The 72089-nt window shown below is 36.9% G+C and overlaps 2 protein-coding genes across 3 annotated transcripts; one reads left to right on the plus strand and one right to left on the minus strand.

Moving 5' to 3' along the window:
• The first annotated feature begins 6059 nt into the window (after positions 1–6059).
• On the plus strand, positions 6060–38135 carry LOC139853143 (uncharacterized). Of its 2 annotated transcripts, none has more exons than XM_071842517.1 (66): positions 6060–6086; positions 6210–6265; positions 6428–6503; positions 7227–7308; positions 7806–7909; positions 9473–9568; positions 9666–9713; positions 9883–9933; positions 10130–10233; positions 10351–10468; positions 10824–10925; positions 11054–11251; positions 11931–12088; positions 12527–12685; positions 12925–13017; positions 13110–13461; positions 13791–13904; positions 14544–14639; positions 14720–14787; positions 15074–15194; positions 15379–15603; positions 15691–15915; positions 15994–16103; positions 16244–16340; positions 17054–17152; positions 17565–17705; positions 17874–17939; positions 19069–19467; positions 19563–19886; positions 20626–20757; positions 20854–20967; positions 21196–21380; positions 22005–22110; positions 22194–22337; positions 22455–22730; positions 22811–23449; positions 24292–24510; positions 25040–25143; positions 25267–25562; positions 25689–25773; positions 26344–27039; positions 27120–27438; positions 27675–27833; positions 27933–28096; positions 28185–28365; positions 28460–28729; positions 28826–29026; positions 29296–29350; positions 29924–30054; positions 30972–31472; positions 31553–32389; positions 32489–32565; positions 32673–33111; positions 33225–33311; positions 33697–33852; positions 33948–34129; positions 34286–34840; positions 34950–35127; positions 35210–35352; positions 35451–35577; positions 35684–35905; positions 36003–36359; positions 36470–36628; positions 36733–37020; positions 37149–37364; positions 37570–38135. In XM_071842517.1, exons 3-65 carry the CDS (start codon positions 6489–6491, stop codon positions 37317–37319), a joined length of 12720 nt encoding a protein of 4239 aa, XP_071698618.1. In that variant the 5' UTR covers positions 6060–6086; positions 6210–6265; positions 6428–6488; the 3' UTR covers positions 37320–37364; positions 37570–38135. The 2 variants fall into 2 exon arrangements, with proteins under 2 accessions (XP_071698618.1, XP_071698619.1); XM_071842518.1 differs by having other exon boundaries at positions 6069–6111.
• Positions 38136–38420: 285 nt separating this feature from the next.
• Positions 38421–40517, minus strand: LOC139853144 (chloroplast protein FOR GROWTH AND FERTILITY 2-like). The gene is made up of 2 exons (XM_071842520.1): positions 40083–40517; positions 38421–39419 (listed from the first exon to the last, which is right to left on the minus strand). Exons 1-2 carry the CDS (start codon positions 40356–40358, stop codon positions 38586–38588), a joined length of 1110 nt encoding a protein of 369 aa, XP_071698621.1. The 5' UTR covers positions 40359–40517; the 3' UTR covers positions 38421–38585.
• Between the last annotated feature and the right edge of the window lie 31572 nt (positions 40518–72089).

Below are 72089 nucleotides of genomic sequence, written 5' to 3' on the forward strand. Positions count from 1 at the left end.
GGGTATACCCTGCCCCATTGTATTCTTTATGTTTATTAATAAAATTCTCATTTCTTAAAAAATAAAAATAAAAAAATATATATACTATTATTATTATTATTATTATTATTATTATTATTATTATTATTATTATTATTATTATTATTATTATTATTATTATTATTATTATTATAATAAACTTAAAAGTATTAAAACTTACAAAAAATTAGTGGGAAGCCTAGAGACAATCTGGGCCCCCACACCTCTAGCAATAGCAAAAACTATCCTAGTAAAAATATGAGCAGCAGCACCGGCACCAATATCTTGCGCCATCGAACTCTTCTGAACCCGCTTTAGCAAAGAAACAGCCTCCTTCTCTAATTCCTCAAGGGAAGAAAATGAGAAAGGAATGAAACCATAACCAATCGCCTGACAGCTAGATTCGTACTTGACTTGCTTCCGACGAGCCGCATCAACCACAGCACGTCCAGGGACAAAGTCAGAAAGCCCAGACTGTGTCAAAGGAGAAGACCCTGTCAAGTCAACACAAACATCGCGACCACAATCCCAGGAATAAAGTAACACATCTGCAGGTCTGAGGGCCCTGTCGTTCCCTCCAGACAACCCAATGTCAACCTCCTTTCTCGCTGAAATCCCAGATCGATAACAAACATCAACAAGGGAATCCCGAACAACATTATGTCGATGCTTAATACCCACCATACCAGCACAAGACACCGCGTGATCCCCGAAAATATCCCCAGTAAAAACCCTTGAACAGGCAGAGCATGCCGTCGAGATAGAGAACAATGGAACACCCAACCGGTAGCACAACACACATTATTATTATTATTATTATTATTATTATTATTATTATTATTATTATTATTATTATTATTATTATTATGGAAATGGAAATTATATTAACTTAAAAGTTTTAAAACTTACAAAAAATTAGTGGGAAGCCTAGAGACAATCTGGGCCCCCACACCTCTAGCAATAGCAAAACCTATCCTAGTAAAAATATGAGCAGCAGCACCGGCACCAATATCTTGCGCCATCGAAATCTTCTGAACCCGCTTTAGCAAAGAAACAGCCTCCTTCTCTAATTCCCCAAGCGAAGAAAATGAGAAAGGAATGAAACCATAACCAATCGCCTGACAGCTAGATTCGTACTTGTCCCGCTTCCGACGAGCCGCATCAACCACAGCACGTCCAGGGACGAAGTTAGAAAGCCCAGACTGTGTCAAAGGAGAAGACCCTGTCAGGTCAACACAAACATCACGACCACGATCCCAGGAATAAAGTAACACATCTGCAGGTCTGAGGGCCCTGTCGTTCCCTCCAGACAACCCAATGTCAACCTCCTTTCTCGCTGAAATCCCAGATCGATAACAAACATCAACAAGGGAATCCCGAACAACATTATGCCGATGCTTAATACCCACCATACCAGCACAAGACATCGCGTGATCCCCGAAAATATCCCCATGAAAAACCCGTGAACAGGCAGAGCATGCCGTCGAGACAGAGAACAAAGGAACACCCAACCGGTAACACAACACACATCGGTAAGTCTTTGCGTTCATCGTCTGACCCAACCCCAAAATAGGGACTGCCCTTAGCCAAGCAGAGGTGTGATCCCCCTGTTGTGATTTCCACAATGCCGATTGTCGTGGAGATAAGGAAAAAGTGGATTCTGCAGAAGCGGTAACCTTTGTGAAATAAACATCTGCCAATTTCTTCATGAGTATTGGGGCAGCGACCTCACTCTGATTACCCAAAAAATCAAACCCAACCGTTTGATTAAACAGACCCAAAGCATCTTCGAAAGCACGACCAAGACCAACAATACCAGCATGTCGTAGGAGCTTGGTCTGCAACCCAGCAGACTGTAATCGAGATGCAAGGAAAGCATAATGACGAACATCTCCCGCAGAATAAACACCAAGCCCTCCAAATGCAAATGGCAAGGTGGCAAGCCGCCACTGCCAATCACCAAACCCAGGCCCTGAAGCAGTAACAATACGCTCCAAGGAAGATCGAAGGGCTCCATCGAAAGCGCGTTGAGCCGCCTCAAATATACTAGGAGGACAAGTACGCAAGGAAAAGTAGAGTTTAGAAACTCCAGTACATGCCCTAAGCAACAACAACTCACACTGAGGATCATCAAGCTTAGCAACCTTATCCATAAGCGCAATGGACTTGGTCACCCTTTGCATCACAAGATCACCAATAAACCCAGGATCGGAACTAGCGGGTGCCCCAAGCAACTTAACACCATTTAAAGGTCGAGCAATATTAGGAGGAAAGACACCTACGAGCCTGCTGCGAGGGTCCTCCGTAGGCCAGAAAATTTCAGTTTTTTCAACGTTGAGATGTAGCCCAAAACGAGGCCCGTCCTCCATAATCAAATCCAAAACCTTCCCCACCACCAAAGTGTCCCCAATAATAGTGCCATCATCCAAATACCACGCCTGAAGACATACCTCAAAATTATCTCTGATTTTAGAAACCAAGGGTTGTAAGACCAAAGCAAAAAGTAGCGGACCAAGGGGATCACCCTGTTGCACCCCCTGAGAAGACCATAAGGTGTGGTCCCCATAATACAATCTGGCTGGATTAGAGTAGCAAAATTCAACCCACTGAGAAATGCTCGGACAAAGGCGACGAACTTCACATAACATGACCGTACGATCAACTAGATTGAATGCATTCTGAAAATCAACTAATAACATCGAAAGGCCAACATCAGAACCACGATCCTCAATCAACCGATTCACAGCATGAAGAATGGCCTCACCACCTGAAGAAACACCAACACCAAATTGAAGACCATCGAAGTAACTTCCCAATGACTGGCCAACCATAGCAGCACCAACCTTCGAAACAAGACGTCGCCAAACAGTACCCACAGCTATAGGACGAATACCACCACCGGGCTTGACAAGTGGTGTGAGGGGAGCACTAGCTATATACTCTCCTAATTCCATAGGGCACCTTCCAGCTAGAAAGAGATTAACCACCCCGGTAATTGAGTCAACCAACTCATCTGAGACTGCCACAGCAGCACCACTCAAGCAATCCATAAGGTGTTGAGCACGCAAACCATCCCTACCACATGATGTGCCACGAGGAAAACTTTTAATCTGACCCAAAACAACAGTAGAAGTCGTAACGAGATGAATGTGATCAACCGGCATATCAGGCAATGATGGAGCTATAGAGGAAGGGTGCTTAGACTGTAAATCCGCAAGTGTGGCATCATTATAAGGAGCAACGCCTGATGAAGAAAGAACACGAGCTGCAGCGGTGTAATGGCCATCACAAATCTTCCTACGACACTGTTTGATATTACGCTGTTCCAAATCAAGGCCCTCATCATCAACCACTGACAAAATAGGAGAATCCTCTGCCAAAGACTCTCTCACAAGCTGTAAACTACCACCCGCTGTCCCCCAAGAGCGAATAGCACTGGAAATATTCTCTTCCTGATGCCGACGCTTTATCGAAGACCGAGACTCACGACTACTCCGTGGCCGAAAGGTTTTAAGGGTACAAAGGGGTAACACCAACAAAGAGACCCAAGTAGAAATGTCATCAGGCTTAGAGATCACCTTATCAAGAGCACCTTTCAAAACCCGAGAAAACCCCAAACGACACTTGGGAGGGATAGACTTAACCGTGTGAAACCCCTTAGAGAACAAACGATCAAGGAGAGCCACGTCAAAACCAACGTTATGATCTCGCACCGAACCATCCACAAGACTAAGTCGAGCAGGAGAAGAGGGAGCTTGTGGCTTGGTGAAATTATGAAGCACAAAACGAACAACACCATTTCCCTCATCGGGGGGCGGCACATCCGGGCCCCTACCATGACGGCACTTAGCACGTACCGTGTGTGTTTTGTAGCAAACACCACATAACCAAATCCCCATACGTCTAAAAGTAACATCAGCCTCAGTATAAACAGCCAAATTAGAAGTAAGAGAATGTCGAGTGATATCTCGCGCATCGATACAACAATGACGATCAAGAATTATTATTATTATTATTATTATAAACAACTTAAAAGTTTTAAAACTTACAAAAAATTAGTGGGAAGCCTAGAGACAATCTGGGCCCCCACACCTCTAGCAATAGCAAAACCTATCCTAGTAAAAATATGAGCAGCAGCACCGGCACTAATATCTTGCGCCATCGAACTCTTCTGAACCCGCTTTAGCAAAGAAACAGCCTCCTTCTCTAATTCCCCCAGGGAAGAAAATGAGAAAGGAATGAAACCATAACCAATCGCCTGACAGCTAGATTCGTACTTGACCCGCTTCCGACGAGCCGCATCAACCACAGCACGTCCAGGGACAAAGTCAGAAAGCCCAGACTGCGTCAAAGGAGAAGACCCTGTCAAGTCAACACAAACATCGCGACCACAATCCCAGGAATAAAGTAACACATCTGCAGGTCTGAAGACCCTATCGTTCCCTCCAGACAACCCAATGTCAACCTCCTTTTTCGCTGAAATCCCAGATCGATAACAAACATCAACAAGGGAATCCCGAACAATATTATGTCGATGCTTAATACCCACCATACCAGCACAAGACACGGCGTGATCCCTGAAAATATCCCCAGTAAAAACCCTTGAACAGGCAGAGCATGCCGTCGAGATAGAGAACAATGGAACACCTAACCGGTAGCACAACACACATCGGTAAGTCTTTGCGTTCATCGTCTGACCCAACCCCAAAATAGGGACTGCCCTTAGCCAAGCAGATGTGTGATCACCCTGCTGTGATTTCCATAAGGCCGATTGTTGGGGAGATAACGAAAAAGTGGATTCTGCAGAAGCGGTAACCTTTGTGAAATAAACATCTGCCAATTTCTTCATGAGTATTGGGGCAGCGACCTCACTCGGATTACCTAAAATATCAAACCCAACCGTATTATTAAACAGACCCAATGCATCTTCAAAAGCACGACCAAGACCAACAATACCCGTATGACGTAAGAGCTTGGTCTGCAACCCAGCAGACTGTAATCGAGAAGCCAGAAAAGCATAATGACGAACATCTCCCGCAGAATAAACACCAAGCCCTCCAAATGCAAATGGCAAGGTGGCAAGCCGCCACTGCCAATCACCAAACCCAGGCCCTGAAGCAGTAACAATACGCTCCAAGGAAGATCGAAGGGCTCCATCGAAAGCGCGTTCAGCCGCCTCAAATATACTAGGAGGACAAGTACGCAAGGTAAAGTAGAGTTTAGAAACTCCCGTACATGCCCTAAGCAACAACAACTCACACTGAGGATCATCAAGCTTAGCAACCTTATCCATAAGCGCAATGGACTTGGTCACCCTTTGCATCACCAGTTCACTACTAAAACCAAGATCGGAAGTTGCGGGGGCCCCTAGCAACTTAACACCATTTAAAGGCCGAGCAATATTAGGAGGAAAGACACCTACTTGCCTGCTGCGAGGGTCCTCCGTAGGCCAGAAAATTTCTGTTTTTTCAACGTTAAGATGTAGCCCAAAACGAGGCCCATCCTCCATAATCAAATGCAAAACCTTCCCCACCACCAAAGTGTCCCCAATAATAGTGCCATCATCCAAATACCACGCCTGAAGACAAACCTCAAAATTATCTCTGATTTTAGAAACCAAGGGTTGTAAGACCAAAGCAAAAAGCAGCGGACCAAGGGGATCACCCTGTTGCACCCCCTGAGAAGACCATAAGGTGTGGTTCCCATAATACAATCTGGCTGGATTAGAGTAGCAAAATTCAACGCACAGAGAAATGCTCGGACAAAGGCGGCGAACTTCACGTAATTATTATTATTATTATTATTATTATTATTATTATTATTATTATTATTATTATTATTATTATTATTATTATTATTATATTATTATTATTATTATTATTATTATTATTATTATTATTATTATTATATTATATTATATTTATTTATATTATATATTTATATTTATATTTATATTATATTATTCTCGTAATACTCAACTTATAGGTTCATCCATTTCATTTCATTCAATATTTATTAATTATTAATTTCATTCAACAACAGAAGGCCTTTTTTCCATCTCTGTAATTGTGCGGATTCTGTATTAAACGAATGGTTCATCGTCAATCGTTTTGATTTTCCCCAATTTTATGTCACTTCCTTTTCTAGGGTTTATTTTGTTTTCATTTCAAACTTTCATCCCCTGCTTTCAGGTTTTACACCTTGATCGATCGAGAACAATCCGACAAATTCTAGGGCATTCCTTAAGGTAACAATTTTATCATTCTGGTTTGATTTCTCAGGCATTCAATACGATTCATGGAGTTTGCGTATAAATTAGGCTTCTTTGATCACTATGTTTGCGAATTTCAGTATTTATTTGTGTGTACGTGTAAAGTTACATAAGGAAACTTAATACCCCTGTTTTCAGGTGCCATTGCTCACTCGAGCAATTAATTTTCGGATTGAATCCGTGCCCTAATACATGAGCGATGTTCGAAGCACACGTAAGATTTTATTTTATTTTATTTTATTTTTATCAATCATAATTAGATTAGATTAGATTAGATTAGATTAGATTAGATGGTTTTATCTATTTATTTATATATCCATTTACTCTGATTCTTGTTGATTTGGAATGATGTTTAGTTACATCCATTTACTCTTGACTTTCTTCCCAACTATAAATTTAAATTAACTTTATACTGGGAATTTTCAATTGGATTGAGCCTTTCTCCAATAACTACACACAAGCAAACTAAGGCCAGTCCAGCTGATGCACACAAATTGGATATGTGATATAGTATGTAGTATAACAATTACTGGCTATACAAGCTATAGTGGTTCCAAGATTCATTATGTAGTTACATGCAAAAGCCCATCAATTGTTTCATGATTGGTTGACATTTGAGCTGGTGTTTATCCTCTTGGTAAATATGTTTAGGTTGAAGGAGAACAGGTTGCATCGTTAGCGGCCACCCACACGTAGTGTTAAGTGGTGATGTGATTTCTATATTACAACACAAATGTTATATGAACTTATATTTGGTGCCAGCACACTTTTTTTGGCATTTTTATTCACATGTCTTACCAACTGTGTTTTATCCCGTTTGCCATGATCATCTTTATAAGCTCTTGTTATGTTCGTATTAGTATATCATGATATCTAGTACTCTGAAATTTCGTCTATAAGTGGATTATGGAAATTGTTTTATATCTTTTGCTTTTAGGTATTGCATTTGCTTCGAAGATATTTGGGTGAGTATGTCCATGGACTTTCTTCAGAGGCCTTAAGAATCAGTGTTTGGAAAGGTTAGTTTTTGATTTATGTGGTAGTATAAATCAGTTCTGAATTATCTGATATTCAGACTACTTTTAGGACCCTGTTGTATATGTTCAGTTTTTGTATCAACAATAATCTCTATATTGCTTATAAATACTAAAAACAACCGGTAAAGAATGGGAATTTCAATTGGCCTAACATAGTCTTCAACACACTGGTACCTTTATTAGCCTTCCTTTGGAATGTGGTGTTTATAGAATCTTAACATTATCTTAAATACAAAGCAATCAAAGGTGCATCTTTTTTTAAGTGTGTCTATATGGTCATGCTCTAACATGTTGTTTGTAATTTGATGGTCCTTGATACTCGTAATATTTAATGGCTAAAAAAAGTTGGATTAGTTATTTGTGTAACATGTTAACGTTTGTGGATTCTGTGTCAAAGTTGCTTCATTAGTGTGCTGCGTATGTATTTGTAGTTAATTGTTAAAATTTTGTGCTAATGCCGAGTTATATTATATCTTCAGGTGATGTGGTACTCAAAGACTTGAAATTGAAGGCAGAGGCACTCAATTCATTAAAGCTTCCAGTTACTGTTAAAGCTGGTTTTGTTGGTACCATAACATTGAAGGTACTTCCCAATGCTTTAGTTGTTGTTCTAGTTTTTTACTCTTTTTGTCTGTCAATTTGTTTTAACTACTTGTGTTGCTTGACGATCTTTGTGTTCTGTATTGCACAATTTATTCGTTACACTTTAGTGGCCGTTTAGTCTGGTATTGCTAACTTTTTCATTTTGTGTATTGGCCAAATCTTCTTAGAAAATATCGCCACAGTTTTATAGCTAAATCACTCAATTCAATCACTTAATATAGTGAACAAAATCAATTCCCTCGAAACTTGGGATTGAGAGCCTTGAGATTGAGAGCCTTGTACTTAACTCATCGTCATCAAGACAGCCCTTATTCTCATTATTGTGGAGATTGTGTTTGGATGCACAACATGCCATCTTATGCTCCCATTGATCAACTTGCATGTTGTTTTTGGTTTGACTTCCTTTGAGTCAAGGTTGTAAAAGTCGCTAGTCGGTCAGGACATTGTAATGACTAACCGGCCAAGTCAGGGACTAGTCAGACATCAACCAACTTTGACGTTGATTGTATTTTATGTACTTTGACCGAATACATCCATTGTTGACCGACTAACTTAGACTTACGGCACTGGGACCGAAGATTATTCTGGGACAAGTCGGGGACTAGTCTGTCTAGTTAAGGACTTTTACCACCAGGCCTTCAATGGATAAGGTAATCCTTGAGGTGTATAGAGTTGCTTTAAAGTTTATATTAGAAAGAAAAAAGAGAAGAGAGGATAAAACGATAGAAATGAAAAAAAAGATGCAAATCTTTAGTTTTTATGTTCTTGAGTTTGAACAAAGAGAAAAGAAATTAACTTCCTCACGTTCTTGAGTTGGATAATAATGGAAATAAAATTGACCATGCTCCAATTTTGCCTTAATCCATTGCATTTTATATGTTGAATGAATTTAATAAGCCAATGTGATTTTATTTATTTGAACTTTTTACCAATCATCGTTCATGGTTGCAAGTCCTAATCCTCCCATGGTCATTGTGTTAAGAGATGGATAATGTATTCTATATTCCTTTTGCTGGTGGTGCATAAGTTTTTCGTTGTTGCTAATGTATTTACTTTAAGTGTCAGATAGGATACTTTAAATACAGATAGCGTAGATGTGTACGTAATAGATTAGATAGCCAACCAGGTGGAAAGTCATATTTATTTACCAACACTTCTGCTATAGTCAACAATGTTTAGATCTGTGTGCTTGCCCTCTTATATCTGTGTCCTTGATTTGTTGAATACAAGGTAGTAGGGACCGGTTGTTAAGAAATCACGAAGTTGTAAACCTGTAGGTATACAACTTTAGGCACATATGGTACCCACACGAAGGCAAAAAGTAAAATACTTGAAAAAGTTTACCATCTAGGGGTGCTGACCTGGGGCCCTAACCCATTAGCAACAGTTTGATCATCAAGGAAACAAATTAGACTCTACACAATACGTGTAACATATAGTCTTTTTGCAATTGATGAAAGGGGTTCTTTGTTTCTTACTGATTGCATGTCATCATTATTAGAGTTGAACTTTTCAATTGCTATCGCTTTGACATGAATTATAGGTTCCTTGGAAAGGTCTTGGAAAGGAGCCTGTGATAGTTCTTATAGATCGCGTGTTTGTCCTTGCCCATCCTGCTTCGGATGGAAGGTCTCTTACGGTAAGAAGATATATATATGGTTGTAAGGTTTACCTTTTCCGCCTAAAGCTGGTCTTGGTTGATTAAATAAGTGTTTTTTGTTTTGTTTACTATGCAGCCAGAGGAACGTGAAAAGATTTTTGAGGCGAAGCTTCAACAAATTGAGGTTGATATTTTTCTTTTCACTCTTTATGTTGTGTATATTTTGGTTGTCGTTAGTTTTGTTATACGCAACTGAACTGCTGGTTAACTTTATTTAAGGTCTTATACTTTCTTGTCTTGAAACTTACCACTTCCTAAAATATTTTCTTGCTGAATATTTTACTGTATTGCAGGAAGCTGAGTCAGCGACTCTAGACGCGATATCAAAATCAAAGCTAGGAAATGTACGGGGTTAAGTCATTGTAGCATAAGTATCTGTGTTTTTGATCAACATAGTTTGACTACTTTAATGCATATACCCTTCACTCTTTCTGCTTTATAACAGAAAATACCTACAACTCATGTGTACCATTGCATTCTGAATGCTGGCATGCTTCCATTGTTCTCTTCTGAATGCGCTAATTTTTGTGTGGCTTGCAGTCACCTGCAGGAAATTCATGGTTAGGCTCTTTGATTGGTACAATAATAGGAAATCTCAAGATCTCGATCGGAAATGTTCATATCAGATACGAGGACCCTGTTAGGTTGGTGTACACCCGTTTATTGGGAGTCAGTTTCCATTCACCATCTTATGAAAGTTTCTTTGTTCATGTTACTTCATCTGTTTTCTGTGTGTTGAGGAAAAACTTTTGTTTGTTCAGCAATCCAGGACATCCTTTTGCTGTTGGTTTTACACTAGCAAAGCTTGCTGCTTTTACTGTAGACGAGCAGGGGAATGAAACATTTGACACCAGTGGTGCTCTTGATAAGTTGCGAAAGGTCAGCTATGTCTTGCTATTTTTTAAACTTCTTATCGCATTTTTGACTCTTAACTATATTGAAGTTTTTGAGGTACCCCTTTTGAAGGGTAATGATCATTGTATTGTTGGATCTTTGCAATTATGCTGTTATTCGTTTTAATGCTAACAATGATCATTAGTGTGTTCTTGTTTTCACACTTTTCCCATGGAAGGGTGAAAGTATGTAGTTGTGGACACCTTTATGAACTTAATTATATTATATATGTCGTGGTCACGTCAAACATCCGCTGCTTTCTCTTGCACAATGACCAAATATATCGTGTTTGAATTTCTGATACATATTAATTATTTTATATTAATTATTTTATATGCAGTCGTTACAACTCGAAAGGCTTGCTATGTATCATGATTCCAACCGTCCTCCTTGGAAGATGGATAAAAAATGGGAAGATCTCAGTCTTAAGGACTGGGTTGAGGTATACTTGCTACTCTGTTGTTGTGGCAGTTGGCATTATTATTATCCATTATATAAAATATTTTTGTTATCCTTGTCTACTACTACAAGACTGATTCACAATACTCACCATTTATTTATGAGTGATAGATATTTGAAGATGGAATAAATGAACCTGCTAAGGGTCATGGAGTTTCGGCATGGGCCCAGGATCGCAATTACTTAGTATCCCCAATAAATGGTGTTCTTAAGTATCATCGTTTGGGGAATCTGGAGAGAACTGATCCAGAAATGCCTTTCGAGGAGGCTCATCTCATCCTTGGTGACGTTTCTTTGACAGTCACAGAGGTGATAACTTCTTTAATATATTCTTTAATATAAGTCATGACATTGTGATGAAATTGTTCATGTTCTTTAATACAGACTATTTTTTTTTTTTTGGGTGTTATCCCCTTGGAAAGTTATCTTGCAGCTATTACTTTCTCTTACACGAGATCTTAAGAGAATAACTTTAATTGAAACCATAACGGTTGCCTCACTGTTTTTGGAGTTTCTTCTTTTAAAAAGTGTGTATTAAGAAATAGTCTTCTTAAGTTCAATTTTGTAATTCCATTATGTGCTCTAGTGTTGCAGAAGTCAGTCTAGTCTGTTGACTAGTCGGTTTTGTGAGTCCGAATTTGCCCCAAGTCGCTCATTGTGTCAAAAGTTGGTCAAATTCAAAGTTGATCAGTTAAAAAATGGTTTTAAAATTGGTACCAGTTTTTAATAAAATTTAAAATTAGGTTTTGGATCACATTGTTGGGCCGTTATTCTATTCCGTTCAACATTGTAGGACAGCACTTATGCTAGTGTACAAAACTTCAGATAGTCAATGGCTGGATAAGTTTCTAGGGGCACTATTTGCTGTTTAAATCTTTGCTTGATTCCCATTCAGCATTGTTGGTGTTTTGCTATGTAAACATGATTTCCCTGGTGTTTTTTAAATGTTAATTTACTAATCGATTTAGTCCATTACATTGCATTACAGGCTCAGTATCATGACTGGATTCGACTTCTTGAGGTCATATCAAGATATAAGTCATATGTTGAGGTGTCACATTTAAGGCCCGCGGTGTCGGTTACAGAGGGTCCTAAACTGTGGTGGAATTATGCTGCTCAAGCTGCGTTGCAGCAGAAGAAAATGTGGTACTGTATATGTTTTGAGATTGTTATGATTGTTGGCCTTTTACTTAATACCGCTGATATTCCTATTTTTGGGATAAATTCTGACATCTGTAGTAAATTATATGTTCTTAAAGCTTTTTTTGACATCAATTTCTAATAACGAATGCATTATATGTTTTTGTAAAAAAGTTGACATGTTACCCTTGTTTTCTGCTAATCCATCCCTGATTCAAAAGAAGATATGTTTAACTATGTAATTTAAAAGCTATCTTCACTTTTGGAACATCGGATCAAGTGACGAAAGCAGTGGCTGAGTTTTGTTGCTTATTCCTCATGTTTTAGTTCTTTTTTTTTTGTTACTTGGTCTTTTGTACACGCAGTATATAGTTATTATATAATTATATGATATGTTTTTTTCTTTTGGCTTTCCAATGATTCTTTTATTTTCTGTAAATCCAGCTATAGGTTGTCGTGGGCTCAAATTCAACATTTCAGTCGTCTCCGTAGGCGATACATTCAGCTCTATGCTGCTTCACTGCAAGAGTTGTCAGATGCTGATGATTCAGAAGTTAGAAGTATTGAGAGAGATCTTGATCCAAAAGTAATTCTCTTATGGAGGTATGTGTCCTAGCTTACTTGTAACATGTAGGAACTCGATTCATGGTTCAATAAGTTACAAAGATTGCAGGACATGTAGGATACGATGGTAAAAAGTACTTAGTTATGCACTACACGTGTACTGAGATATGATGGCATCATGTGCCATCCTACTCAAGATACACATAGTCACACATTTCACTTATCTGATTGCATACTTGTATGGGCTCTTTGATTGTGACCTTGTGTTGATATTTCAGATTTCTTGCACATGCAAAAGTTGAATCTGTAAAATCAAAGGAAGAAGCGGAGCAAAGGATGCTTAAAAAGAATAGTTGGTTCTCAATTGGATGGTATGTTTATCTGTTTTTTACTTATTATCATTTCTTTTTGATGTTTGTAGTTTGTGTATTCATTTCTTGATTATTTATTACCTCTAATTCAGGCGTACCACTTCAACCGATGCTCTAGAGCAAGATGCTCCTGAGGGATCTCAAACTGATGGTAAGGGATTAAGCAAAGAAGAATGGCAGGCAATCAATAATTTATTGAGTTTCCAACCTGATGAAGACTTGGCATCACAATCTGGAAAAGATAGTCAAAATATGACTCAACGTATGGTAATTGTATCTGTGGGTCAAGCTGCTGCGAGGATTATCAATATAAATGAAACCGAAATTGTATGTGGTAGATTTGAAAAACTTAAAGTCTCTGCCAAGTTTAAACACAGAAGTATATATTGTGATCTGGCATTAAAGTTCTATGGATTGTCTGCTCCTGAAGGTTCACTATGTCAGGTTTGTTTTGGAATATTAACATACTAAGTCTAAATGAGCTTTTGCCCGGATTCTAAGTCGTCCATAGAATCTGAAGTTGATTTCTTTCTTTTTTCCGCGTTTGGGAAACTTTAGTTATTACTTTTGTTGAATTTGGAAATTTTTACTTGTTTTCAATTTGAATTTATGAGTAGAGATACCGTTGGTTGCCTTCTGGTCGTTGCAATCACAGTAAATTTTACGTTTACATATATCTATATATCTTCGTATAAATAATATACAGATAAATACACTTGTTACCTTTTGGATTCTCTTTAGTTTTTTTTATGTGAAATGATCTTTTATTACAGAGCGTCAGCAGTCAGAAAAAGTTGAATGCACTCGCTGCTTGTTTTGTTTATTCACCGGTCGGGGAGAATCTAGATTGGAGGCTTTCTGCAACAATATCTCCTTGCCATGTCACGGTGATTTTTTTATTTCTCCGTGTCAAGATTTCAAGTAAATATAGTTTTGTTTATGGCAAAATATGTTCACCTCTGTGAATTTTTTAGTCTCCTTACTTTAATCATAAATGGCGATGGTCTATTGTTATCTTGAATATTTTAGCTTCAATCTATGTGTGACAGACGGAATTATCTATCCCGTATATTGTTTTTTTTTTCTTCATGATCAATCAACTTGATAATTTAATATATTGTTGGATATGTGGGATTTATTATCTATCTAAAATTCTTATATTCTCTCAATGTTATTGATGATTAGCATGTTCTGGATTTGGTTTACTGTTTGTCACTGCACGTGTAGTTGAACAGGTTTTAGTTGGTTTTGTTTTTATTGAGTTTGAATATGATCTCTCAATTTGTGGGTTTTGTTAAGTAGGATGATTGTGAATGCCGAGTGCTAGTTACATATGCTTAGCAGAGAGTATTGTTGGAAGTTGAAACTAGCACTATGTAGGGCTTTTTGCCAAGATATTTAATTGGATATGCTTTCTGAGCCTTTTTGAGACTATTATGCTGTCTTTACTTCTCATAATTATTTTCTTTTCATGGTTACTGTTCTTTTTCTGACTTCGCATTCTTTTGGTACTGATGTATATATAGGTCTTGATGGATAGCTACAACCGTTTTCTGGAATTTATGAAGAGGAGCAGTTCCGTTAGCCCTACAGTTGCTTTTGAAACAGCAACTGCTTTACAGGTACAATTAAATGATCTCCAAAAGTTTTTAGTTATATCTTTGAGAAGCTGATATCTCAACGTTTATTAAATCAATTACAGAGTAAAATAGAAAGGGCGACTCGGCGAGCTCAGGAGCAATTTCAAACAGTATTAGAGGAACAGAGCAGGTTTTCTTATTTCAGATTATTTTTATGAAAATAGATTGCTTCCCATGCTGGTTTATGTCACAAGTTTCTTGTTACCGGTCTTTCATGTCCCAAGTCTTTTTGTAGTAAAGGCCCCTGTCATGAATTTAGTACTTCGCGTTCTGAATCTTTATTATTAATTTCTTTATGTATGTATTTCTGGCTTAGTTAACTACTGAGTTGGCTTGCTGATAATATGTTTTCCTATACATAATCTTAAAGTGTGAAACTTTTTTTTATAACTTGTATTATACACTCAACCTTGCAGATTTGCTCTTGATATTGATCTTGATGCTCCAAAAGTTAGAGTTCCGATAAGAACAAGTGACTCATCAGAGTATGAGTGTCAGTTTCTTTTGGACTTCGGAAATTTTACATTGAAAACCGAGGTATCCTTCTTTGTGCTTTATTAAAGCGTGCTAGATGCGAGAGGCAAAATGAGGCGACCACATGATCGCAACAGAGTGCCTCACGCATTGTAAAATCAAAATGCTACCTACTTGAGTAGTAAGTACATTTTTTTCTTCATAAATGTCACTTGAAGCTAGATGCACCTTTTTGTTGTTGTTGCAGGAGGGTCCTCCTGATGATCAAGGACAAATCTTGTATTCTCGTTTTTGTATTTCTGGAAGGGATATAGCTGCCTTCTTTACAGATGGAAGTAGCTCTGACATTCAGACAATTGATGTTGAGTCACCGAGTAGTAACAGTCAGCTTTCAACGTATCCTGTCACGAGTGGCGTTAGTTATTCATACTCTCTCGTTGATAGGTGTGGAATTGTTGTTATTGTTGATCAGGTACGCTAATCTCTACCACAGTCCTCTCATGCTACTAATGCATTAACACTAACTTCCTTCCTTATTATGTACTTGTCAACTATAAAGATTAAAGTACCTCATCCATGTCATCCGTCGACTCGTGTATCTGTCCAAGTTCCAGCACTTGCTATTCACCTTTCACCATCTAGATTAAGTCGGCTTATGGAACTTTTGAAGATACTGTCTGGTACTATAGAAAGTGGCTCAAAGCTTGTTGAAGATTATCAAGCTGAACATGCCCCATGGAGTTCCCCCGATCTGGCAACTGAGGTTCAAATACTTGTTTGGAGGGTATGTGTTTCTATTCGAAGCTAACGTGCTCGCATTTATGTCTCCTTTCATGTTTGATGATAATTTTGTTTGGCTCAGGGAATTGGCTATTCAGTTGCATCTTGGCAACCCTCGTACCTTGTCTTGTCTGGACTCTATCTTTATTTGTTGGAATCTAGTTCATCTCAAAACTATCAGCGGTGCACTAGGTGCAAATGATTTCCTTTTCTGTTTTGAGTATTATTTTAGTTGGATAATTTATTTATCATCGCTAGTGAATGTCTCTTAAAGAGGCTCTTTGGGTCCGTGAACTAATATATATATTTTAATTTAAACTGAAATGCTGCAGCATGGCTGGTAAGCAAGTATATGAAGTACCGCCAGGCAATGTTGGTGGTTCTTCTTCCTGTATTGCTGTGTGTATTAGAGGGATGGACATCCAGAAGGTAAATTCTGTTCTCTTTGCTCTTTTTGTCTCTCATGGAGACATAATTGCATTTGTGTTTATTCAATCTAATTTGTGGTGAAACTTGCAACTTCAATGTCTGTCCAACTGCCATATATATTGTTGAAAGTGGTAACCTTTGACATTGATAGTTCACATATACAGTATGATATAACATGATGTAACCTTTCTTGATCCGAGAATGTCTGCATGAGTGTCTTCTACTGATTGTAAAAAAATCATGATATCTTACCCTAATATGTTTATAAGGGCACAAGAATTGATGATTTAAATGCCGATTAAGGTTAAACGTCAATTTAGGGTTAAAATCTAAACGCTATATAGTGTAAGACGATTATATCCTTATTTGATTTGTAAGCCCCTTTATTGGGTTTTTGCATTCGGGTGCTATTATACAATTATATTATTAGACAAATATAATTGTATAATAGGTGCATTCATTCATGATCCATTATACCGTTCGTGTAAGAGTTGGAAGCACCATTTAGCAATTTGGGTAAATGGACACATATTGTTACAATATAATTGCACATAGACGATTTTTACAACCAAGTACACGGTTTCTTGTTTACTCGTATACCAGTATTAGGTGCATTACTCGAATTTATTAAATGTTAATGCTTTCTTGTAATGTGTGATGTGCGACACTGATCCCCCATTTTTTCCTTGTTTGTTGCTGGGCATGGTTTGAAGGCTTTGGAGTCTTCTAGTACTTTAATAGTTAAGTTACGAGATGAGAAGGAGAAGACTAGTTGGTTGAGAGGGCTTGTACAAGCAACTTACCGCGCTTCTGTATGATACTAATTTTTTATTATTATTATAGCCAAGGTTGGAAAAGTTTCAAGTGACGAGTCGGTCGGGAGCTTGGAACGGCTAGTCGATTGAGTCGGGGACTAGTCGGACATTGACCAACGTTGACTTTTAATGTATATATATTATCACACACAAATATTTCAACATAAATATCGGGCACAAAATCTAACTCCAAGAAATATCAATTTTTTTCTAACTTTGACCAACCTTGACTTTGACCGACTCAGACTGATTTTGACCTGAGTTAACAGACTTTTTGAGACGTTTTTGGGCGGAACGGGGCGGACTAGTCACCAAAATAATCAGTCGGTCTAGACGGCTGACTTTTGCAACACTGTCTATAACATCTGGTTTATCAACAACCTATCATTGTTATTTGTGTACTGTGTAGGCTACTTCATCGGTTGATATACTTGGAAAACAAGGTGATCATGTTGCAGAGCTTTCTGAAGCCCGTTCTACTAATACGAAGATAGCTGATGTTATTATTAACGGGACATTGGTGGAAACAAAGATATTAATACATGGGCAGGTTAGATGTAATTATTTTCATAGTTTATCAACTGTTTACTCGGCATTTATCTATTAAATTAAAATATCTAATCTGTTATGATACGTCCATTTCATTTCTATATTCTAAATTTAATCTTACTTTAACCTATGCAAGACTCTGATATACAAACATTGTTCAATCTTGCAGGTGGGAACTCAGGCACATGATGATGTGGAGGTTCACGTTCTTGAGGTTCTTGCTGTCGGGGGAAAGGTTTGTTTGCCTCTTTTAATTTGTTCGAAAAATATTATTAAGATGATTTGAGATAATAACGTTACTGCAATACCTTTTTTTATAACGTGTGCAAGTTTGGCAAATAAACAAGAAACGTAAATTTAGTTCTATTTGCTAATTCAATTATATTTGTGTGAAACAGATTGGGTTTTGACATTTTATAGTCTTATATATTGCATTTATAAATGAGTTGCATCGTTAAGATTGTACAATGCTTGCTAGGGTTTGGACGTGATTAATTCGTTTTCCTGGCTAACTTGACCCAGTTGGGACATCCATACAAATGATGGCAGTATTGGTATGCATAATGTGGAACATTCGTGACAGAAAATTGGCATAAGATAGTTGGTCTTTTTCCATGTAAATTTTTAGGATAGTTACTAGTGAAATGACCCGTGGAACCACGGGTTTGCTTAAATGAAACAGTTTAATGATATATTTTAGGTATTAAGTGAATTTAAACGCTAAAGTCATTTAGTTTAATGACCCGACGGATTCCGACTAAGAAACTTCTCGTTATTTTTACAAACACATTGATGTAATTAACTTGGTCGGAATAAATGAACTACATTTATTCTCTCATCATCATCTTCCAATTTTCATCACAATTACTATTTTCCTTGTCATAAAAATCTACATTAGAACCTTTTATTGAGACGTGTATTTCACATACATATATTACGTAATTAATCTCGTAAAGAAAAACTCATATTTGAAAATGAATAATAATATAATAATTAATAATTAATAACTAATGAGAATGAATTTTTTTCCGAAAAACGTGAAATAAATAAATAAGTAGATTTAATTTAATTAGTCATTAATTAGATAATGACATCACTTTAAGGACTTAGATTTTTTTCTTTTTGATTTTTTCTTAACAAAGGAATTAGCCTAATAATGACATCATCATTATAGAATTTTTATAGAAACTATAGATAGCTAATTATGTCATTGCCAACTGCTATATGCATAATTGTTGATATCATTTTTCACTGCATCTAGTGACTAATATTGTGTAGGATAATGATATGAGAGTTTACTACATTTGGAGTGATTGATGTACATCATTCAAAGTGATTGATGTACCTGTGATTCTTTGTTGCAGGTCTATGTTGCAGCTAGTGATGGGGATCTAACAGTTAGGATGAATTTGCACTTGTTGAAGATCAAAGATGAACTCCAAAATTCTTTAACGGGTCCACATTATTTGGCTTGCTCTGTTTTGGAGGACAAGAAGAGTGTTTCTGATTCCGTAGGTGTTGTAAAACCTTTGGTGGAGGAGATATCAGTGTCCCTGGCTGAAGAGGATGATGATTTTACCGATGCCTTGACCGATTTCACATCATTAACTGATTCTGTTGAAGCTTCGGTTCATGATAAAGATCCTGGAAAAGCTGGAGATATATTCTATGAGGCAGAAGGCATTGACGACTCTGATTTTGTATCACTTACGTTCTTGAAGCGAAGTCCTCAATCTCCTGACTATGATGGTATAGATACTCAGGTAAATGATTAAAGCTTCTTAGTATGTGTGAAAATTGATCGATGGTATAGCACTCGTCTCATTATTATTCTTTATGTTTGTGATATTACTTTTAGATGAGCATCCGCATGTCAAAATTACAATTTTTTTGCCATCGTCCGACTATTGTTGCTTTAATAAGTTTGGGCATTGATATGGGCACTGCAAGTAGTGGGATAAGTGATACTGGTACATCAAAGAAGGAGGATGAAGCTTTGGTGCAGAAAGATAAGTCTGAAGAGTATGGGCAAGCGAAAGTTAAGGGATTATTGGGACATGGGAAAGCTCGAATTGTATTTTCATTAAACATGAATGTTGACAGCGTCACTGTTTATTTTAACAAGGAGGATGGCTGTCAGCTTGCGATGCTTGTGCAAGATAGTTTTGTGTTGGATCTTAAGGTGAGGAACTGCAAGCTATGTTTTATGTTTTTTTTTCACTCTTTTTGAATGCATATCTAATGATCTAAACATGGTATTATAAAGGACGCTATGTTGTATACAGTTTTGCAAGCATCGAGTGTTTTTTTTTTTTTATTTGTTAACTTTTGTGCCATTGTTATCTAGAGTATTGTTATTGCAACTATTTGTTATTGTTAGATGTTTGTTAGGAGATAACCTAGAGACTATGTATTGTATTATCGTGTTGTATCTATTGTCTAATACTGTCTAGGTTGAATGGTCTCGTATGATGGTAATATTGGATTGCTAATCAAAATGATATTGGTGGACACAAACCTGTTATTTGAATCCTTTCCGTTGTATATGCACCACACTTTCTTCTTTATTTTTAAAATGTTGGTTGAGAACCCTTTTACCTAACATCCTAGAGAGACCGGCTCTAAAGCCTCCCTCTTACTTTTGAACCATGGATGATCAATGCTGAAGTGTATATATTAATGGTGGATACAATGTGCATACAGGCCCTGTAAGTAAATCCCTTAGGTATTCCTCAACAACATTATTATGTTCGGCTTCTCCCTTCTGCATCTAAATTTGTGGATTGAAATGTGTTGCTTATTGTTATTTAGCTCATACAGGGCAGCCTTTTGCAAAGCTTCCTTACTGCTTGTGTAGAAAGACTTATTCGAGAAAGTTCATTGTGGCATGTTTCTAATTTGCTAACTACTTATTGTCTTAGGTTCACCCTGGTTCTATATCCGTTGAAGGGACACTAGGGAACTTCAGGCTGTGTGATTCTTCACTGGGTACAGATCATTGTTGGGGATGGCTTTGTGATATACGCAATCAGGGAGCTGATTCTCTTGTCCAGGTACAATTATAGTTGATGTTGTGCATCATTTATAATAGTTTTTTTACTTTACCCTGACATATCTTCTCTCTATCTCTATCTATACGTATACATCAGTTCACTTTCAAGTCCTACAGTCCTGAAGATGATGATTACGAAGGGTACAATTATAGCTTAAGTGGCAAACTATCTGCTGTTCGTATTGTGTTTCTCAACAGATTTATTCAAGAGGTTAGTTTGGACCTTTTCTATCCTTTTAGTTGAATGAGTAAGCTCAGTGTCTTCTCTATTATCGTTGAAGGATCTTTTTTTTTTTGCATCTTAGTTTTATATCACATTGATGGTAGTTGGACTCGTTGCTGGTTAAACATTTAATGGATAGCTTCTTAAATTTTTTGTAGTTACGGACTAAATGCTTAACTTTTTTTTTTTATTACCATATTTGAAACAATGCTGCAGCTCTCTGCCTATTTTGTGGCACTGGCAGCTCCCAATACAGAAGAGGCGATCAAGTTTGTTGATAAAGTTGGTGGGTTTGAATGGCTAATTCAGAAGTATGAGATGGATGGATCTGCTGCAATCAAGTTGGACCTCTCATTAGAGACTCCAATAATACTAATACCACGTAATTCTTCAGGCAAAGAGTAAGTAGTTGCCCAAACTTTTTGCCCCCTTCATGCTAAAGAACAGTGTTTGGCGATAATCTTGCTGGTTTTTAATTATTAAAGTCTATTTGGGAACTAGGGAGTTGTACTGTTCATGTTTTGAAATTTTATCGGTCCAAATTGTCTTCTGCATTCCTATTGATCTAAATATTTTGAGCTTAACCCCATCGCTGTTATAGATCCATTTTGTGGTTCCTGATTAGCCAATACGTAGGGTGAATATTGTGATTATGTCTTCTCTCTTTTTCTTTTGACGAATAATCCGTTTTTTTTGGTCATTAATCATCAAGAGTCGTTTTAGGTAGTCGAATGTAGTGGTTTTGGTTTGTTATTCAACTTTAAGAACGTATATTTCTTTTATATATTTATTTTAGGGATTGATATTTGTTTGTCAGTATCATTTTTCAGCATGCTTTCATTTCTTGTCTGCATACAAATTTCTCATGCACTCAAGTTGCTGCAGGGATTCATTCATTTATAGTTTACCACTATCACCTGAATGATAATTATAGTTGTGTTGTTGTACTGTTCCCGTATGATGCTTATCTTATGTGTTGTGTAGATGGTTTATCTTTGTTGAAAATATTTGTTTCATGGATGCAGCTTCCTGCAACTTGATCTAGGCCATTTGTGGGTGACGAATGAAGTTAGTTGGCATGGACCTGTGGATGATCCATCAGCTGTTCATCTTGACATTCTTCATGCAAAGGTTCTTGATTTTCTTTTCTTTTCTTGTATACCACCACTACTAAATAATAATAACTTGAACTAAGGTGTCGGATATTGCTGCAGATCTTAGGAATCAATATGGCCGTTGGAGTAGATGGTGTTTTAGGGAAACCAATGATAAGAGAAGGCCGTGAAATTCATATATTTATCAGGCGCAGTTTAAGAGATATTTTTCGTAAAGTTCCAAATTTTGCCTTGGAAGTGAAGGTTTGGGCATTGACTTACATTAGAACTTCTTTTACTGGCTTTCTGGCTTTATTTATTCCAAAATGTTTCTAGTATAGACAATTGTAAATCCGATATTTTCTCTTCGCTTGACAATAGGTAGGGTCTCTGCATGCGGTGGTGTCTGACAAAGAATATAGTATAATTATGAGCTGTCTCTCCATGAACATGAGTGAAGAACCTAACCTCCCTCCTAATTTTCGTGATACCGACTCCGAATCAACTAATACAATACGAATGCTAGCAGATAAGGTTAATATGACCAGTCAAGTTTTCTTGTCACGTACAGTTAACATTATGGCAGTTCAACTTGATTATGCATTGTTAGAACTGTGTAATGGCATTCAAGAGGATTCACCATTGGCAAATATTACGGTATGTAGTAATGAGAAATACATTCGGGTGTCTTTTTTAACTTTGTCCTCACTTTTAACGATCTTTAATCTTTGACTCAGCTGGAGGGCCTGTGGCTTTCATACCGAATGACGTCGTTTTCAGAAATGGACCTTTATATCACCATACCTCGATTTTCTATTTTGGATGTTCGACCTGATACCAGACCTGAAATGCGGCTGATGCTTGGAACAAGCACTGATGTTCTTAAACAAGCTTCGACTAAAGGTGGACTTGTTAGAGCTGTAACGATGTCAAATGTGGATGCGCCACACTCAACCATGTTATTGATGGATCTCAGATGGCGGTCATCGTCTCAATTGTTTGTGGTTCGGATTCAGCTCCCTCGAGTTCTCGTTGTTCCAGACTTCCTTCTTGCAGTTGGTGAGTTTTTTGTTCCATCTTTGGGATCAATAACTGGCAAAGAGGAGGTTATGGATCCTAAGAACGATCCAATCAGTAAAAATGACACAATAGTTCTGTCTGATGCACTCTATAAACAAGCTGAAGATGAGGTCCACCTGTCACCAAATCGAAAGCTGGTAGTAGATGCTGCAGGAGTTGATGACTATACTTATGATGGTTGCTGGAAAACTATAATATTGAATGATGATCTGGAGCATTCACAGTCTCCTGAGTTCCGACCCATAATTGTCATTGGAAGGGGTAAAAGACTACGGTTCATAAATGTGAAGATTAAGGTAATGGCATTAGAGACTTGCAGTCTTATTTGGATTTGACTACTTATGGGCATGTATGTTTGATTATACCTGGCAAACGAGTCAGGTTGGGTCGGCTTAGGTATCATGTCAAAATGGTTTTGGGTTGAAATGGGTCATGGGTCAAACGGGTAAAATTTTTAAACGGGTCTAAACGGGTCAGGTTGGGTTGGTTTGAGAGTATGAGTCTCAATTGACAGGTATGTGTTGGATATCCGTGCACCATCTTGATGTTGAAAGTAAGTAACTTAGGAAGAATTGAAATACAATCTCTCGAAGCAAGTAACAAAGTGAGACCTTGCATTTGGTCATAACTTTTAGTTTTTGTTAATATGTGAGTATCACAGCTGTTGCTATAACTAAAACTTATGCCTTTAACTACTTAGCATTTCCATGATTAGGTTTTTATGTTGTGCGTCGTCACACATCATTTGACATTTGTGATGCTAAATTAGCATGAACTAATTTGTTATAATTTTCTTCATCATTTCAACAATGTATGCACAATCTACTTGGTATCATTTCAACAATGTATGCACAATCTACTTGGTCTTAAAATATTACTAATAGGAACATCCCTTTTTAGGCCTGCTGTAATTCATTATTTATCAGGGACACTTCTTCCTCTCTTAAAATATCACTAGTCAGGGTTTTCTTATAATAACACAAATTAGAGCCCTGATTGCTTCCAGGTGTCAGACTCGGGGTGGGAAAGACCTACCCCTGCTAACACGTCATTGCTCTTGACGGAGTGATATATGATTCTTGATTTTTTGTTGAACTGATGATGGATATTATCTGATGCAAGTTTTTCATGATGTTAGAACGCTCTTCTCTTGACGGATTACACATACTTGAGTAACGATAGCAGTTTTTCTGTGTCCGCTGAAGACGGTGTAGAAGTTGTAATGCAGGACAATTTGTCTTCAGTGAGCGAAAGTGAAAAAAAGAGTCTTAATAAAGCTGAAAAGTTGTATTCTTCAAGTACTTCCAATGCCGATCAGACTCTATTATCTAAACCAAGTTTAAGTTTTGAGGCCCAGGTATGTCAATAGTTCTGAATGTATTGTTTGTAATGCTTTGTTCTGTATTGTCGTGTGTTGTTCTACGTGTCAACATTGTATTTATAATTTTGCTCTTCATGCGGCTCAACTTTGATGCTCGTGTAGTATAGCACAGGGGCGTAGTAGCCATGGCCTAATGGAGCTAAACTGGGAATACATTACAACAACCAATCCCATGGTTCTTGCAATTAGATAATTTCGAATCTTTTTATAAATTTTTTTCTAAAAGGGATTAACATCCTTTCCGTGAATATCTTGAATTGACAGCACGCTATCACTGAATGAGTCCTCTTCATTGAATTTTTCTTTTTTGTATTTCCTTTTTATTAAGCTATACTTTGTCTCCATCGTCACTTGCCCTCGGGTTGAGAAACAACCTAGCCCACAGTCGTGGGATTGGGTATTGTTGTTGTTTGTCTCCATCTTATAAATGTTGAAAATCTTATGTTTTTCCATCTACTAGAAAACTTTACATAATCTTACATGGGTTGTTTAATTGATGTGTAAGGTGGTGTCTCCCGAGTTCACTTTTTATGATAGTAGCAGAGCGTCTATTGATGGTTCGTTGAATGGTGAGAAGCTCCTCCGTGCAAGAATGGATTTGAGCTTCATGTAAGATTTTACTTTCGGTTGAACTGTGCTCTTTTACTTGTCAGTCTTCATGTAATAATTATACCTCCCTTTTGTCATGGGCGACTAATTTAAATAATCGTGTATCTTTTCTGATGTTAATAGGTTCGCTTCAAAAGAAAATGATATATGGATTCGAGCTCTTCTCAAAGATCTAACAGTTGAGGCTGGTTCTGGTCTTAGAATTCTAGACCCAGTGGATATATCTGGTGGATATACATCTGTAAAGGATAAAACAAATATATCTCTGATTTCTTCAGATATATTTGTTCATTTATCTTTGAGTGCCGTCTCCCTGATTCTTAATCTACAGAATCAGGCAGTTGCTGCGTTGCGGTTTCAGAGTGCTGATCCCTTGTCTCCTTGTACTAACTACGATCAAATTTGGGTGTCTCCAAAAGGTGTTCTTTACACTATTCATTTGATTGGCATGCCACCCATGTGTTTTGGATTTGCATTGGTTACAACTTTGGACTATATCTTAACAAGAACACAAATTTGATTTTTTATTTTTATTTTTTTTGTAGCAAAGGGGGATAATAGTGCAATTACATTCTGGAGACCTCGAGCTCCCACCAATTATGTCATTTTAGGTGATTGTGTGACTTCCAGGTAGGAACATTCTATGTTAATGATGGTTTTCTTTGCAATCTTTTAGCTGTTGTTATTAATTATTGGGATTGTGTAGCTTGTTCTGAAAGGGTAGATATTAATTAGAGTAAAGTGCATTTAAAGTGGTCTATAATTCATTTTTTATAAACATGTATTGATTATATTTTAATATGTAAGTAACCTTATCCTTAATAAGCAAAACATGTGCTCTCAAAAAACAAATCAGATAATTCATGTTGAAGTCTCATGTACATATTCAACTCTCTTTGTGCTGTTTTCTTGGGATTCCTGATCTTGTTATTTGAAAAAAGGGTATTTTCAGTACACTTCGAAATTTTTTTATGGAATTTTCGTGTTGAAGTATGCACGTATAATAAGTTTGGCTTATATGGGAGGGCATTTTCATAGTTTTTACCTTCAAATATGAATGTTGGATTTGGATTGAGCTAGATGCATTTTTCTTTACTTTGCATTACTTCTAATTATTTTAATTGGTGATTGTTTGTGTAATCAATCTCGTGAGTAGTTAATTGTACTAACATGGTTTGAGTATATTATGATTGAGTTTAGGCCCATCCCTCCTTCACAAGCTGTTCTGGCTGTGAGTAATGCATACGGGCGTGTACGTAAACCTCTTGGCTTCGAGCTTGTTGGCGTATTTTCTGGCGTCCAACAATCTGAAAAAGTGGAAGGTACTGATTGTGAGTGCTCTCTTTGGAGGCCTATTGCACCCCCGGGATACTTGGCTGTAGGGTGTGTTGCACAAATTGGAAACGAACCACCACCAAATCATATTGTATACTGCATAAGAGCTGACCTTGCAACATCCACAGCATATTCAGGATGCATGTTCAGCACATCTTCAAATAAAACATATAAATCAGGTTTTAGCATATGGAGACTGGACAACTATCTCGGTTCATTTGATGCAAATCCTTCTGTTAGTTGTCCCTCACAGGACATGTGCTATGATCTTAACCATCTTCTTCTTTTGAACTCAAGTTGGCGTCGTCTCTCTGCAAGAGAATCCAGGTCTGATGTTGATGTCGACCACGAGACTACAGATCGACAAAATAGTAACCAGGGCACAAGTTCGTCTGGTTGGGATGCTCTCAGATCAATTTCAAAAGCTAGTTGTTACATGTCAACTCCAAGTTTTGAGAGGATCTGGTGGGACAAGGGTAATGATACCCGTAGACCGATTTCTGTATGGAGACCTATACCACGACCTGGCTATAAGGTTTTAGGTGACTGCATAACTGAAGGGTTAGACATCTCCAATTCTTGTATTTTTCTCACAGTTTTAGTTTTGTTGAACACTTGATCATGTTTAATCGTCTTTGCAGGTTGGAGCCACCTGCCTTTGGGATTATATTCAAGGCTGACAACCCTGATATCTCTGCCAACCCGGTGCAGTTCACTAAAGTTGCCAATATCGTTATCAAAGGCCTGGATGATGCCTTTTTCTGGTACCCTATAGCACCCCCAGGTTATGCTTCAATGGGATGCATAGTTACTCGTGTAGATGAGATTCCAAAACTGAATTTGGTTTGTTGTCCAAGGATGGATCTTGTGAACGCAGCTAGTATTCCTGAGATGCCAATTTCTAAATGTTCAAGTTCAAAAGCCTCTCAATGCTGGAGTATCTGGAAAGTGGATAATCAGGTTAGCAATTACAATTGATAAATTTGGAGTTTAGATGGACCCATAGATCTTGTTACTCAAAACTTATGTGGGTTATATATATATTAATTTTATGATTTTATGTCACTTTTGCTTGTATATTACCGTAGTTGTTTATACTTAAGAAGAAGTATTATAGCTCTCTTTACAGAGAATAGGATATTGTAGATAGCATAATATAAGTGTGTCTAATGCAAAATTTTCTTGGCTAATTGTAGGCCTGTACTTTTCTTGCACGCTCCGATCTGAAGAAGCCTTCCAGCCGACTGGCCTTCACTATTGGCGATTCGGTAAAACCAAAGACACGGGATAACATAATGGCGGAAGTGAAGTTAAAATGCTTTTCTGTTACCATTTTAGACAGTCTGTGTGGAATGGTATGCACCTCGCATATACTTCTCTTGTTGATTATTACAAGTTTTTTGTATATATGTGTTTCACTCAAATTGCATTCTTGTGTCGTGGATTCTTTGCAGATGACACCATATTTTGATGTTACTGTCACGAACATTAAGCTTGCAACTCATGGTGCAATAGACTCTATGAACGCTGTGCTCATATCTTCAATTGCTGCATCCACTTTTAACTCACAATTAGACTCATGGGAACCACTGGTGGAGCCATTTGATGGGATATTCAAGTATTTTCTTACCTACTATGTCCTCTAGTTATTTGTTTCTGGCAAACTATTGCCTGCCCTCTAATTAACTTGTATTTTCCGTTTGAAGATTTGAGACATATGATACCAATGAGCAATGCCAATCAACAATTGGAAAACGAGCTCGGATTGCAGCTACAAGTATTCTTAACATAAACATTAGTGCTGCAAGTATTGATACTCTTGCAGAGACGATGGTTTCTTGGAGAAGATTGAGAGAGCTTGAACAAAAGGCCATCAAGTCTGAGGAGGTCTATTGAATTCGAATACCTTGTTTCAAATTATGTTTGGCAGTTCAGTTACATAACATGATGTTTGTGTCTTTTTTCTATAAATACTTGGCAGGAAACTAGCACTAATAACATTGGTGAAGACGGTTCAGTTTTTTCTGCTTTGGATGTGGAGGATCTCCAGACTGTGACCATAGAGAACAGACTTGGATGTGACATTTACTTGAAGAAGTTTGATCAAAGTACTAGTACAGTGAACCTTCTGCAGTACGATGACTGTGCTTCCGTTTGGATTCCACCTTCGAGGTATTCAGATCGGTTGAATTCTGTTGATGATACAAGAGAAGGGCGGTGTTATATTGCAGTGCAGATAATTGAAGCCAAGGTTGTTTAATTTGACTTTAATTAATACTAAAATGATTTCACCACATGTTGTAACACGGTTGCTGATAGTTTGCATTTTATTTGTCTTCTCCAAAAGGATCTACCTACTGTTGATGATGGAAATAGCAATAGCTTTTTTTGTGCACTCCGACTTGTTGTTGAAAGTCAGGAGGCGAGTCAGCAGAGGCTGTTCCCTCAGAGTGCAAGAACCAGATGCGTGAAACCCTCGATCTCCAAAAGTAATGATCTTGGCTGTGCCAGATGGAATGAACTTTTTATCTTTGAAGTTCCTCGAAAGGTATTTTGAAATTTACATGACCAGCTGATAAATTTCTAGAGTGAAAGGTTATACAGTTATCTCGGGTTATAGATTTAGTTGTAGCAAATTATTCTACCAGTCTTTAGTTGAAATCTACTTTTTTGGTGTAAAGTCATAACTCGCATGTATTGTCTGTTTGTGGTTACTTCTAAGCATAATGCCTGCCCTGCTGTTTATATGTTATAGATCTCTTGCATAAACAACATATCTGTATGAACTTAGAAATATTTTCTTTGCTGTTGTTGCAGGGTTTGGCTAGATTAGAGGTTGAGGTGACTAATCTTTCAGCTAAAGCAGGAAAAGGTAAATTTTAATGAGTAGTGATATAGCTTCATGTCCTTTCTTTAATACTATTCTAATGAGAGAGAATAAGGCGGTAAACCATTTCATGATCTTATGGTATTAGGAAGATTATTAAGAAGGAAATATAGTAGGTTAAATTAATTCTGAGTTGAAATTGGTAAAAAAAAAAATTCCAAAGTGTTTCTATTTTCTTGTAGCTACCGACCTACATGATATGATATTGTTGATATACACCTTAACAACCTTCCTTGACACTGGCAGTCGTTATTCCATTCTTGTAAAATCAAATATAACACTCTCATGGAATTTTTTCCCCTATAACTGAACCAACGTGTGTTTGTATCATATATATAAAGAAGAAAGATTTGTAGGGTTTTACCTGATGTACGGATAGTACGGATATACTATGCCTTCTGGTTTCCATATGATTAATTATATTATATCCAGCATCAAGAATAAATACAATTGCAATGTGATACATAATTTCAACCGACTGTTTTTTTGCATAACATCTTTATTTTTGGAATCTGAGTGTGTCCGTGAGCTGATATTTGTTTAAATTGGGATTATTAGGTGAAGTTGTGGGTGCTTCAACGATTTCTGTTGGTCATGGTGCGAATCCCTTACGGAAGGTTGCTTCGACTAGAATGTTGCAACAAGCAACAGACGGTCAGAAAAATATTACACACCTTCTAATGAGGAAGGTCAGTATTTTGCCACTGATTGGTAGTCTTGGAATATCTGTTTCTTGTATGTTTATATATATATATATATATATATATATATATATATATATATATATATATATATATATATATATATATATATATAGTGGTAGGATCAAGGGGGAAGTAACCATTCGGGGGGGGAAGCGGGGGGAAGCAAAATGTTTTTTTTTTTTTTTTCCTTCCCTTTTTTGAAAAAACTTTGTTCACGAACATTATAGATTGGATGAAAATATGAACATTTAAAAAGACACTTTGTGATAAATGTTTTTATTTTGGCGGGAAAACGCTCGAAGAAGTAATATATAACAATTATCGTGTTTTTCGAGCGTATGTTGAGGTTTTAGATATTAGGGTTTAGATATTAGGGTTTAGATATTAGAGTTTAGATATTAGGGTTTATAGGGTTTAGATATTAGGGTTTAGAAATTTAGGGGTTAGGGTTTAGATTTAGGGTTTAAATTTAGTTTTTAACACGAACGGTTTAGAGTTTAGGGTTTGGGGTTTGGGGTTTTGGGTTTAGGGACTAAACCCAAAACACCAAACCCTAAACTCTAAATCGGGCTAAATTTTACTTCACAAAACATGAAAAAAAACGTTAACATTCTTCACGATCAATATTATCTTGAATGTTATTTTTGTCGATCGTTTTCCCGCCTAAATAATAGCATTCATCACGAAGTGTCTTTTCTAAATGTTCATATTTTCGTGTGATCTTGATGCCTGAAAAAAAATTCCAAAAAAAAAAACGAAAGAATTTTTATTTTTTTTTTGCTTCCCCCCGATTGGTTACTTCCCCATTGATCCTGCCCCTATATATATATATATATATATATGTGTGTGTGTGTGTGTGTGTGTGTGTGTGTGTGTGTAACTCTGGATGTTATTTATTTTAGGGTCAGCAAAAGAATGATGAGTTGCCCTTTCAAGGATGTATTATTGCATCTACCTCCTATTATGAAATGAATACAGTTACGAACCTGAAAAGTTCTATGGAGGAGGAGAAAGATATGGATAACGATGTGGGGTTTTGGGTGGGACTTAGCGATGAAGGTGTGTGGGAGAGTTTTAGATCCTTCCTTCCACTTTCAGTGATTGCAAGAAAGATGGATGATAATTTCTTTGCCATGGAAGTTATCATGAAAGATGGTAAGAAGCATGCAATTCTGAGGGGTCTTGCAACCGTGGCTAACGATTCAAATGTTAAGTTGGATATTAATGTGTGTTCTGCTTCGAGGAGTCACGATCATGACCAACAGTCTCAAGGAATCATTGTTGAAGAGATTTTTGAAAATCAGAAACATAGCTCCATTTTAGGGTGGGGTAGTAAACTGTCTGGTTTCCGTGGGAATGACCCGGGACGTTGGAGCAACAGAAATTATTCCTACTCAACTAATGTATGTGTGTATTTCTGACTCTTGTCTTTTATTGTTGTCTTTACTAAAACTTATGTTTTTATCATTTGTATTTGTAATAGGATTTCTATGAACCACCACTTCCACCCGGTTGGACATGGACGTCAGCGTGGACGATTGATAAATCTGAACCTGTTGACGTGGATGGATGGGCATATGGGCGTGACTATCAAACTTTAAAATGGCCCCCAACTCCTCAAAATTCTTCAAGGTCGGCTCAAGACAGTGTACGCCGCAGACGCTGGACTCGTACAAGGCAAAATGCTACTGAGGATCAACAGACATCAAGTACTGGTACTAATAAACGTGTCTTAGGACCTGGTTGTTCTTTTGTATTACCATGGCGATCTATGTCCAGGGATTCAGATAGTTGTTTACAAATTCGGCCTTCTGCTGAAAGTAGTAATGCGGGGATGTATACTTGGGGGTGTCCTGTTGGCCCAATTTCCGCCTCTGTAGGGACAAAAGACAATTCTTTGAATGAGCAGGGGCAGCTATCTAGAGAAAATACATTGAAACAGGGAAAAAAGATGTTGAACTCATCATTCAAGTTGAATCAGCTAGAAAAGAATGACACACTTTGGTGTTGCCCGACATCTGACGGAAAGCAATTTTGGCTGAGCATCGGTACAGATGCATCAGTTCTTCAGACTGAGCTGAATTCTACTCCTGTTTATGATTGGAAAATATCTGTGAATGCTCCTTTGAAATTAGAAAACCGACTTCCTTGTCCAGCACAGTTTACAATTTGGGAAAAGTTAAACAATGGCAATGGGAATACTAGTGAGAGGCAGCGTGGCGTTTTGTCATCACGTGGTGTTGTCCCAATATATTATGCTGATGTACGTAATCCTCTATATCTTACACTCACGCTAGAAGGTGGATGGACGTTGGAAAAGGTATCCCTTCAATTCGTAGCATCCTCATCCTAAAATTATACTCCTTTATTATTTCTGTCAAAGGTCTTTAGAAAACCTCACTCACTTGTTTAAAAGCAGGATCCTGTTCTTGTCTTGGATATTTCATCTAGCAATAATGCTTCCTCATTTTGGATGATCCATCAGCGTAAACGAAGGTTTGTATTATCTGTATACTCATTTGCCATTCTAAGTTTAGGTTCTGTATGATCTGTGGACGCTCGTTAACTGGGATATATTATGTTCGTGATGTTTGCATACTCAGGCGATTGCGTGTGAGCGTCGAACGTGACATGGGAGCTTCTGCAGCATCACCCAATACCATAAGATTTTTTGTCCCATATTGGATCAGTAATGACTGCTCTGTACCACTTAAATACCGAGTGGTTGAAATCGAACCTTTAGATAATGCAGATGCAGACTCGTTGCTGCATTCAAAATCTTCCAAATCTGTAAAATTAAGGAATCTTTCTAGTTTCGCGGAGAGTAGCTCAAGGAAGAATATACAAGTTCTAGAAGAAATAGAGGACACTAGCCCTACTCCAAGCATGCTTTCTCCACAGGACTATGTGGGACATGGTGGTGCCAATCTGTTTTCATCTCGAAATGATGCTTATCTTTCACCTCGTGTGGGTATTGCAGTTGCTACTCAACATTCTGAAAATTATAGTGCGGGACTATCACTTCTTGAGTTAGAAAAGAAGGTGAGTCACATATATAAAGGCATTAGTTAAATCATTAACTTGTTGTTGTTCAATCATCTAATCTATTTTGCTCTAATCTCTTGAAATTTGCTGGATAATTATCCCTCACACAGCAAAGAGTAGATGTCAAAGCTGTTAGCTCAGATGGATCTTACTACAACCTTTCAGCACTACTGCAAATGACATCTGACAGGACAAAGGTATATACCGGTTTGGAGTGTTCTTTATGCTTTAAATAAACATCAGCTAAAGATTTGGTCATGTCATATGTAATTACCTTTCTCAGATTATGTTGTTTGTCTCTCATCCGGACCAAAGGACTGTCCACATGATTTATTTATTTTAATTTTTTCTGCCTTATTGAGAATTTTACCCAATTCCCTTGATCAAGACTTATAAGGGCCTTGGGGAATATTCGTAAATATTTAACTTGGCCTTTGTTGGTGTTTCACTATGTCACTGTTTCATTGGAGAGTAGCCACGTTGAATGCTTAATCTGATTTAGAACTTGATAGCCACGTTCTTCTGTTTGTATTTCTTAATAATATGAGACTTATGTCAACATCTTTTGAACATTTATTGCAGGTTGTCCGTTTTCAGCCACATACCTTGTTCTATAATAGGGCTGGTTTAAGTATATGTCTGCAGCAGTGTGATACGCAGTCACTGGTTTGGATTCATCCTACAGATGCTCCAAATACTTTTAAATGGCAGACATCTGCCAAAGCCGAATTATTGAAGGTTTGATTATGATTACCCTTTTACATAGTGTGTACTACTGGATATAGGTTGACTGCTTACTTTTTAGTGGTCAAATTGTACCCCCCCTACTGCAGTTAAAGACTGATGGATACCATTGGAGCATGCCATTTAGTGTTGCGACTGAAGGCTGGATGCGTGTTTCCTTGAGAAATGAAACTACGGGCAAAATTTTGTATTTGAAGATTGAAATTAGAAGTGGAACAAGTTCGCGTTTTGACGTTGTCTTTCGACCCAATTCCTTTTCGAGCCAGTACAGGTAGTTTTTCTTGTTTTCATTTCTTAGACTTCAGATATATGAAATTAAATTAACCAAAATGGATATTTTTAGGTGTGCATAATTGAGAATACTCCTGTACATATATATTCAAATTAAAAAGATAGTAAACAAGTGAGTGACTATTATTGTTGGCAGGATTGAAAATCGTAGTATGTTTTTACCCTTCCGTTTTCGGCAAATTGATGGAAGTGATGATTCGTGGCGTTGTCTTCTTCCTTGCACGAGTGCATCATTTTTGTGGGATGACCTTGGTAGACCACGAATCCTGGAAGTCATGGTGGATGGCACCGACACTAAAGAGTCAACAAAGTACAGTATTGATGAGGTTCGTGATTATCAACCTGTTCAAGTTAATGGGGGGCCTACCAAAGCAGTGCGTGTTACTGTTGTGAAAGAAGAGAAGATGAATGTTGTTATGCTCAGGGACTGGATGCCAGACAACAACACTCCTCGAGCAAGAGCAAATACGAATACAAATATTACCGTGTCTTCTTCATCACGAACAACTTCTACAAATAATAATAACAATGTTCAATCATCATCATCATCAGATGGTGAATTCCATCTTACTCTTGAGCTTGCGGAGCTTGGATTGTCCATTATTGATCATACACCCGAAGAGATACTCTACTTGTCTGTGCAGAACCTTGTTTTATCACATTCTACTGGTTTGGGATCTGGAATCAGCAGGTAATGTCCCTTTTCTCCTCCGTGTGGGGTCAGACATTTAAAAAGATTAATTAATGACTTGCCCTGTTGTGCTAATCTGTGGAACTTGCGTATACTGGTAATTGTGTAGGATGAAGTTAAGAATGCGTGGGATTCAAGTTGACAATCAGCTTCCTTTGACACCAATGCCCGTTCTCTTTAGGCCACAACGAATTGGAATCGAGGCTGATTACATATTAAAATTTTCTATGACTCAACAATCTGATGGGTCATTAGATTTTCGTGCTTATCCTTATATTGGCTTGCAGGTCTGTAAGTGTGTGAAGTTTTGTTCTTTTTTCAATATCATGAATAATAATACTCAGCTAGTCTTTCCTTTTGATCTGACAGGGACCTGAAAACTCGGCATTCTTGATAAGTATTCATGAGCCAATAATTTGGAGACTTCATGGCATGGTCCAGCAGATTGATTTTAATAGATTCTCTGATACTCAAACAACCACCGTCTCGGTGGACCCTATCATTGAAATTGGGTATGTTGGAAACCTACCCTTTCACACCTCCCTTTTTTGTTGGCCCCCCCTTGAACTACTTGTGTCTTATTATGACAACTTGGTTTTGGATATTGCAGAGTTCTAAACATCTCAGAGTTCCGACTTAAGTTTTCAATGGCTATGTCACCAACTCAGCGCCCTGTTGGTGTACTCGGGTTTTGGGCATCACTGATGACAGCCCTTGGGAACACAGAAAATATGCCGGTAACTGTCAAACTTACCTAATATCTCCTCCTCCTCCTCCTCTACGTTGGTTGATTGCTGTCTGAACACATAATGATTTATGCATGTCTTGATTGGTTGTGATTAGGTACGTATAAATCAGAGATTCTTGGAGAATCTGTCAATGAGACAAAGTGTTCTGACAACAAATGCCATTTCAAATATTACCAAGGATCTTCTAAGCCAACCGCTTCAGCTGCTATCTGGTGTTGACATATTGGGAAATGCAAGTAGTGCATTTGGGCATATGAGCAAAGGTGTTGCTGCTTTATCAATGGACAAAAAGTTTATTCAAAGTCGCCAGAGACAGGTTTGTTTGTTTGTTTCCCTGCCAGAAACAAATATATATCAACTTTAGTTTTTATGATGTTTGTTGGTTGGTTACATTTGTTGTGGTGTTTGGTTAGGAAAATAAAGGTGTTGAAGATTTTAGTGATGTGATAAGAGAGGGAGGAGGAGCACTAGCAAAGGGGCTATTTAGAGGAGTAACAGGGATACTAACAAAGCCATTAGAAGGAGCAAAGGCATCAGGTGTGGAGGGTTTTGTTCAGGGTGTTGGTAAAGGGTTAATTGGTGCTGCTGCACAGCCTGTCAGTGGTGTCCTCGATCTTTTATCAAAGACAACTGAAGGTGCTAATGCTATGAGAATGAAGATTGCTGCTGCTATCACTTCTGAAGACCTTCTTCTTCGTAGAAGACTCCCTAGAGTTATCAGTGGTGATAATTTACTTCGCCCATATGATGACTACAGAGCACAGGGACAGGTTGGTACTCCCCCATCCCATCCCATCCCATATATAATATCAATATCAATTCAAGTCTTTGATGAACACTTTGATTGACCTTTAACCCATATATTTATATGTGTATGTAGGTAATTCTGCAGCTTGCGGAGTCAGGGTCAATTTTTTTACAGGTAGATCTATTTAAAGTGCGTGGAAAGTTTGCTTTATCTGATGCTTACGAAGACCACTTCTCACTACGTAAAGAGAAGATACTTCTTGTCACACATCGAAGAGTTATGCTCTTACAAGTACGTGCGTCTACTAATTACTACAGTAATAAGGTTGATCAAATATATATATTTGGGGTAATTGAGTTAATTCTTTTTTTTTTTTTTTTTTTTTTTTGGTGCAGACCTCCAACATTATTAGCCAGAAGAAATTCAACCCAGTTCGAGATCCATGCTTGGTTTTGTGGGATGTTCTGTTGGAGGACCTGGCAACCATGGAACTAACTACTGGAAAGAAAGATCACACTGGTGCACCTCCCTCCAAACTTGTATTATACCTCAAATCTAAATCTTCGGAGAATAATAATGATCAAACACGTGTTATTAAATGCTACCGGGATACAAAACAAGCAATTGAGGTTTATACTTCAATTGAGCAAGCATTGAGTACATATGCCCCAAAAGACTCTAAGGTCTGAATTCAACTTCTCTTTAGGTGTCCCTTCTGATTATAGATTTGGATGTTTTTAGAACTGTGTATTGTTAGAAGCATTTAGCTTGAATGTTGACTTTGGTGGTTCACTAAATTTTTTTTTGTCAGGAATTACATAAAAGGAAAGTGAAAAGGCCGTATTGTGCAACAAGTGATGGTTCGACTGCTGAAGCAGTTTTCTTAAAAGAACGTCCATGGTCTTCACAGCAGCAGGTCCCTGCACCCCTTCCTCCAAATTCCACATTTGGAAGCAGTAGTAGTGGTGGAGGTCATCATTAGACATCATCATGTTCAGAGAGGTCGAAGCCATGGATATCTAAAGGGGTACGTATGTATGTATGTATGTTAACATTCATTTTCCTTTGTTTTTAAAATCACTGAGTTGATCCTCGATAATAGTAACTATATATTATTATATCCTTCAACCTTTCTCTTGAATATATTGCTCGGCTCAATCTTTAAAAATTGAAGATCCTTATTTCATTATCATACATTTTTAAAAAATAAGGGACAAATTTCCTTTGTACAGGATTTTTGTCATTGATCTCATGAGATGGGCATAATAGACAATTTACAAGGGGAATAGCTTGGAAGATGACAATGACTTCTGTTCTGAATGTGTAGAAAACCTCATACCCGTCATCACATCAATTATTGGCCACGCAACTGGAAATATTACGAGCATCAATTCAATATAATAGTTATGCAGGGACAAAGAGAATAGAATAGATGGAAATATATATATATATATATATATATATATATATATATACATATACATATAATAGGGGTGATACCCATGTTGGAATGTTGTACTGTACAGAAATGGAGGTGGGAGGTTTCTTACTTTTATTTGTAGAATGTTTGTTGTATAGCAGCATTTTACATGCACATCACATCTATAGAAATCAAGGCAGGCAGGCAGGCAGGCAGTCTATCTGATAAACCACGTCTTGTCTTGTTTTTATAAACCAAGCTTTGGTTTTAGACCAGCTTGTAACGCAATTCAATTCCTCTTAATCAACGGGGTGTACAACTGTACATTGATAACCTTAATCTTGATCGTAATCATCATGGAATAACTAATCTTGTGTTGTTTAAACAACTTTCTTCCTCTACTATTGTATTATAGTCCAACTCAATGCGGCTCATAGCATGCTGCTTGAATAAACATATATAAATAACTTAACTTCGTAAATGATATGATGATGAACAACACATTTGATTTGATATATGTAAAACAGATGTCACATACAAGATTGAAATGTCTTATACTTTTACATTGTTTCAGCCTTCACAGCTCGTCAACAGCACAACATACACACAACTGCAAGTTATAGCTCCGAGAGACGTAACATACCATTCATTTAATACAAGCAATACTATAATATAATTGATTGATGCTATGCATAAAACAACATTAATTCGCCATGTAATGTACTACTGCAATAAAAGTATCAAATAATACACTCCTTCCTGTCCAGGTACTATCATAGGTGCAATAATAATCCCACATAATAAGCTCAAAATAAGGTTTGTTCAAAATCAATACAAACTAAACCCAAAAAACTGACTAATGATAATCCCAAGACCTAGTGCAATCGCCACCATCGATGAAATCCAAGTCAGCTTCTCAGTGATTCTCGGAATCCGATCTTTGAGTGCTTCACTAGCAGACCCAATAAAAACAGTATAACTACCCATTGCAATAACCGTTCCCATCAAAAACATACCCAAAAAAGCAGCACCTGCCATACGAGACGGAAGTGCAAGTGCTGGCAAAACCATCATGAGTGCATCAGGTTGTAACCCGTGGATTATACCCGTAGCAAAAGTAGCAAACCCGATTTTCTTCTTCTTTTTCCCAACACTAGGGTCCGCTAACGAAGCCTCGTAAACACTCACATCACACTCACCATTCTCTAACGCAACACAAGGAGTTGGGACTGCTTCTGAGGCTTCACGGATACCCATTGCCCCGATTACAAGAAGGGTCAAACCAACAACACGTGTGCCCCATGTTCTGATAATCTCGATGTGTAGACGGTCTTTTAAGAGTAAGAAAAGTAGACCAAATATCACCTGCCCAGCATCATGCCCGCAACCCCAAAGAGCTCCCACCAGAGCACTCTCGACTCGTGATCGCCCAATTGAAAGTGGGGCCAATGCAGCAAGGTGGTCAGGTCCAGATAATGTGTGTAAGCAACCAGCGAAGAAACCCGTCCATGCACTGCTTAGCAACTCACTTCTGGCAAACGGACCCGCCGTGCCTGTCTTGGTTGCAGTTTGAAAGGAGGCTAATGCTGGTGAGACCACAAGTGGTTGAACCACGAATACAAGGAGTGCTGATAGCAGAACTAAGGTTCCAGCAGCTGTTGCCTGTAAAACAAAAACAATGTCAATAAAGGAGATGTTCACTATCAATAGTAGAAATATACGTTCGCCTTAGAGGTTGCAACTACACCCCACTATTTACTAGTAATGGATAATGTTTGCTGTTTGGGTTATTGGAACAACTCAGTACATTACTAGAAACTTTCAAGCATATCATAGACAGGGTCATAGCCATAGCCATTTTACCAAAATTCAAAAATATACAATTTAAAGATACAAGACCAAATTACACACCTACATACATCATTGATAGTGGTCAAGAAATTAAGAATACCGTCAAAGCTACATATAGTCCATTAGTATGAATTAAAAATATACACCCTAAAGACCTGATTTGGGGTTTAGGAAAGGGCTAAAAACACTCATATGATCTACACTTCGTCTGTCCATAAGTAATGATCCATTTTGGAATTTGGACAATTAATAATCCGACTTCCGAAAATAGGTAATGATTTGTAAGTTTTCCATTGGTTGTTTCTAATGTGCAATCTATTGTTAATCTGCAATTGAAGGTTGTTATAGACAACTATACATAACTATTTTGACACTAAACATTTAAAAAAAATAAAATACAAAATTAAAAACCCTAATTATATATAAATGTATGTACTCTACAGTATAAATTGTACTGAGTAGATAGAGGATTACCTTTTGTTGGATAGAGTGTGGGAGCGAAAGAAAATTACGTTTTGGTGCAGCGGAATCCGGAAGCGTGAAATCGGATTTGATAATCGTCGGCGGCGGCGGCGGCGATGACGAGGAATGATTAAATGATGATTGATGTTTGCAACAGACAGAATTGAGTCGGAGGGTGTAATGAGTGAGATTAACGAGTTTAGTGGGTTGGAATCGGACGAGTTGTGGAACAAATGGACGGGGTTTTAGGTAAAGATGGTTGTTGGGATTGTAGATAAGCTTTTCCATGGTGGTGGCTCCGCCGACTTCCGGTACCTAAATTTCTCCGTCGAAATGGATGGTGTGCGAAATGGTTAACCGGGTTGGTATTGAATGAATGAAAAAAAGAAAAGGGGATTTGGTGGATTTTGATTTTTATTTGTTTTTAGGATAGACAAGCAGATACAAGATAGAACTGCTTTTCAATTATCTAGACTAGACGTGCAGTGGGATTTTTTCTCAAATTTGTTTTTTACAAAACTACATTGTTGGTCCCTGATGTTTGTCTTATATTGCATAATACTCATTTATCCTTTTTTTGGCGTGGTTAGTCACTGAAGTTTGCACAACTTACGTGATTGGTCCATCTCATTAACAACAGCTAAAAATCCCGTTAAACGCTTACATATCTTTATAGTCCTAAACGCTTACATACCCCAAAAAACATCCCGTTAAAATGTGATATTCATTTTATAGTCCTTTTATCTCCGGATTAGTTCCAGCCTATATATCTTTACCTTTATCAATTTAAAAATTAAAAACCTTGACTTTTGAAGATCTAACTATGATATTCAATTAAGTGACGTATAGAACTTTAAATGGGTTTCTAAATGATGATCATGAAGAACAACTTATACCCCACATACCTGTTCTAAACTTAAAATCTCCAAATTAAAGGTGTATCGGTTTTTTCTTCAAAGAGTTTTATACGAGGTTCGGGTGAAAAAGAGCATGAGAATATATGAATCCTTTTTGATAGCTAAAAACTAAAAAGGTAAATAGCGTTGGAGTTTTTGTTTTGCCTAATTCACTAATCAAATCCTCTTTTCCTCAAATTATGTAATGTCAGTCACCACCGTCAATCATCAGAAGAACTACACTTCCAACGACCGCCAGCTCGACAACGTATATCTGGTATGTGTTACCTGAAAGTATTTTGGTACATAAATTGCGGCGATGTTTTTTGGGGTATGTGAGCATTTAGGATCGAGAATCGTCTTTGATGTCATTAACAGTGGTGGCATACGATGGTTTGATTTGGGGGAAACAAGCTTCGATTATTAACCACGTTATTAAATGAATTAACACAAAATGAAGAGAAGTAAGAAATGTCTTCATAATAATCAATGATCACAAAACATTTTTTTTTAGCTTACAATTGTTTTTTTCCATTTTTATTTTGTGTATGAATGATTTTGAGTTATTAATATTTACATGTATAAATGTTTCCAACATGTTAAGCAATCAAACTTGTTAAGACTTGATTAATTGAAACGGATTTTATGTAAACGTTTGACCACCCAGTTTATCCGATGATTCACGAACGTTATAACTTGTATATGACATGATAATATATATGGACATATATATATGTTTAACATGATGAAATGATAATTAAGTATCTCATTATGTATATTAACAATAAACTATATACATAACAAGACTATTAACTTAAGGATTTCGAAACGATATTTATATGTAACGATTATCGTTGTAACGACGTCTTAATATATACATATTGTATAAAGATATATTAATACCCTATGTTATCATGTTAATATAACAATTTAACACCTCATTAGATATTATAACAATGGATTAATTGCATTTAACGAGATCGTTAACTTAAAGGTTTCAAAACAACACATACATGTAACGACTAACGATGAGTTAACGACTCAATTGAAATGTATATATATGTAGTGTATTAAGATGTATTAATACTCATTTGAAAGACTTATAGACATATATCAAAATACTTATACTTAACAAAAATGGTTACAATTACATTCCCATTCGTTTTCATCAAGAATTCTACTCGTATTCTTTTGGTATTGTACCCGTACAATACCCAGCTTTTAGATGTACATACTATTGGTATATACACTTCAATGATCAGCTCTTAGCAGCCCTTAATGAGTCATCAAACATGTGGGAACCATCATTTGGCAACTAGCTTGAATTATTACACTAAAAATCAAACTAATGGAGCCTATATCATGCATACATGTTCACGTGAACTTCACCAACCACAAACACATTTTCATTTCAACTTCCATGCATTAAAATCACCTCTCTCAAGTTCTCTCTTGGTGTTCTAAGTGTTCTTCATCATCTTCATCAAAACCTACATCAATCTAGCTCATAAATCCAACCTTTAATCATCATACAAAACAACTACTCAAGAACACTTCAACAACACTTTCAAGTTTGCAAGATTACTTCCAAGCTTTCAAATCCATTCCAAGAAATCATCTAAGATCAAGAAACCTTTGTTATTTACAGTAGGTTATCTTTCTAAATCAAGGTAATATTCATATTCAAACTTTGATTCAATTTCTATAACTATAACTATCTTAATTCAAGTAGTAATCTTACTTGAATTTGTTTTTGTGTCATGATTATACTTCAAGAACTTCCAAGCCATCAAAGATCCTTTGAAGCTCAAGTTTATTTTACATTGTTTCCAGTAAGTTTACCTACTATACCTGAGGTAGTAACGATGTTCATAACATCATTCGATTCATACTTATATAACTATCTTATTCGAAGAATATAAATTGTAAACACTAGAACATAGTTTAGTTAATTATAAACTTGTTCGCAAACAAAGTTAATCCTTCTAAATTGACTTTTAAAAACAACTTAACACATGTTTTATATCTATATGATATGCTAACATAATGATTTAAAACTTGGAAACACGAAAAACACCGTAAAACTGGACATACGCCGTCGTAGTGAAACCGAGGACTGTTTTGGGTTGGATAATTAAAAACTATGATAATCTTTGATTTAAAAGTTGTTTTTATGGAAAAATGATATTTCATATGAACATGAAACTATATCCAAAAATCATGGTTAAACTCAAAGTAGAAGTATGTTTTTCAAAATGGTCATCAAGATGTCGTTCTTCGACGGAAATGACTACCTCTTTAAAAATAGGCATGTAACCTGTAACTCCGACTATAAACCACCACTTTTTCAATTTAGTTTTACAAATTTCAGTTCGTTACGAAACCATAGCAATTTGATTCACTCAAAACGGATTTATAATGAAGAAGTTATGAGCAAAACAATATTGGTTAAAAATGGCTAATATGACTACGTGATGATTTTATAAAAATCTATACTAACCACATCATAACTAACTTTTCTTGTATTTCCATGTAATATACTAGTCTCGGATAAGTCCGAGACAATATCATGTAATCTTGATTAGTTAAGACATTAGTTATACACAATACGTCGGATAAATCGAAAGACCCACATACACAATACGTGTAACTACAATAGCGGTATCGTGGGTCATGATTGAGTCTTATACAATACGTGTATACTATGTTTTGATTATTAAATGGTGATATTTTGAATTATATACGTACTACTAACATTGGACTACTAATTGTGGACTACTAACGTTGGACTGCTAACTTGACAACTTAAATCGTCAGCACGTAAATAAAAATATGATGTGAATATATTTCTATCATACCTTGATATATATGAATGTATTTGTTATAGGTTCGTGAATCGACCCGTGGCCAAGTCTTATTCTCGACGAATTGAAAATATGTAAAAGTGAGTTATAGTCCCATTTTTACTATCTAATATTTTGGGATGAGAATACATGGAGTTTTATAAATGTTTTACAAAATAGGCACAAGTACTTGAAACTACATTCTATGGTTGGACTATTATACCGGATATCACCCTTTTTAGCTTGGTAGCCTAAGAATTGGTGTTTATTATAATTGCCACCAATTGACGCGAATCCTAAAGATAGATCTATCGGGCCCAACAAGCCCCATCCGGGTTACGGATACTTTAGTACTTTGATTTTATCATATCCGATGAGAGTCCCGGAATGATGGGGATATTCTAGATGCATTTTGTTAATGTCGGTTACCAGGTGTTCACCATATGAATGATTTTTATACATAGGTTATGTGTAGCATGTTATGTACACGAGATATGTGTGCGGTTAAATAACTGAAATCTTGTGGCCTATTATTATTTCGATTTATGATATAGGTTAAATCTATAACTCACCAACATTTTTGTTGACGTTTAAAGCATGTTTATTCTCAGGTGATTATTAAGAGCTTCCGTTGTCGCATGTTAAATAAAGACAAGATTTGGAGTCAGCATGCTTGTATAATATTGTTTAAAACTGCATTCGAGAACTTATTTTAATGTAACATATTATTATTGTAAACCATTATGTAATGGTCGTGTGTAAACGTTATATTTTAGATTATCATTACTTGATAATCTATGTTATGTCTTCTAAACCTTTGTCGATAAAATAAAGGTTATGGGTGTTTTAAAAACGAATGCAATCTTTGAAAAACGTCACATATATAGGTCAAAACCTCGCAATGAAACTAATTAATATGAAACGTTTATAAACGATATGAACGGGGCATTTTAACATTTTCTAACTGTCATTAGACTGATGGACCAACGCGTAACTTGTGTAAACTTATGTGACCAAACACGTCAACAAAAAGAGATTATGTAGCTATCATACAATTTTGAGCAAACATCAGGTACCAAACGCGTTATTTTTCCCTTTTTCTTTTCTATAAATTATTACCTCAAAGAAATATTGTGTTTGCTAAAACTAAATGATTAAGCGTTAAATAATTTATAATCTAAATAATCCAAAAGTTGTAATTGAAGATGTAACAGAATGAGAATAACCTTGTTTGATAATGAATTTTGTGAACAGTACGAATGATGTAAAAATTACTTATTAAACGTTTGTATTATTATAAAATAATATAATTGTTGAATAAGTGTTTTTGATAAACTTAAAAGAGGATATAACATAAAGCTTAGATGTTTAATGGTGAAAAATGTATCTCCATTCTAGATGATTTAGCACTAGCACTGGATGTTGATTCAATCAGCATACTATCTCATTCAGATGTCAAAAAAAAAAAAAAAAAACGCGATGATTGTTAAATTGTTTAGAATTCAACATTGAACCATTCATTTAAAAGGTCAAAAACAAGCGTACAAGACGTCTTTCTTTTCTTCTAAGCCAATGAAATATTGTTGAATTTGATAAAATGAAATTAATTGTCCTTATCTACTAATTGCAACGAGAATTAAGGTCGTTTAATATTATAACTGTATCGACCCGACAAAATCGTCATTTGACGGCGTCGACTACTTGGGTCCCGTTACGTGGTCGTAGGTCTTTAAAATAACGTTTGACCAAAGATATGTCGCATTCATTTTAAAGTAAAGATTGTTTCAAAGTTTACAAGAATTGTTCAACCAAAAGTTTCGTTACAAGTACAAGTGAAACCTATGCGACATCGTTTTAAAGAAAGTCAAAAGACGCTCCATGTATGCACATATACTCGACATCCAATGCAAGTATCAAAATAATGAGCGGAAGCATGTTTCACATATCGTTCAAAGACCTGAGAAAAATATAGAAATCTGTCAACGAAAACGTTGGTGAAATCATAGGTTTAAGTAAGTAAGTGAGTAAAAGTAAGTCAAACCACAAGATTTGCAACATTGAAGAAATAGTAGTACATTCTAAAAGTTAATATTCACGAGCACCCAATTATCAAGGCTTAACATTCCGTCCGTTGAACCCCATTAATAGTGCTAGAACAACACTGTTTCTCGAAAATATATTTCATCCGTAGACGGTAGCGAACCGTCCCAGATGAGGGTTTGTCAAACCCATATGGCCATACAACATAAGTTCACGCCTACACTTACACACTGCAAGAGTAACTAATGATAATCGAATTGAGGATTTTGTTCTAAACTCGTATGTAGAATGTTTGTTTTCCTCTACTTGTGTTCACTTAGTTAAAAAGAAATGTTTATGTTTTCTCATCCCAAATGTAAGTTCAAAAGAGTAAAAGTGGGACTATGATCTCACCTTGAGTGCAAGAGTACATAGACACTTCAACAAGTAACGTACCAAGTACAACGATAGTCTTGACCTAAACAAATAGGGTTGTATCAATAACTGTAAACACGATCGGTCAAAGATGTTCAATTAGTCCTATGGCTCGTTACGAATCGATTATGTAGCATGTGAATCAAATTGTCAAGTTTCATGCAAGATACAAGTATAGAATCATGTTAGAAAGATTGCATAATCATTTGGTTAAGTTTGACAAAAGTCAAACTTTGGTCGGGTCAAAGTCAACGAAAAAGTCAACGCGTTCGGGTCGGGTCTCGAACTATTTTTCTGAGGTTTTTATTCATATATAAGCATGTTAGAACAAGTTACATGTGAATCGGAGGTCCATAGACTATCAAACATTTTTCGTGTTTTGGACAAGAAAGACAGAATTAAAACTGTGCCTATTGTCGCGCCGCGACAAAGATCGCCGCGCCGCGGCACTTAACGGGTGCTGGTACCTGGTCAGGCTCAATTGTCTAAGTCCCAAATCAAAACTCAAACAAACACAAAACACAAACCGTAAACACTTAGAACTCGTATCTTATATCGTTGGAAAGCTCTTTTGACAAGGAACATAACTAAACATGTTTCATCAAACAAAACATCATTTTCAATAACCGATTTCTCATCATGTGATCATTTAAAGTCCATTTTCAAGTTTCAAGTTCACAAAATGCATTTTAAGTTTCGGGAATCCAATTCACACATATGATATGCCGTTTTGAAGGTAATGAAACATGCATTACAACTAAACACTAACAATTAACATTTCATGGCATTCAAGCATCAAAAAGTTCATCTCAAGAACGATCAAACCCTAATCAAGAATCACAAAATCATTAATCATGTTTTTGAAGTTTTACAAATCAACCTACACATCAAAATGAAGCTAGTGATACTAGTAATACAATTAAAACATGAACTTTAACAATTTAACAACATTTAATCTTCCAAAATCAAAGATTAAGCAAACCCATTTTCAAGTGTTCAAACTAGTTACTCAAAACAACAAATCGAACAAACAAAACATATATTCATGTTATACACGAGCCATAGACACTAATTAACACTTTTATAATTCTAAAACATCAAGAACACAAAATCTAGTGATTTTAGAAAGTTACCCAAAGGAGGTGAAATTGGTATCAAATTGTAGAGGATGAAGAGAGGATTCCAAATATGTAATTTGTTTTGATGTTAGCTTCCAAATCCAAATTTAGATGATGAATCAATGGTTTAGGTGTTTGAGAGCATAAAAGTGTGACGACCCGGAAATTTCTGACTAAATTTAAACTTTATCTTTATATTATTCTGACACGATAAGCAATGTTTGTTAAGTTAAATCTCAAGGATTTTAAACTATGTTTATACATTCATTTAAACCTCGACAAAATTCCAATTATTCACGAACCATTAAATGAACATATATGAATATGTATGTATATGTGTATATGTTATAAATTGAAAATGTCAACAAAGTATTTAAACATATAATGCTTTATATGAACGTATTTGTTTCAATATGATTATCGACGAAATTAAAAAAAATATATTAAATGATTGAATTATCAGAAACATTGAATTATGATTACAAGTCTCTGTTGAGAGGTCCACTATGATTTGAGAAAATCTATTCATCTTAACGATATTCGGAATAATTTGTAAAGCTATTTATAAATAAAAATAAAAAGTGTCATTTACGAAATTTAGACAAAAGTTAGTGGAGAATTGGTTTCCATAATATTCTATTAATCTATTTTCAAACGTACAAAGACGTTTTCAGTTTAAAAAGAACTTTATTATTAAAACGTATATAACTTTTATAAATATCTAGAATCACTTTTGACAACTCATTACTTAACCAGTATAATAAATATAACGATATTTATATTTTATTTTATTAAATATATATAACAATTTAAATTAATATTATATATATTTATACGCGTATTATACATATATAGTTTTTATAATTTTACTATACTTTAACTTTACCTTTACTTTACTTTTACTTTACTTTAACTTTAATAATTCACTTTAATAATTCACTTTAATAATTCATACTTTAATAATTTACTTTAATAATTCATACTTTAATAATTCACTTTAATAATTCATACTTTAATAATTCACTTTAATAATTCACACTTTAATAATTCATACTTTAATAATTCACTTTAATAATTCATACTTTAATAATTCACTTTAATAATTCATACTTTAATAATTCACTTTAATAATTCAAAAATCTATTATAAATAGAATTCAATAGGTTTCATTATTTCATAGAAACTTGAAAATATATTTCTCTAAACTCTCTCAATCGATTATATATATATATATATATATATATATATATATATATATATATATATATATATATATATATATATATATTTGCTCTGTATTATTTCAAGATATTATTAGTATACATAAAATATTACGACGGTGTACTGTCCGAGTGATTTCAAAATAGTTTTTTTTTTTTTTGAATGAGTCGAAGCTAAGGAAATTATGGGTTATAGCTATGGAGGTGATGGGTATGGTTCATGGGTATGCTCGTGAGGTCAATCTAGTGTTTATCATCTCCGTTGCGTCTACGTACTTTCCTGCAATATTGAATCTCAATATTGATACGTTCGTGAATCCGAGGCCAACCTTGCACTTGTTAAATGACGTTATATGTATTTTTACTACGAAATACAGTATGGTGAGTTTCATTTGCTCCCTTTTATATATATTTTTGGGACTGAGAATACATGCGCTGTTTTTATAAATGTTTTACGAAATAGGCACAAGTACTAAAACTAATTCTACGTGGGTTTAAATCAGAAATATACCTTTAGCTTGGTAACATTAAACTACTTGTCTATGTACGGTAGGCGCGAATCCTAAAGATAGATCTATTGGGCCCGACAAACCCCATCCTGACTATGGGATGCTTTAGTACTTCGAGGTTATTTTAAACACACCTGATCTGGTGTACTTCAGAGGGTAAAACATGAACGTTAAGGCTTGTTACCGAGTTCCTACAACTTATAGAATACTTTTATACACTTGCGAGTGTACATATATTTATAAACGGAAATCTTGTGGTCTATTAATATATTGAAATGATTGTTATGATAAACCTATGAACTCACCAACCTTTTGGTTGACACTTTAAAGCATGTTTATTCTCAGGTATTAAAGAAATCTTCCGTTGTGCATTAGCTCATTTTAAGGATATTACTTGGAGTCATTCATGGCATATTTTAAAAGACGTTGCATTCGAGTCATTGAGTTCATCAAGATTATTATTATGTCAATTATAGTTGCATGTATTATGAAATGGTGTGCATGCCGTCAACTTTCGTTGTAAAGAAAGTTTGTCTTTTAAAAACGAATGCAATGTTTGTAAAATGTATCATATAGAGGTCAAATACCTCGCGATGTAATCAACTATTGTGAATCGTTTATAATGTATATGAACGAGTCCTTTCAGTTGGTATCAGAGCTGGTTTAATGCCGTTTATTAGCGGTTTAATCGTAGAGGGGGTTCTCACAGTGTTACCTGTGACAAAGCATTGGCTCTTACTCTTCGCGGTCCCTATTAGGGTTGGCTGTACTGCCGAGAGGCGGGCCGTAAAATCAGTGTCTGAGGTACGCTCAGTGGTCACATGCGGTTAGCTGAGAAGGCACTGAGTGGGATGGATCCCTAACTTTCAGTTGGTATCAGAGCGGTGGTCTTAGCGAACCAGGTCTTGCATTAGTGTGTCTAACTGATAGTTGTTAAGATGCATTAGTGAGTCTGGACTTCGACCGTGTCTGCATTTCAAAAGTTTTGCTCATCATTCTTGTCAGAAATTACATGCTTATCATTCTTAGTCTAGACACATCTTATTGCATTGATTGCATGAATAGTGTATAGACAAAATTCATATCTTAGCGTATCTGTTACTGTAAACTTTGCCTGACATATTCCGTAAATTCCTCCGTAATCTACGAAACCTTTTGCTCTATATAATTAGAATACCACCCGATAGCCGGAAAATCATTTCATATCGAAAAATTCTTTATTCAATCGTACGAAATGGAATTCATCATTAGTTCAAGTCCCTCGGATTCTGAAATGGAATCCCATTCAAGTTTCGAAAGCAGTGTGACCGGAATGGATCAACCAATTAGTCATCATCTATTTTGGATGAATTGGAGATGGGTTCGTAGCCTCCTCAATCATTGGAGACAAGAAAAAGGCGATCATTTCCATCCACCACATTGCCCTCTTGGCGAAGAACCTGAAGCACTTACCGGCGAACCTATCCGAAACACCATTTTCTCTCTTATTTCTAGAGTATCTCGTCACGATTACATACTACACCAAATTCTAGATTTTATTTATCCGCTCGTCCGAACCGACAATCACCCCGGTGTAATAGAAGAAGTCAACGAGCTTCGCGCTCGGGTAGTGGCTTTGGAGAATATGGTGCAAAGGTTACAAACACCAGCAGCAGCACCAGCAGCATAAACAGTACCACCATCAGCAACACCAACAGTACCATCACCACCACCAACAACAACATCCACATCCCACACCGCAACATCACAATCTGTATCTCAAACATCAACATCATACACCCTGTAAATATCCAGGAATATCAACAGCAACAAACGATGAAGTATTAATTCATAAACTTCATTGAAGAGATATCTCTGCGGTAGTTATGTAATCTCCAAAATCTTAGAGATTATTTAATTCTGACCGTAAATCGGATGAGTGAACGAAGATGGTAGAGTAGAAACTTTGATCGAAAATGGTTTACGATTTACAAGCTAGAATTGTTTTACCAACAGCATCAACAGGACCGTATCATCATCAACACAGTCAGTGCCGTCAGTATCGTCAAAATCAACAGCACCTGTAACATCACAAACTCTGTCAGTTCAAGAATCATTGCGGACATCATTACGAATCAACAACAAATATATTTTATCAACGAGTTATGAAGTATTAACTCATTTCCAATCGAAAGATTTATATGTATATTTTATATGTATAAATTTTTAAACCATAATAAATCTTCCCGTACTAAGCTATTATGTGTGAATCTTAACTACTCAGTTAATTCATATTACAAATATGCAATGATGTACGTCCTTCGTCCGCAACTTAACCATCGTTAATTACAATCTCTGTCTCAATTCAATAAAAATCCAATTCATAATAAATCAAGTGTATTATTCGAATATATGTTTGATTTTACACTTTCATCATCGATGTACTCGAAACTTTTCAAATAACATCATTCGTACCTTGCGAAGTTCACAAGAATTTCACAAAAACCAACAAATAACAAAGTAATGATTCATAATTTCAATATTATTGAAGAAATACTTATGCAATTTATAAAGTTTTAGGAATTACTCAATTCTAGTTCCAACGATAAAACAAATGATTTTAATTTAATATTAACTCATTAAATCTATATTACATCTAAAGAAAATATACACATATATTTTCATAAAGACTGTAATAAACTTCTTTTGTACAAAATATTAATTGTGAAAATTTTTTTAACGGGTAGGTAATACCCTAGAGATATATAAATTCACAATTAATATATTACATTTTTCGAAACTGATTTAGCAATCATCAACTATACTCCCTACTTTCACAACAATATCCATTCTTTCATATAAATCAAAACAATCATACTCATTCAAATTCAATTACATATTCTGATTTTGAAATCGCATAATTCAATTCGAAATATAACCAGTATCATCACTCTTAGATTCCTATATCTTTCAAAGCTATACTTTGACTTCAAAACTGTGTTAGAACATCATATGTATTAACGATTATAATATGTGCTCAAACCCTTCAAAATACCTGAAGACACTTCAACTAAGGAACAATCGAGATGATGATCCAACCACATGTTACCCACAGTTATACACCTGAAAAACTCTAAAAACCCAAGTCATAGTTTGACGCGTATCCGTGTCAGACCCTTTGGTATTTATTAGCTAAAATGACTTTTCAATTCCTTTTCAAAGTAGACAGTTTTGTCACAGCTCCAGCAAGTCAACTTCGACTTTTCAGTCGGACTAGTCTTATTATAACCTCGATAGATACGTTGCCCTTTCGTCATCGTTACTGGAGACCTTTCATATCTCGCCACCTTAGGAATAAACTTACCAACAACTTCAATTATCTTTGACTTTTCGAAAAATCATTATATTTATTGAAATCACATCATTTACTCATTCGCATCTTGTAACGAGAATTGTCATACGAATCGTCGGAAAACAGTAACCAATAATTTGAAATCTCGCAGCATGTCTACGCCAACAGTTATATGTGTACGTAAAATGTCTATCTCCTGGACTTACATACTTTGAATGTGAAGTTCTAAAAAATATTTTGAACTGCAAACTAGTTCTTGAAATGCTGACAAAGCATCAAAAACTGTAAACGATCTTAACAGTAAAAAGTTTGATGACAAAGAATAGTAAGGTGGTAAAGCTGAGAAAAAGAGAAGGTTTGGAACTGGAAAACGGATTGAACAGACTATGAAGGAGGCTGTGGACAAATCACAAAGACTAAATCTGCCTTCAAAGAATCCAAATGATTCAGTGCCTGCTAAAGTCTTAACGAATACCTTACTCTTTATTCTAAACCTTTACAGACAAATCTTCATCATCATCCATCAATATTAGAAATTCTAAGATATTATCATATCTTTCATTATAAATATCCGCGATATTTCTGAAGATATTTTCACAACTAATCTTATCTAAAGTCATTTATCTCTTTGCGCTATCAGTGTTACATCATATAAGAAACTATTAGTTTCTATATTCTATAAACTTTCGAGTTAAATTATGAATGTTTTGAAGTAGTGTTGGGAACTGAAGCATGAGTTAGTATAATATAATGACACTTGATCAACGTGATTATATTACAGTAAGTCATGCTGAGTTTCTAATGGGGCATGACGATTCACAGACCATGCCGTCATCATGTTCAATGTTACACGACTCTTGTATTCTATTTAATCTCTAAAAATATCAAGAATATATTTTCTTGATGATTCGGTCTTTTTAGGGTATTCTGGTAAATTAACAAATCAAGATCGTGCCATTACCATTTCTTTCTTAGAACATTAACTATGTTCATTCTGAAATTCATATCTGCGAATACTGGACCATTACAAACATTGCTTAATCGCAAGAAGAAGAAACGAAAGGACAAAACTCCAAAATAGAAATTGGAGTATAAATCGCAGCAAATAGAAGGGAGCATTAACTATGGATGTCAATGATTATAGAAGACAAAAGCAGGGGCTTTGAAATATAAGGGAAGATATAAAACCCAACAACCACCCAAAAATTATAAACCGTATATATCGATACATATAGCAATATAAAGACACGGAAGAACTAAAAACACTATAAAACCGAGGGTATAGTAGAAGTAAATAGATTCTTCTGGAGGCAGATGAAAAAGAAGAATGACAGATATGAAAGTGAAGAGTATATCGAGAATCAGTACTGGATGAAGCATATTGACAAATACTTTAAAATATGAGTTGAGGGAGAAAGAATAGAAGGTGTGAGTTGTAAGGAAACGAAGGAGGTGGATTTATAGTGAAATACCCGACAGAGAAATCAAGATGGGTTATCGTATTAATTCGAAGAGAATCATAATCTCCTTAATCATCGAAGCATCAAATCCAACATAGATTACAAAGATTTTCTTTAAATTCGGAGATCAATTGTGATGACGTCAAAAGATATGACGAATCACTATAATCTTATTTCCTTCATTTACAATAACTTCCCTCATACGCTTTGAGTAATCGAATTATTTTATCCATACTTCTTAGACATGATAAAACTTCATAATCGTCATAATAACATTCTCATTGTTAGCCATAACGACCTCTATCAAATTTCGGGGACGAAATTTCTTTAACGGGTAGGTACTGTGACGACCCGGAAATTTCTGACTAAATTTAAACTTTATCTTTATATTATTCTGACACGATAAGCAATGTTTGTTAAGTTAAATCTCAAGGATTTTAAACTATGTTTATACATTCATTTAAACCTCGACAAAATTTCAATGATTCACGAACCATTAAATGAACATATATGAATATGTATGTATATGTGTATATGTTATAAATTGAAAATGTCAACAAAGTATTTAAACATATAATGCTTTATATGAACGTATTTGTTTCAATATGATTATCGACGAAATTAAAAAAAATATATTAAATGATTGAATTATCAGAAACATTGAATTATGATTACAAGTCTCTGTTGAGAGGTCCACTATGATTTGAGAAAATCTATTCATCTTAACGATATTCGGAATAATTTGTAAAGCTATTTATAAATAAAAATAAAAAGTGTCATTTACGAAATTTAGACAAAATTTAGTGGAGAATTGGTTTCCATAATATTCTATTAATCTATTTTCAAACGTACAAAGACGTTTTCAGTTTAAAAAGAACTTTATTATTAAAACGTATATAACTTTTATAAATATCTAGAATCACTTTTGACAACTCATTACTTAACCAGTATAATAAATATAACGATATTTATATTTTATTTCATTAAATATATATAACAATTTAAATTAATATTATATATATTTATACGCGTATTATACATACATAGTTTTTATACTTTTACTATACTTTAACTTTACCTTTACTTTACTTTTACTTTACTTTAACTTTAATAATTCACTTTAATAAATCATACTTTAATAATTTACTTTAATAATTCATACTTTAATAATTCACTTTAATAATTCATACTTTAATAATTCACTTTAATAATTCACACTTTAATAATTCATACTTTAATAATTCACTTTAATAATTCATACTTTAATAATTCACTTTAATAATTCATACTTTAATAATTCACTTTAATAATTCATACTTTAATAATTCACTTTAATAATTCACTTTAATAATTCAAAAATCTATTATAAATAGAATTCAATAGGTTTCATTATTTCATAGAAACTTGAAAATATATTTCTCTAAACTCTCTCAATCGATTTATATATATATATATATTTGCTCTGTATTATTTCAAGATATTATTAGTATACATAAAATATTACGACGGAGTACTGTCCGAGTAATTTCAAAATAGTTTTTTTTTTGAATGAGTCGAAGCTAAGGAAATTATGGGTTATAGCTATGGAGGTGATGGGTATGGTTCATGGGTATGCTCGTGAGGTCAATCTAGTGTTTATCATCTCCGTTGCGTCTACGTACTTTCCTACAATATTGAATCTCAATATTGATACGTTCGTGAATCCGAGGCCAACCTTGCACTTGTTAAATGACGTTATATGTATTTTTACTACGAAATACAGTATGGTGAGTTTCATTTGATCCCTTTTATATATATTTTTGGGACTGAGAATACATGCGCTGTTTTTATAAATGTTTTACGAAATAGGCACAAGTACTAATACTAATTCTACGTGGGTTTAAATCAGAAATATACCTTTAGCTTGGTAACATTAAACTACTTGTCTATGTACGGTAGGCGCGAATCCTAAAGATAGATCTATTGGGCCTGACAAACCCCATCCTGACTATGGGATGCTTTAGTACTTCGAGGTTATTTTAAACACACCTGATCTGGTGTACTTCAGAGGGTAAAACATGAACGTTAAGGCTTGTTACTGGGTGCCTACAACTTATAGAATACTTTTATACACTTGCGAGTGTACATATATTTATAAACGGAAATCTTGTGGTCTATTAATATATTGAAATGATTGTTATGATAAATCTATGAACTCATCAACCTTTTGGTTGACACTTTAAAGCATGTTTATTCTCAGGTATTAAAGAAATCTTCCGCTGTGCATTAGCTCATTTTAAGGATATTACTTGGAGTCATTCATGGTATATTTTGAAAGACGTTGCATTCGAGTCATTGAGTTCATCAAGATTATTATTATGTCAATTATAGTTGGATGTATTATGAAATGGTGTGCATGCCGTCAACTTTCGTTGTAAAGAAAGTTTGTCTTTTAAAAACGAATGCAATGTTTGTAAAATGTATCATATAGAGGTCAAATACCTCGCGATGTAATCAACTATTGTGAATCGTTTATAATGTATATGAACGAGTCCTTTCAAAAAGGGAAGAAAGAAAAAGAGGAAGGAGGTGACGAAATGAAGTGTGTGGTGGTGAGGAGTTACTAGTTAGTCAAGTTTGCCCGAGTGGCAAGATTAGTCCCTCAAGTTTGTAGTCGGGTGCGAGAATTAACCAAACGAATTATTTTAAATTACACGAGAGTACGGGAGACGTTATAATCCAATAACAAAAAAAAAAATTAAGAATGTTAGCTAGCGGAGGATACGAATCTAGTTACGAAGGATATTATTTAAATAAAAAGACGGGCGTTAAAATAATTTAACGAAAAAATGCGGGATGTTACATATCCCACACCTTAAAAGAAATTTCGTCCCGAAATTTAGTTGTAAGTAATAGTCGTTGTTTCTTACTCGAGACTTTACGTTGTCAATGCTATGAATGAGTGTAGATACGTCCTTGGGCGTTCTCATGAACTTTGACATTCGGGATTTCACGTTGTATTAAGGCTTGGTTTTCGATCCATAATTTCAACCGGTCTTTCTACGAAGAGAAGTTTGTCATCGATGGTAAGTTTATCTAGAAGAGTAGCACGTTCCTATTCCGCAGGACACGTCTCTAAGTTTGTTACATGGAACGTAGGGTAAAGGGGAACTTACTTGAGTCGGAAGTTCTAAACGGTAGGAAGCGGTTTCAATACACCCCAAGGTTTCAAAAGGATTAATGTAACGACCCTGGTTTTTCCAACGTCATTTATTAATAATTATTATTATTAATACATGTGATTAAACGAATGTATCTAATTACATTTACATGTTGCTTTGATTGCCCGTACTTGAACTTTAAATGCCCGAAACGTCTTTGTGACACCCGGAACTTGCACGAATAATATTTTAAGATATTATTTACATTCATGATTAATTTTATTAATCATTTTAATTAACTAAGGCTTTTAGTTAGTTACTTGGGCTTAAGATGGACTTTTATTGGATTACTTGCTAACTACTTGCAACTTGGGCCTTTTAAGTGTTAATGGACTAGTGTAAGCCCACCCTACTTATATTATGGATTAATCTAGCCCATGTTTACATGTAAGTATGATACTTGAACTTAAACTAGATGGTTAGCTTGGAAATGGAATCTAGTTGCCATAATCCCCATGTAACCCCACTCTTTAACCAACTTTTAAACTCTTTACATGCTAGTGACCATCAAATACTTCCATCCACTCCCCAAATGCTGCTGGCCGAAAATTTGAGGCCTTTAGAGAGGTCTTTTGCTTTCATTTTTTTCATTACACTCATCCTTGTTTCATTCTCTCAAAACACACACAATTTCCTCTCAAGTTTCTCTCCTTTTTCTCTCTAATTTGTAAGCAACTTGAAGAGTTTTTCTCTCTTTTTTTCTCTTGCAAACCGTAGCCTAGTCCCCAATTATCATCATCAATCTTTGTTGTTATTACTTGTTCTTGTTAAAGATTAATTACTTGTCTTGTCACTTGTTATTATTACTTAATTACATGTCTTTCTTTACTAAGTTACAAGAACAAACTTTTTAGTTTGATTCTCCATTTATATCTTGTATTTTACAAGGACATCAAGAACATAAGCTATCTAGTTATGTTCTACATATTTTGTTTCAAAGATTTAAAGTTCATAGTTGTAGAAACTCATTACTTGTAAGTTCTTGAAGTAACTTTAAAGTTACTTCACTTAAAGATCAACTTGGGTTGAATCTTTAAAAGTATGAGCAACTATGAACCATTTTCTTGTTTAGTTAGTTTTCTACTTTATTTGTTTCAAAGATTACAAGTTCTTGTTGTTTAAAATCATACTTGCAAGTCATGGAAGTGAACTTCAAGTTTACTTTCCTTAAAGATCAAGACTTAGGCTTGAATCTTTAAAGTATGAACAACACTTGGACTAGCAACTTGTTTACTTAACTTGTTTACTTCATTTTATGCACCTTATTTACATATTGTTAGTTTGTTTGGTCAAGAACTACAAGTTAGTCTTGATCTCATTTCTCTTGAACAAAAGTTAACTTTATTTAAGTTTCAAGAACAAGGAAGTGTAACTTACTAGTTATGACTTCATAAACTTGCAAAGGATCTAAGTTATCTAGCTTATGGTCTTCTAAATTTGTCATAAACAAAAGCTATAAAGCTTACATACACTTTACTAGTTGTTGATTTAAGTTTATAACTTGTTTTTACTACTAAAGTTCATGTAAGTGTTGAAACTAAGCCTTGATGTAACCTTGGTTCATCAACACACTTACAACACTTGCACTTGAGTTATGATGGACAAACCTTGGTCAAGATGATGTTAACACATCAACGAGTTGTACACTTGAAGCTATACGCATCAAGAATGAGAACCGTGATGAACATCAAGCACCGAGACAACCGGAACTCTCCAAAACCCACTGTTCTGTCCAAAACCTACTGACCTGATGCTTCTGGAACATACCAGTAGACCTGGGCTGTTCTAACCTTGATTTTTAGATAGAACTTTTCGAGTAGATAACTTTTCATATAGGACTCGTCTTAATCCGAGTTACGGTTTAGGATTTATAGCCCTCCGATCGTTACCATGTCCTTTAACGTTGTGCAGAAATTTCTGACCTACTCGCACTTAGACCGTCGCCACGGTCAAACCAAGACGAGTTTGCTTCTGTAAATTTTACCACACTTAAGGGACTCATAGATGGAGCCATTACCACTGGTCTCACCTTAATTCAGTAAGGGTAGAGGCTGTGGTGACTGACCGAAGTCAGCCTTTGTTTTAAACGACTTTCATAAACGAGTCTTACTTGTTACCTTTTTGTTTAATGATGATTGATGATGACCCTTATGACCTTAATTACATAATTATAAACCTTTTGATACGACTTACTGACTTAGTACTATTTGACTTAGGTTGAGGACATTTGGACCGTTACTTGCACACCATTTTCCCGACTACTACTTTACCGCTACTACTATCATTGTGAGTTATAGCATTCCCTTTTTACTTTAACTTATTTTGGGAACTGAGAATGCATGCGGATTTTATGTTTTACATACTAGGCACGAGTACTTAAACTTTATATATGTGTGGGTTATATAACGGCAGAAACATTCCCTTTAGCTCGGTAACGTTTAATCATTGGTTTTTGAACCGTGAACGCGAATCTTAGATATGGATCCATAGGGTTTGACATCCCCACTCGGGCTAGTAGCGCTAGCATTTAACGAGTGTTTAATACTTCGAGGTTATACGCACTTGCCAAGTGCACTTTAAGGGGGTACATTAAACGTTAAGTTAGTTACCGGGTGCCCACGGTTAAGCATATACTTTTACATACTTTTGGAAACGCTCGTTGTAGCACTGAAATCTCGTGGCCTATTTACATTACTGTTATACTTAAACTATAGCTCACCAACCTTTGTGTTGACCTTTTTAAGCATGTATTTTCTCAGGTGCTTGAAGTCGCTTCCGCTATCTTACTAGTCGTGCTGTAGAACCCGCTGCCTAGAGTTGTTATCGCATGACTACTTATGTTGCATTCAAACTTTTTACTTATGAACTTATGTTATGTAACGAGCATTATGGTCACGTACACTTATTTAATGCTTCTACTTAGTGAAGCATACTTTTGATTTGTAAAACACTTGACGTATGTTATGACGTCACTTTTATTAATGAATGCAAACTCTGTTTTTTTAAAACGCATATAGTACTTAACCTTGTAATGATCCTGTTGATGATGGTCCGTACATGATGATTTAGTACGGGGCGTCACATTTGGTATCAGAGCATTGGTTGTAGGGAATTAGGATGCATTAGTGAGTCTAAGACCGACCCGAGTAGGATTCACTAATAGGGCTAATCTACAACTTGTTAGTTTACTTGTTTCCGCTGAACTTACTGCATGCTGCTGCTTACTGTTACTGCTATATGCCGTATGCTACTACGTGATTTCACTACTGCATGCTATTACTTGCTTTCGATTGCATGCTAGTTTCGTACGATTACCGATATTGCCATGCTACTTATTGTTATACATGATTTAAACTGTTGGCCTATTATTTGCTTGCTTTATGACATACTGACATGGAAAATTTATTTTTCCTTGTTCAGATGTCGGACGTTCCACCTTCTGACACCCCGAGCGGCTCAGGCCCCGTTGTTCCACCCACTGCTGCACCTGTTGCTGCTGCTGCTGCCGACATTCCGGCCCCGACACCCACTGGCGACCCCGGCGCCTCTAGTTCTGGAGCTAGCTCCAGTGTGCCTATCCCAGCGTCTTCTTCCAGACCCCCGAGGCAACTGGCTCGCATTGGTGGCATGGAGATCCCCGCGGAGTTCGGGGAAGGTCCCTTCCGTAATCACTGGCGCACACCTTGCCGACGCACTGCCGACGGCCGCTTAGCCGTGATTACGCCAGGCCGACACCGACAGATGTTGGCCGCTTTCGGATATGTTGAGCCACCCGCGCCACCACCGCATGATTCAGACGACGATTCTTCCACCGATGCTTCTTCAGACGACACCTCATCGGACGACTCCAGTGATGAGGAGGATCACGCTGACCGACCGATTCAGGCACCTTCTACCCCGCCGAAGAAGCGGTATCGCTTCGCTGGCATAATTCCTGGTCGTACTGTCACTGACGCTTATGGTCGGCGTCGTAGGATCACTGCACGTAAACGGCTGGTGCCGTACCCCGCCGACCCACAGATATTACTATCTCCACCCAGAGCCGGACCATCCACTTCAGCACCACCGGCTCCACCTGCACCGCCAGCACCACCTTCCCCACCATCTTCCTCTAATGAGGAAATGAGGCGGGAGATTGAGATTCTCCAGACTCGAGTTACTGAGCTCGAGGAGCAGTTGGCTCATGTTTTGGACATCTTGTACCCACCATCGCCGTAGGACTTTGTACTAGATTCTGTATTGTAATCTCTTTTGTAATTTCATATTTCACTTATGTAATGTACGAACTTATCGTAATGTATGAACTTATTATCATTAATGAATGGAATTTGTGTTGTTTACCTTTTGCACAAGTGTTCTATTTACATTATCATATCATGGTTTTGTGGTACTTATATCTGCTTGCGTTACTTAATCAACATGTGTCGTGCTGTTTTCATGTTGGTTGTTATATAATGTACTATTATTATTTGCATAATGGATTTTGACTTGAGTCAAAATGTTTGTATAGAACATCATGGCCAACGGGAGATCTATCCCCACCGCGGCACAAATTGAGGAAATGATTAACGAGCGAGTCGCTGCTGCACTAGCTGAAAGACAACCCCAAGCTCCACCACCACCGCCTGTCAATCCACCTGTCGTCCGAGATGGGTGTACTTACAAGGAATTTCAAAGCTGCAAGCCACACTACTTCAGTGGCACTGAGGGACTCGTCGGTCTCACCAGATGGTTCGAAAAGTTGGAATCGGTATTCAGGGTTAGCAATTGTTCTGAGGCTAACAAAACGAAATTTGCATCTTGCACACTTTCTGATGGCGCGCTTACATGGTGGAATACCATGGCCCAAGCGCAAGGAATTGATGAGGCGTATGCTACGCCTTGGGAAGAATTTAAATGTGCTATGATCGAGGAATAATGTCCGAGAACCGAGATTCAAAAGATGGAAATCGAATTTATGCAATTGAAAACCGTAGGGAACGACCTTAACAGCTACAACCGTAGGTTTTTGGAATTGGCTCTTATGTGTCCAACCATGGTCACCCCCGAATTTAAGCGTTTGGAGAAATACTTCTCGGGACTTCCTAAGTCCATCAAGGGTAATGTTACCTCATCCAAGCCACCAAGTGTTCCCGAAGCAATGCGCATGGCGCATACTCTCTTGAATCAAATCATCCTTGACGAGCCGGAGAAGGCTAAGTTTGAAACTGTTAGTGGTGAAAAGAGGAAATGGGACAACAACCACAACAACAACAAGGGTAGGAACTATGATCAAAACCCGGCAAAACGACATGAAGGGTTCAGGCAAAAGAACAACATGCACAACAACAACACCAACCCCAACAACAACAACCGCACCAATCCGAACTACAAGGGAACCTTACCACAATGCAATAGGTGCTACAAGCACCACACTGGGTATTGCAATGTTATCTGTGAGAAGTGCCAACGATCTGGACATGTTGGCAAGGATTGCAAGGTTACCACTTTGAATGTGAAGCCAAACCACAACAACAATGGGCCTAAGAAGTGTTATGAATGTGGAAAGACGGGCCATTTCAGAAACGAGTGTCCTAACAAGCGTAAGGATGGCGGACCACCACGTGCTAGAGCCTTCAATGTTAATGCAAGAGATGCACGCGATAACCCCGACTTGGTGACAGGTATATTCACAATCAACAATCTTTTAGCTTCTGTCTTGTTTGATACTGGTGCCGATAGGAGCTATGTGTGTAGACATTTTTGTGATAAGTTAGATTGGTCGTTAGTTCCCTTAAAGGAAAGTATGCTTGTCGAGGTAGCCAACGGAAAACTTGAAAAAGTGGACCAAATTGGCCGAGGGGCTATTATCAACATAGCCGGTGTAGACTTTGAGATAGACTTGATTCCTATTAAGTTGGGAAGCTTTGATGTTATTATTGGTATGGATTGGTTGACTAAGATTAGAGCCGAGATTATTTGTGGAGACAAAGCTCTTCGTATACCCCAAGGAGACGGTGAGCCACTAACCATTTATGGCGAGAGATGTACCTCACAACTGAACCTCATTAGTTGCGTGAAAGCGCAAAAGATAATGAAGAAGGGACGCCTTGCTGTCCTAGCTCATGTGAAAACCGTAGGAACCGAGGAGAAGAAAGTGGAAGATGTGCGTATTGTGAACGAGTTCTCCGATGTCTTTCCCGAAGAATTGCCTGGATTACCGCCACCGAGGGCAGTAGAGTTTCAGATTGACTTAGTGCCAGGAGCTGCACCTGTAGCTCGCGCACCCTATAGACTTGCACCTTCCGAGATGCAAGAATTGCAAAGCCAACTACAAGAATTACTTGATCGAGGGTTTATTCAACCAAGTTCTTCGCCGTGGGGCGCACCTGTATTGTTTGTGAAGAAGAAGGATGGATCCTTCCGAATGTGTATCGACTACCGTGAGCTCAACAAATTAACAATCAAGAATCGGTATCCTCTTCCACGAATTGACGATCTTTTTGACCAACTGCAAGGATCGTGTGTTTACTCAAAGATCGATTTGCGATCGGGCTATCACCAGTTGAGGGTGAAAGAAAGCGACGTGATGAAAACTGCATTTAGAACCCGCTATGGTCATTATGAGTTTCTTGTAATGCCATTCGGTCTAACCAATGCACCTGCTGTATTTATGGACCTTATGAACCGTGTTTGCAAGCCGTACTTGGACAAGTTTGTTATAGTCTTCATTGATGATATCCTCATCTACTCTAAGAGCGAAGAAGAACACGAGCATCATCTCCGATTAGTACTTGAGCTCTTGAGACGAGAGCAACTCTACGCGAAGTTTTCTAAGTGTGAATTCTGGTTGAAGGAAGTTCAGTTTTTGGGTCATGTAGTGAGTGACCAGGGCATCAAAGTTGATCCCGCCAAGATAGAAGCGATCAGCAAGTGGGAGACCCCCACTACTCCGACTCACATCCGCCAATTTTTGGGTCTTGCCGGTTACTACCGAAGGTTTATCGAAGGTTTCTCTCTGATTTCACGTCCGTTAACCGCACTCACTCACAAAGGAAAGAAATTTGTTTGGGGAGACGAACAAGAGAAGGCATTTCAATTCTTGAAACAGAAGTTAACCACCGCACCTATCTTATCACTTCCTGAGGGTAATGACGATTTTGTTGTTTACTGCGACGCCTCGAAAACTGGTTATGGTTGTGTACTGATGCAACGCATGAAGGTCATCGCCTATGCTTCTCGTCAACTGAAGATCCACGAACGAAACTATACCACACACGATCTTGAACTTGGAGCCGTTGTCTTCGCACTCAAATTGTGGAGGCACTATCTGTATGAGACTAAATGCACTATCTTCACCGATCACAAGAGTCTCCAGCATATATTCGATCAGAAACATTTGAATATGAGACAACGAAGATGGATTGAGACACTAAATGATTACAAGTGTGAACTTCGCTACCATCCGGGTAAAGCCAACGTTGTTGCTGACGCATTAAGCCGAAAGGAGAGATCGGCACCCCTTCGTGTTCGAGCATTGAACATCACGATTCATTCCAATCTCCAGAACCAAATCCGAGCAGCCCAAGAACAGGCTCTCATAGAGAAGCACTTGCGGTATGAGTATTTGAACATCCTCGTCTCCAAATTCGAAGTTAGGGAATCCGGACTCCGATGTTATGCCGGAAGAATTTGGGTACCACGTTATGGAGATCTACGGAGTCTCATACTTGATGAAGCTCATAAGTCTAGATATTCGATTCATCCCGGAGCGGGCAAGATGTATCATGATATTAAAGAACAGTATTGGTGGCCCAATCTTAAGAAAGATGTTGCATCTTACGTTAGTAAGTGTTTGACTTGCTCAAAAGTTAAAGCCGAGCATCAAAAACCTTCTGGGTTACTTCAACAGCCGGAAATCCCACAATGGAAATGGGAAATGATCACTATGGACTTTATCACCAAGCTACCAAAGACGGTGGGCGGATATGATACCATTTGGGTTATTGTTGATCGCCTTACCAAATCTGCACATTTCTTAGCGATGAAGGAAACCGACACAATGGAGAGACTTGCTCAACTTTACATTAAGGAGGTCGTATCACGACACGGTATACCTATATCAATCATCTCCGATCGCGACCCTCGTTTTGCTTCTAGATTTTGGCGTTCTTTGCAAGAAGCCATGGGAACTCGTCTCGACATGAGCACTGCGTATCACCCTCAGACTGACGGGCAAAGTGAACGAACAATTCAAACCTTGGAGGACATGCTACGTGCATGTGTTATTGATTTTGGAAAGGCCTGGGAAAGGCATTTGCCACTCGCCGAATTCTCGTACAACAACAGTTATCACTCGAGCATTAAAGCTGCACCTTTTGAAGCGTTGTATGGCCGCAAGTGCCGTTCTCCTCTTTGTTGGGCCGAGCTAGGTGAAGTGCAACTCACCGGGCCCGAGATAGTCCATGAAACCTCAGAAAAGATTGCTCAGATTCAAAACAGACTCAAGGTAGCCCGTGATCGCCAAAAGAGTTATGCTGATCTTAAACGTAAAGACTTTGAATTCAATGTTGGTGATCGTGTTATGTTGAAGGTTGCACCTTGGAAGGGTGTGATTCATTTTGGAAAACGCGGAAAGTTAAACCCGCGGTACATTGGTCCATTTGAAATTTTGGAACGTGTTGGACCCGTTGCTTATCGTCTTGATCTTCCAGCACAATTGAGCTCAGTTCATCCTACCTTCCACGTGTCAAACTTGAAGAAGTGCCTTGCACCACCTGAACTTATCATACCATTGGAGGAACTTACTATCGATGACAAACTCCACTTTGTGGAAGAGCCCGTTGAAATCATGGAAAAAGAAGTCAAGGAGTTGAAACACAATAGGATTCCGATCGTCCGAGTTCGATGGAATTCCAAACGAGGACCTGAGTTTACTTGGGAACGAGAGGACCGCATGAGACAGAAGTATCCTCACCTTTTCCCACCTCCTCCATCACCTTCAGATTCAGCTTAAAATTTCGGGACGAAATTTTCTTTAACAGGTGGGTAATGTAACGACCCTGGTTTTTCCAACGTCATTTATTAATAATTATTATTATTAATACATGTGATTAAACGAATGTATCTAATTACATTTACATGTTGCTTTGATTGCCCGTACTTGAACTTTAAATGCCCGAAACGTCTTTGTGACACCCGAAACTTGCACGAATAATATTTTAAGATATTATTTACATTCATGATTAATTTTATTAATCATTTTAATTAACTAAGGCTTTTAGTTAGTTACTTGGGCTTAAGATGGACTTTTATTGGATTACTTGCTAACTACTTGCAACTTGGGCCTTTTAAGTGTTAATGGACTAGTGTAAGCCCACCCTACTTATATTATGGATTAATCTAGCCCATGTTTACATGTAAGTATGATACTTGAACTTAAACTAGATGGTTAGCTTGGAAATGGAATCTAGTTGCCATAATCCCCATGTAACCCCACTCTTTAACCAACTTTTAAACTCTTTACATGCTAGTGACCATCAAATACTTCCATCCACTCCCCAAATGCTGCTGGCCGAAAATTTGAGGCCTTTAGAGAGGTCTTTTGCTTTCATTTTTTTCATTACACTCATCCTTGTTTCATTCTCTCAAAACACACACAATTTCCTCTCAAGTTTCTCTCCTTTTTCTCTCTAATTTGTAAGCAACTTGAAGAGTTTTTCTCTCTTTTTTTCTCTTGCAAACCGTAGCCTAGTCCCCAATTATCATCATCAATCTTTGTTGTTATTACTTGTTCTTGTTAAAGATTAATTACTTGTCTTGTCACTTGTTATTATTACTTAATTACATGTCTTTCTTTACTAAGTTACAAGAACAAACTTTTTAGTTTGATTCTCCATTTATATCTTGTATTTTACAAGGACATCAAGAACATAAGCTATCTAGTTATGTTCTACATATTTTGTTTCAAAGATTTAAAGTTCATAGTTGTAGAAACTCATTACTTGTAAGTTCTTGAAGTAACTTTAAAGTTACTTCACTTAAAGATCAACTTGGGTTGAATCTTTAAAAGTATGAGCAACTATGAACCATTTTCTTGTTTAGTTAGTTTTCTACTTTATTTGTTTCAAGGATTACAAGTTCTTGTTGTTTAAAATCATACTTGCAAGTCATGGAAGTGAACTTCAAGTTTACTTTCCTTAAAGATCAAGACTTAGGCTTGAATCTTTAAAGTATGAACAACACTTGGACTAGCAACTTGTTTACTTAACTTGTTTACTTCATTTTATGCACCTTATTTACATATTGTTAGTTTGTTTGGTCAAGAACTACAAGTTAGTCTTGATCTCATTTCTCTTGAACAAAAGTTAACTTTATTTAAGTTTCAAGAACAAGGAAGTGTAACTTACTAGTTATGACTTCATAAACTTGCAAAGGATCTAAGTTATCTAGCTTATGGTCTTCTAAATTTGTCATAAACAAAAGCTATAAAGCTTACATACACTTTACTAGTTGTTGATTTAAGTTTATAACTTGTTTTTACTACTAAAGTTCATGTAAGTGTTGAAACTAAGCCTTGATGTAACCTTGGTTCATCAACACACTTACAACACTTGCACTTGAGTTATGATGGACAAACCTTGGTCAAGATGATGTTAACACATCAACGAGTTGTACACTTGAAGCTATACGCATCAAGAATGAGAACCGTGATGAACATCAAGCACCGAGACAACCGGAACTCTCCAAAACCCACTGTTCTGTCCAAAACCTACTGACCTGATGCTTCTGGAACAGACCAGTAGACCTGGGCTGTTCTAACCTTGATTTTTAGATAGAACTTTTCGAGTAGATAACTTTTCATATAGGACTCGTCTTAATCCGAGTTACGGTTTAGGATTTATAGCCCTCCGATCGTTACCATGTCCTTTAACGTTGTGCAGAAATTTCTGACCTACTCGCACTTAGACCGTCGCCACGGTCAAACCAAGACGAGTTTGCTTCTGTAAATTTTACCACACTTAAGGGACTCATAGACGGAGCCATGACCACTGGTCTCACCTTAATTCAGTAAGGGTAGAGGCTGTGGTGACTGACCGAAGTCAGCCTTTGTTTTAAACGACTTTCATAAACGAGTCTTACTTGTTACCTTTTTGTTTAATGATGATTGATGATGACCCTTATGACCTTAATTACATAATTATAAACCTTTTGATACGACTTACTGACTTAGTACTATTTGACTTAGGTTGAGGACATTTGGACCGTTACTTGCACACCATTTTCCCGACTACTACTTTACCGCTACTACTATCATTGTGAGTTATAGCATTCCCTTTTTACTTTAACTTATTTTGGGAACTGAGAATGCATGCGGATTTTATGTTTTACATACTAGGCACGAGTACTTAAACTTTATATATGTGTGGGTTATATAACGGCAGAAACATTCCCTTTAGCTCGGTAACGTTTAATCATTGGTTTTTGAACCGTGAACGCGAATCTTAGATATGGATCCATAGGGTTTGACATCCCCACTCGGGCTAGTAGCGCTAGCATTTAACGAGTGTTTAATACTTCGAGGTTATACGCACTTGCCAAGTGCACTTTAAGGGGGTACATTAAACGTTAAGTTAGTTACCGGGTGCCCACGGTTAAGCATATACTTTTACATACTTTTGGAAACGCTCGTTGTAGCACTGAAATCTCGTGGCCTATTTACATTACTGTTATACTTAAACTATAGCTCACCAACCTTTGTGTTGACCTTTTTAAGCATGTATTTTCTCAGGTGCTTGAAGTCGCTTCCGCTATCTTACTAGTCGTGCTGTAGAACCCGCTGCCTAGAGTTGTTATCGCATGACTACTTATGTTGCATTCAAACTTTTTACTTATGAACTTATGTTATGTAACGAGCATTATGGTCACGTACACTTATTTAATGCTTCTACTTAGTGAAGCATACTTTTGATTTGTAAAACACTTGACGTATGTTATGACGTCACTTTTATTAATGAATGCAAACTCTGTTTTTTAAAACGCATATAGTACTTAACCTTGTAATGATCCTGTTGATGATGGTCCGTACATGATGATTTAGTACGGGGCGTCACAATTAATATATCGTGGGTTTAACTTTCCCTGATTCCCGAAACAGATTTCACCTTCCCAAGGTGTGGGTTCTCAATATTACACGGTTACTGACTTGGGATTTGAGAGGTTTACGTCGAATATCGGTATAGCCCTTTTGGCGACTACGGGTTGTCTTGAGCCCTTCTCGGACCTGAACTATCTCAACGGTTATTTCTTAAATGATGTCGGATCTGATGATTTTCTTGTCATCTACTTCGGTCCAACTAAATAGGAGAACAACACTTGTGGTGATGTAAGGTTTCAAAGAGAGCGGCGTTAATACACGAGTGGTAACTACTGTTGTAAGAGGCATCAACTAAAGGTGACAATACAAGTTTGTAACATGTCTTTCCAAGATGTAAATCGTACGTTTATTTGGTCTGTCAGTTTGTGGATGATACACGGTACTCATGTCTAAACGTGTTCCTAAGGCTTCTTGTAACCCTAGAAGTGAAACGGGTATTTCGATCCGGGATAATTGACAATGGTACACCATGTTGGAAAAGAATTTCTTAAGATATGCTCGAACAAGTTAGTTAGGGTTCGGAACGTTGGTTGGGACAAGTTTCTGTTTCTCAAGGATTCCCGCGCCGCGGAAGATTTATCGATTTGAAAACGTTCGCTAGAGCAAGTTTCTTATCGGTTTCTGGAAACGTTCGTTAGGACTATTCACCCTTATGGCGAAATACCAGTGTAACGTGAAGAGTCTCTCCCTCCATGGAGAATTTAGAATAAAAGATTTCCTTATACTAAAGTACGAGCGAAAAAGATAGGAGTGAAATGAGGACTTAGAACAGGGTGAGTTTATACCTTGAGGTAGCCATATCGCGCATCTAGTGGTCAAATGTTGGGACTGGGTGGGGAAATGAGATAGTACACGTAGTTGTATAGTTCGGGGTTGAGTGGTAGTTGGCCGTATCAGGAGCATGAGGACGATAAGTCAAAGAAGAAAGAAGCATCCTGGGATTGTGTGTTACCTTAAGTTCCTGTAATATCAGACGGTAACGGTGAAATAACAGAGTTATGTAATGTGGTACGTGATGACGAGAAAATTGATCGGATCCATAATTAAGTATTCCAAATTCTTCGTGCTAAATAACGAATTTCAGTTTCCTTTATTTCGTGTCGAGAGAGTATGCCTCTCAGGCGTTCATGTAGAAATATTTCCATATTGAGTTCCGTTATGTGCTATACGAGTTAAGCTAGTAAGGTTGGTGTGAATAATCACGTTCATGATTCGGGCACGTAGAGGTTTAAGTTTTCCTTAGTGAGTTAACGAGGTTAAAGGTCGTGCAACGCGAGAAAAGTCGGAAATAAATTTTTCGGTAACAACCGACGAGATCTAAGATTTTATAAATACAAGTCAGAGTCGTGAGGGTTTCCCGATTACGTGTGGTTCCGATTGTGAGACTTATTGCAATACCTTGACTACCAACAACATGGCCTAAGAATTAAACTTCGTTTAACCAAAATTCTCACTTGGAGAAGTCGGTATAGAGTTGCTCTTTTCTCAAGAGTTCGAGCGTAAGTCGGAGACGTTGTTCGTTTTCTTCTTCGTTTGAATATGTTTAGTCACCAATTATAAGTATGGTAACGAAATTGTCTAGATAAGTTTGCACACGCGGTTCCGGAGGTTTATGAATACAGACGGAGCCTTAGAATAACTGAACGGTACTAAGAGAGATTTACAACTATCGTAGCGAGTTCGGAAAGCGGTTTAGAAGGCATCTTCTCCCTTAACCCCTCAATTGTTGATAACCGGAAGGGAGGTCAATTTGGAATACACACGAAATTGTTACCCAAAAGTTTATGTACATTCTACGATAAATAGTTTTCCGTTGGTTACTTGAATGGCATAAGTAGTGCCTAGGGGGAGTGGTGGAGTGCAAAGAGGTACGAGTCAAAGCCTTGGTTATAAAACGTCTAACGGTACCCGAATCAAATAAACATGAAATATAAGGTGGTTGAGAAGAAACATACCCGTGACTAGTTGTCATCTCGGGCTCCCTCGGTGCAAATGTTGGAAGCTCGGCCGCGTGCGTTGGGGTCGGCTTTCTTCTTTGGGCACGCATTCTTATAATGACCCGGTTGGCTACATTCGAAACAAACAACCGCTTTTGGAGCATTGGGCATCTTTTGAGTGACGGTAACGGTACTCTTACAAACATGGGCCACATGGACACTTCTTTGACACTGGATGCAAAATGATTTGCCACATCTACCGAAATGACAGTTACGGCACTTGTTGCATAATGGTTTGCTACATCCGCCATAATGATGTTTGTGGCACTTGTTGCAAAAAGGTCGAGTTCCGGCATAACTTTTCCTGCCGCCGATGGTGAAAGGCTTCTTGGTGGAGTCGTTGTGGTTGTGGTTGTTTGATGGAGAGGCTTCCCATTTTCTTTTGTTGTTATCCGGTTGGTCCTCGGCCGTTGGTGCCGGCGCTTCAATTTCGTCCACCGTTTTTATAAAGCGGCGGGCTATCATCACAGCTTCTTGTAGGTCGGCGGGTCTTGATGGCATTACCCCGTGTGGAATGCTCTTAGGGAGGCCATCCATGTAAAACTCAACTCCTTGGGGCCCGGGAGCCCTGAGGTTTGGACAAATTGAGGTTAGTTCGGCAAACTGTTGATTATAAGCCTCGAGGTCATTTCGGGCTATTTTTAAATTGTTTGGCCCCTGTTCAAGCCTTCGAGTCTCTTTGCGCGGGAAGTATTCGGTGATCATTCTTTCTCTTAATTCGGTCCAAGAGAGTGTAAGGGCTTCATCGATACCCACTGATTGTACATACGTGTTCCACCATGAGAGAGCAATACCGGTAAGAGTGAGGGTGTAAAACTTTACCTTATCTTGGTCCTGACAACCGCTTATGTTAAA

This window comes from Rutidosis leptorrhynchoides, chromosome 6, assembly GCF_046630445.1.
Source record: "Rutidosis leptorrhynchoides isolate AG116_Rl617_1_P2 chromosome 6, CSIRO_AGI_Rlap_v1, whole genome shotgun sequence".
NCBI classification, from domain to species: Eukaryota; Viridiplantae; Streptophyta; class Magnoliopsida; order Asterales; family Asteraceae; genus Rutidosis; species Rutidosis leptorrhynchoides.

Bases quoted from the DNA above. Each gene is read 5' to 3' on its own strand.
- LOC139853143 (XM_071842517.1), top strand. The intron at 34,841-34,949 runs GTAATGTCCCTT...GTAATTGTGTAG, and splicing joins TTGGGATCTGGAATCAGCAG to GATGAAGTTAAGAATGCGTG. The intron at 35,906-36,002 runs GTTTGTTTGTTT...GTGTTTGGTTAG, and splicing joins TTCAAAGTCGCCAGAGACAG to GAAAATAAAGGTGTTGAAGA.
- LOC139853144 (XM_071842520.1), bottom strand. From the start codon at position 40,358: ATGGAAAAGCTTATCTACAATCCCAACAACCATCTTTACCTAAAACCC. The intron at 39,420-40,082 runs GTAATCCTCTAT...TTTGTTTTACAG, and splicing joins CACACTCTATCCAACAAAAG to GCAACAGCTGCTGGAACCTT.